At 39.1% G+C, this 59,560-nt stretch overlaps 7 protein-coding genes across 7 annotated transcripts in view; 2 read left to right on the top strand and 5 right to left on the bottom strand.

Moving 5' to 3' along the window:
• The window catches only part of LOC123747013 (uncharacterized), a gene marked incomplete at its 5' end in the record, with an annotated part of 198,643 nt that extends 173,069 nt beyond the window's left edge, over positions 1–25,574 (top strand). Inside the window, 2 exons of the mRNA XM_069322416.1 lie at positions 17,289–17,409; positions 22,390–25,574. Of these exons, the coding sequence (XP_069178517.1) occupies positions 17,289–17,409; positions 22,390–22,535 (267 nt within the window). The remainder of the gene's footprint in view (positions 1–17,288; positions 17,410–22,389) is intronic.
• Positions 25,575–30,472: 4,898 nt separating this feature from the next.
• Positions 30,473–33,885, bottom strand: LOC123764959 (DNA-directed RNA polymerase subunit beta''-like). The gene is made up of 5 exons (XM_069322415.1): positions 33,881–33,885; positions 33,095–33,662; positions 32,502–32,833; positions 31,937–32,282; positions 30,473–31,444 (listed from the first exon to the last, which is right to left on the bottom strand). Exons 1-5 carry the CDS (start codon positions 33,883–33,885, stop codon positions 30,473–30,475), a joined length of 2,223 nt encoding a protein of 740 aa, XP_069178516.1.
• A 40-nt stretch (positions 33,886–33,925) lies between these two features.
• On the top strand, positions 33,926–34,720 carry LOC123765713 (uncharacterized). Its single transcript, XM_069322407.1, has one exon. It carries the CDS (start codon positions 33,926–33,928, stop codon positions 34,718–34,720), a length of 795 nt encoding a protein of 264 aa, XP_069178508.1.
• Positions 34,721–35,218: 498 nt separating this feature from the next.
• LOC138363364 (DNA-directed RNA polymerase subunit beta-like) lies at positions 35,219–40,270 on the bottom strand. The gene is made up of 5 exons (XM_069322397.1): positions 38,737–40,270; positions 37,915–38,129; positions 36,924–37,723; positions 36,253–36,754; positions 35,219–36,061 (listed from the first exon to the last, which is right to left on the bottom strand). The coding sequence occupies exons 1-5, from the start codon at positions 40,268–40,270 to the stop codon at positions 35,219–35,221; spliced, it is 3,894 nt and encodes a 1,297-aa protein (XP_069178498.1).
• Positions 40,271–40,369: 99 nt separating this feature from the next.
• LOC138363357 (uncharacterized) lies at positions 40,370–42,381 on the bottom strand. The gene is made up of 4 exons (XM_069322388.1): positions 42,202–42,381; positions 41,589–42,118; positions 41,195–41,537; positions 40,370–40,951 (listed from the first exon to the last, which is right to left on the bottom strand). The coding sequence occupies exons 1-4, from the start codon at positions 42,379–42,381 to the stop codon at positions 40,370–40,372; spliced, it is 1,635 nt and encodes a 544-aa protein (XP_069178489.1).
• A 202-nt stretch (positions 42,382–42,583) lies between these two features.
• Positions 42,584–46,302, bottom strand: LOC138363349 (mucin-2-like; the record flags this gene model as incomplete). The annotated part of the gene is made up of 2 exons (XM_069322380.1): positions 42,584–43,192; positions 43,507–46,302. Coding segments are annotated over 2 exons (3,405 nt in total), but the record flags the coding sequence as incomplete, so codon positions are not given.
• On the bottom strand, positions 46,301–58,395 carry LOC138363342 (DNA-directed RNA polymerase subunit beta''-like). The gene is made up of 8 exons (XM_069322371.1): positions 58,357–58,395; positions 57,612–58,150; positions 57,062–57,203; positions 55,649–56,695; positions 48,358–48,436; positions 47,536–48,291; positions 47,248–47,363; positions 46,301–47,110 (listed from the first exon to the last, which is right to left on the bottom strand). Exons 1-8 carry the CDS (start codon positions 58,393–58,395, stop codon positions 46,301–46,303), a joined length of 3,528 nt encoding a protein of 1,175 aa, XP_069178472.1.
• Between the last annotated feature and the right edge of the window lie 1,165 nt (positions 58,396–59,560).

Here is a 59,560-nt window from a genome sequence, read left to right as displayed (position 1 = left end):
ACCAAACACACCATCACCACCTCCAAACACACCACCATCACCACCAAACACACCATCACCACCAAACACACCACCAAACACACCACCATCACCACCTCCAAACACACCACCATCACCACCTCCAAACATCTCTTGGTTTAGATGGGTATGAAACATCTAAATTTACATGAATAAATTATTTTATTGCATCCTGTTCAAACTATTTACAGAACGTTTTATACAACAGAAAGAAAAATTTGTCCCTTGGTAATCTGGCCTAACTAAAATTACGGTAAACAGTCCGTTCATTTTTCCTGATGTAGTCGAAGCTCCAAAGCAGTTTCTACAAATGTTATGGTAAATTACTGACTTCATTTTCTTTAAAATCTGTAAAGTCGTTCAGGCGTTAGAGTGGTAAGACACGTGAACTCAAACTAACAGACAATTGCAAAAAACATTCATCCGTGTTTTGCTCTTTTTATATAAAGAAAACAGGTTTACGATATCGTTAATTCTGTTTTAGTTTTTTTTTTTTTACAACTGTAAACAAATTTAAATTCAAATTTCGCCATAGATATGTAGCACAATACCAGTACTAATAACTTCATGAAGTAGGAAGATATAACGCTTCATTAAGGGATCATTTTCTAGGGTCTCACAGTGTACCGCACTTTACATCCTGCGTTGTTAAGAGCAGCTAATGAATTACGCCAAACATTGCTGACTAACTCACAGGTTCTCTCTCTTCACTCAGTGTTCAAGCAACAATTAGTGCTGAATCTTCAACTAACGTACTAAGCCTGTCACCTAATGTGGTAATGTGTGTGTGTGTGTGTAACTAAGTTAACACGTGATGCACTTGTTACAGTGTGTGATATTATTCACCATATTGTGTGGCTTTTAACAAGTGTGTGGCAGAAACTTCACTATAAATAAAGGTTTTCTAGACACCAGTAAATAACAGCGAGTTAATACTGGCGGTTCCCTCCCCGAAGGACTGCAAGGAGAGCATGAGGAAGAAACAGTACTACGCTGTCGACAACCAGCCCGTGTGCCCTGGCTGCATGGGTGTCTCTGACGATGATGAGGACGAAGACTAGGACCACATCCATTACCACTACTATTGCTTCCACCTCTACTGCTGACGAGGGGAGCGGCGGAGCTCTAAATCTTAGTGGCAGCCATTCCACAAATCTAAGAGACCAGAGAAGAAGACGTATGACATCTGAGCAGCTTAGATGGTCACCGACCATTAGAATGCAATGCGTCCGTAGATATATAAATTAAAGTATTTTCGTGTAAGAAAGAATAGGAAGTTATTGAACAAAGACACTTTTATTTTAAAAGCAATAATAAACGTACCAAACAAGGAAATATTCACTCAGTCAAGATGGATTCGTAGAAGCGGCTCCTTCAATTACAGTTTAAGACCAAGCAGTAACTTGGTACCAACTGTATGACTCCTAAGAATAACTTCTCAAGACTTTCAGCAGCAACTCTTCAAAACACGCACGGTACGCCTTCAAAACATGGTACGCCTTGGATACCATCTGTAGACAGTGGAGCACTATATATAAGAAAGCCGTTTCTCTCATTAATTTAAACGTTATTCATGCTCTGGTATATTATATTGAAGAAACACGTCAAAACATTAGCCTGTTTGTGTGTATCATTTTGGTCTGTGTTAACTGTATGCTCCAAGACCGCCTGTGTCTCCCTTGAGGCATCAACAGTGCCACCTGGGCGAAGCTACATCCCTCCTGCTGGGCAAGGCTACGTCCCTCCTGCTGGGCAAGGCTACATCCCTCCTGCTGGGCGAAGCTACGTCCTTCCTGCTGGGCAAGGCTACGTCCTTCCTGCTGGGCGAGGCTTCGTCCCTCCTGCTGGGCGAGGCTTCGTCCCTCCTGCTGGGCGAGGCTTCGTCCCTCCTGCTGGGCGAGGCTACGCCCCTTCGTCAGCAGCAGTGCCTTATGTACTCGGTTTCTCACCCTGTGCTTCTCCTTAATATTTACTATTATATACTGTTGTCTTAGCGATATATATATGTACCTATTGTATTTAAAATCTCAGACATTATTTTGTATTGTTGATGAAATAAAGAGTTTTAATATATGGAGCGTTTCTGGTCGTGGTCTACCGAAAAATAGGACGTGCTTAGTTGTGCAAGGAAATGGTCTCTAGTTATATATATATATATATAATCTTCCGGTGTTTCCGTGCCAGAGTAGTGAAAGGATGCAAGTTTGATACAAGTGTGTGGGTGTATGAAAGATTTGAGTGCATATGAAAGAGTGATGATGTGAGTGCGTGTGAAGGAGGTTGCTAAGGTTGTAGATTTATTCAGATTTAAAGATATTTAGGACTTGCTGTTGGATGCAAGAGAGAGGGTGGAGGAAGGCGCCGAAACAACCACGAAAGGCAACTACAATTATTACTTAATGTTGTTTGTCGCGATATTAGTGTTGTACTCTACGTCCGTTTAGTTACACACAAGAGAATGCTTCTTCAGAATGCTAGCGTGGCGCAGAGAATGAGAGTTGATATACCGAAAAAGTACGACTGCTTTAAGCTTTACTTCACAACTCTCTTCAGATCCAGCGATACTGACAAGATAATCCACAGTGGAAGATTGCGGGAATATTTATAACCTCTGAAAGTTATTTTGGTCTAATATCAGCAAATCACACCTGTTGAGGCTAATGTTTCGTTAACAACATTTTTATAATACATTAAGATTTAATGGATTTCCAAAAGATCTCGGTGCTTGAAGCTATTAGCAAGAAAGAAGAATATTTAGTAGTTATACCCGAGTTAAGGACAATATTAGGCGATAGGTCACGGCAGCATGAGTAATGAGTGCAAGGTTCTTCCTAGAGACATTGTCTCCAATCTTTCCTGAACATTTTAGACTGGATGTACACAGGCATACATGGAGTTTACCTGGCGAGGGTTCCGAGAGTTCTACTCTCCATGTCCGACCCCGGGGCCAGGCTTGACTTGTGATAATTTGGTCCAACAGGCTGTTACTTGGAGGCCTGTTGGACCAAGAGGCTGGGCCCGGAGGCCCACATATCCACTACAATCCGGTTGGTCCGGCACTTCTTGCTGAAACTTATCTAATTGCTTCTTGAAGTCCAACTGTCTTCTAGCAATATTTCTTATGCTTGCTGGGAGGGAAAAGCCGTGAACCTATGAAGTTCAGAGGTCCATGGACCCCTGATTGTGCCTATGGTACCTCTACGCCTCACTGGTTCTATTCTGCATTTCCTTCCGTATCTTTCGCTACAGTATGTTGTTGTTTCACGGTGCAAATTTGGAACCTGGACTTCCAGTATCTTCCATGTATATATTATTTGATACCTGTCTTGTCTTCCTGGTAATAAAGGAAGGAGTACTGATTGGACATATTTATTGATTTTGTACTAAACCCAAGACTTACTTGCAATATCCTCTGATAAAAAAAATCCTCTGATCATATTAAAATTAATGCCTCAAGGAGCAAATTTTTAGAATTCTGTGCACAAATATGTTTAGTATGTGAGTTAATGCAGAGTTGACTAGTGATGCGACATGCTGCCTTTGATGCTCTATTTTATCTCTGCAAATATATTTACATGATCAGAAGGAGACTTATATGTTGTTTTGGCATTTGTTTGATTATTTAATGAGGATGGGAACGTGCGCACCAAATTTGGAAGCGGGAAGGTATGTGCGTGGTAAGGCTGACTGGGGATACTAGCTTAATTTGGTCTCCGGCCTGCTCTAGCTGGGAGAGAAATGGCGGGAAAAAAGTGGTGTGCCTCTGAAAGTCACGCGCGCGTGGACACTGGGGGAAGTGTTTTCCCTGTGCAAGTTATGTGGGACTAGAAACCAGGTGGAAATTTATCTGTACTCGAATTCGGTTTCTAATGTGCCATCTTGTTAGAGTATTTGAATTGAAAGCTATGTTGTTTTCTTGCATGACATGTTGTATTATATAATGTTTAAATGCATTCTTCTTCCGTCTGCCGTTGACATTTAACCAAGAAACATATGTGGCTGACGGGGCTGTCAGCTGCCAAATTTACGATGATGTTGCAGCCGGATGGCAGCGCTATATACATAGTCTCAATTATTATTCTAGTCTGTTATGAGGAGGGGGGAGGGGGTAGACCTGGAGGCAGAGGTAGGTCACAAGACAGGTGGTGAGGGGAGGAGGGGGGGAAGGGTGGCAGGGCGGTCACCCTCCTCCCAGCTATAAATGTGCATCTAATCTCCCCCACCAGTTTTCTTGCGGCTGTGTGATGGTTGGAGGTCGGCCATGCTGAACTTTCCCTCGGCCGTCTCTACCTCACTTCCCAACCCCCCGGCTGGTGTGAGGTGTTCCGGCACCCTCCAAGAACTATCCCACGCACCTCCTCTGTCCTCCCGACCCTTAAGCGGAGTGCCCAAGTCGGTGCCATTTTTTCCCGAAAACCTGACGATCTGGGCATCAGTGAAGTTGAAAAATTATGAATAATTATCGTAATCATATTGTGATGGGGAAAAGAGGGAGGTTAGTGATTACTTGGCACTGAGCGTGAGGCGGAGTGCCAAGCCTTCCTGGGCAGCAGGTGGCGGCAGGAAAGTGCTATACCACTAGCCAGAAACTACTATACTCTGCCTTATATGACAGTCTTTCGTCCCAGGTTGGCGGACGGAGTGTCGGGGCGTCCACCATCACTGCTGGTTGCTGTGCGTGCAGGGGAAGGGTGCTGGAGGCTGGTGATGGGGGGGAGGTGCTGGAGGAGGGTGGTGATGGGGAGGGTGGTGATGGGGAAGGTGGTGATGTTGAGGGTGGTGATGTTGAGGGTGGTGATGGGGAAGGTGGTGATGGGGAAGGTGGTGATGGGGAGGGTGGTGATGGGGAAGGTGGTGATGGGGAGGGTGGTGATGGGGAAGGTGGTGATGGGTTAAGGAAGGCAGGAAACAGTCAAGAGAGAGCGCGAAGTCATTACGACTTTACAGCGCTTTGAAGGGATCAGAATAATGGTTTGGGATGGGACGGGGGGAAAGGAATGGTACTCAACCACTTGGACGGTCGGGGATGGAACGCCGTCGCTCTACCGTCCAGCTCAAGTGGTTGGGCGGAGGTGATGAGGAAGGTGGTGATGTTGAGGGAGGTGATAGGGAGGGTGGTGATGGGGTACCGGAGGCTGGGGAGGTGATGCGGAGAGATGCTAGAGGCCAGGGAGGTGATGGGAAATGAAGTAGGTTATTGTTATGGTTTTAGATTTAGTTACTCAGAACGAAATGTCCATGTATCACGGGCTATGGTGAGCCCGTAATTGAGTTCGGTTATTCGTGATAACCTTGTTACTATGATATTTGGGTCAAAGTATTAAATGGAGGTGGGGTTTCCTCCTTTTTCCCTGTTTCTTTTTCGCCTCTGTTTTAGTCTTGTTTTAGTAACATTATCTTAGTGGCGGATGTAGGTGCAGAATGTTCACTAGTAAGTCTCATTCCTCAACCGATGAAGTAGGTCATGTAGATCATACGCATACATCTAAGTGAGGTGAAACTCACCTCAATTAGAAACTTGCTATTCCTCAGTGATGAATTAATATATAGTCGTAATGGCTTAGTGCCTTCTCCTGATGATTGCCTTCAGTGTTGAATTGACTAGCATTAGTGCATACATATATGTCAATTAGCATTCACCAAACGTACACCATCTATACCTTTGATAGTTTGTTACAGCTGGTTAGGCCACCCCCCCCCCCCATTTTCTTCCGTCAGGATTTGGCAAGCACCAATGTGACCCAGGTGGAGTCGAATGGGTGGAGATGGAGATCGAATAGAAGGAAGTTTGGATCGAATAGGAGGAAGGGTTGTGTGTGTGTGTGGGGGGGGGGGGGGGGTTGAATTGGCAGCCACGAACAAAATAGCCCTACACAAACACATCTTTGACAAGTTTGAAGCTCCTGGCGAATACCACTCCGATGCGGCTGGTTGTTGTGAGACAATTCAAAAAGAAATAAATTTGTGAGGAGTGAGACTCCACTGTCAGAACCTGGAGGAGGGATGAACTAATAAATAATTGTTCTGACATCGTAACAGCGAGGTTGCTGGCACCGTTGAAGAGGGAAGAGACCTAACACACTGACTCGCTCAATTCTCTAACACTGGATGGATAGGTATATACAGTATGTATGTATGTATGTATGTATGTATGTATGTATGTATGTATGTATGTATATGTATGTATATGTATGTATATGTATGTATATATATATGTATGTATGTATGTATGTATATATATATATATATATATATATATATATATATATATATATATATATACATATATATATATATATATATATATATATATATATATATATATATATATATATATACATATATATATATATATATATATATATATATATATATATATATATATATATATATATATGTCGTACCTAGTAGCCAGAACTCACTTCTCAGCCTACTATGCAAGGCCCAATTTGCCTAATAAGCCAAGTTTTCATGAATTAATTGTTTTTCGTCTACCTAACCTACCTAACCTAACCTAACCTAACCTAACCTATAAAGATAGGTTAGGTTAGGTTAGGTAGGGTTGGTTAGGTTTGGTCATATATCAACGTTAATTTAAACTCCAATAAAAAAAAATTGACCTCATACATAATGAAATGGGTAGATTTATCATTTCATAAGAAAAAAATTAGAGAAAATATATTAATTCAGGAAAACTTGGCTTATTAGGCAAATCGGGCCTTGCATAGTAGGCTGAGAAGTGCATTCTGGCTACTAGGTACGACATATATATATATATATATATTATATTAACCAGATATATTATATATTAACCAGAAACAGGTATAGCTTAGCTTAGAATGGTCAAAGAGGATTAAGCGGTCAGAGAATAAGGATTAAAGATTAAAGAAAAGCCTCATGAACACGCAATATATGAATATAAAATTATAATGAGACATTGTAAGCCTCTCTAGAGTTTTTTCTTAAACTGTTGTGCAATATTATAACCTAAAAATGGATCAAGTTTGTACATTCCAAGACTAACATTAAGAAGATTTGGACACTGACTGATTAGAGCAGACTCAATTAAATTCCGTTCCACGAAATCCCCACAATTGGTAATGCTTTTTGCCCCATTCCAGTTAATATTGTGATCGCATAAACTCGTATGTAGATACAATGCATTTGACGTTCGGGCAGTTCTAATACTATAAGCATGTTGTGACAACCGCAATTGTAAGGACTTTCCTGTTTGTCCAAGGTACACAGAATCACAATCATTGCAGGGAATCGAATACACACAACCTGCTGTATCAGGGAAGCTCTGCAGCTCTCTTCCTCTTCTCTGCTCTGCTCCACTCAGAACATTAAGTTTCATTTCTGCTGAAAGGGTTATTCACCTGGAAATATTTATCTTACGTATTTAGTCCCTCACCAGGATGTAGGGTTATATTATATCAGTGTGCTTGCAACAAAACCTAAATATTTAAATATACTGCTTCAATAATGAACATGTCCTATGCTCCTGGGGCCCCTATGCTCGTGGGACCCCCTATGCTCGTGGGACCCCCTATGCTCGTGGGACCCCCTATGCTCGTGGGACCCCCTATGCTCGTGGGACCCCCTAATGCTCGTGAGACCCCCTATGCTCGTGGGACCCCCTATGCTTGTAGGACCCCCTATGCTCGTGGGACCCCCTATGCTCGTGGGACCCCCTATGCTCGTGGGACCCCCTATGCTCGTGGGACCCCCTAATGCTCGTGAGACCCCCTATGCTCGTGGGACCCCCTATGCTCGTGGGACCCCTATGATCGTGGGGCCCCTATGATCGTGGGGCCCTCGGGAAAGTTCCCATTGGGCCCATGTGGTAAAACGGCTCTGGGCAGAACTTAGAATAATTCAGAGAAAAACTAATAATAGGCATAATGTGGTAAACAATAATAAATGAAAAGTAAGTTAACATATGAGAGATGTTCAAGAAAAATAACAAATATACAATACAAAGGAGATATTTAGTGATGAAAGGACTATTAATGATATGGACTATTAATGTTCCTTGCCTACATAAACGATCTACCAGATTGAATGCTAAGATAATAGGGAAGATAAAAATATTAGATGATTGTCATACCCTTCAAGAAGACCTGGACAAAATAAGTATATGGAGCACCACTTGGCAAATGGAATTTAATGTAAATAAATGTCATGTTATGGAGTGTGGAATAGGAGAACATAGACCCCACACAACCAATAAATTATGTAAGAAATCTTTAAAGAATTCTGATAAAGAAAGAGATCTAGGGGTGATTCTAGATAAACTCACCTGAGGACCTCATTAAGAACATTGTGCGAGGAGCCTCTGCTACACTTTCTAATTTCAGAATCGCTTTTAAATAAATGTATGGAAAAATACTAAAGAAATTGTTCACGACTCTGTTAGACCAAAGCTGAAATATGCAGCAGTTGTATGGTGCCCATATCTTAAGAAACACATCAACAAACTGGAAAAGGTGCAAAGACATGCCACTAAGTGACTCCCAGAACTGAAGGGCAAGAGCTACGAGGAGAGGGTAGAGACATTAAATATGCCAAAATTAAAAGATAGAAGAAAAAGAGGTGATATGATCACTACGAACAAAATAGTAACAGGAATCGATAAAATTAATAGGGAAGAAATCCTGAGCCCTGGAACTTCAAGAACAAGAGGTCATAGATTTATGAAACAAAGCTGCCGGAGAAATATAAGAAAATTCACTTTTGTAAACAAAGTGGTAGACGGTTGGAACAAGTTAGGTGAGAAGGTGGTGAGGCCAAAACCGTCAGTAATTTCAAAGCGTCATACGACAAAGAGTGCTGGGAAGACGGGACACCACGAGTGTAGCTCTCATCCTGTAACTACAGTACACTTAGGTAATTTCATATACAATCTGTTATTAAAACAACAACATAAAGTTTTGAGATTATTAATAACAGCAAGGAAATATAAAGATGAATTTTGGAAAGCATCTAGAGCATAACAGAATAAATCAGTAAAAGTCAAAGGTTTAATAAGGCAAACAACCTAATAATAAACAAGAAGATAACATAATATATGATTTGAAAAACTTATTTAGCAAAAATAAATCCACTGATTAGATGGCAATGATGCAAGGCATACAGGTTTAATAAATAAAATTTGATATTTGTTACAAAATGTTAAGTACAATACAGTACATATTTTTTAGTCTTCATTTTAAACTGGTTGGGTGACATACAGTTTTTAATTACATTTGGGACTCGTGATGTACACACAAACATCACAAGAAACCAGTTGGCATGGCAGGATGTGCAAAAATACCCACATTGAAAAGCAGAGGTGTAATAGGTGCACTTAAAGGGCCCCCAGTATATCAACATCAGGGGGCCCAAGTCTTTTCAACACTCGACCGCTACACGTAAGGAGTATAAATGGTAGGCCTCTCATAGTGTTCAAGAGAGAACTTGACAAACACGTCCAAAGAATACCTGATCAATCAGGCTGTGATTCATACGTCAGGCTGCGAGTAGCCACATCCAACAGCCTGGTTGGCCAGATGTTAAACCAGGATGCCTGATCAGAGACCGGGCCACAGGGCTGTTGATCCCTGGAAGCTACACAAGATAGTCACAAGGCAGGTCAACCTATGGAGGTCTAGATCTATGGGGTACTCATTATTGTCAAGAGATGCATGTATTAGGTAAAGCAGCATTGCTGCTTTTACGAGGTCTGTAGCCATATTTGGCAAGAACTAAGTATATTGTTTTCAAATAGAAAGAGAATGGAAGGGAACTATCAGGGGAATGTGCCAGGCCATTATGACAATATAGCACTTGAAAGGTATCAGGATAAAGATTTGAGAGGGAATGGGGGGAAGGAATGGTGCCCAACCATTTGGACAATCAGGGCATGACACAAGAGCATAGCTCTACTTTCCAGCCCAAGTGGTTGGGCTTTTATATAGGAGGGAGTAGAGCTGTTTGTATATTAATTCTCAACAATTTTGAACAAGATGGGCAGGATTGATATAGGTCTAAAATTGTGGGATGACTTTAGCCATTTTAAGAATATCTGAGAAGGCTTGGAGCTCAAGTGATATATTGCAGAGCAGTGTTATGGCAACAAATAAAAACTTTGAAACCTTTTTGTAGATTATAGATGATATCTCAGAAGGAATATTGCATTTAGTTTTAAGCGAGAGGATTACAGTATCATTATTATCTGAATAATTAGTTGGGGAGAGGTACAATGAGCGGCCAGAGAGGTAGTTGTCTTTATTTGCTTGGGATGCTTGGCACCATTCATTTGCAAGTGAATGGTCAATGGATGATAATAAGCTATTGCATTTCGTATCCACATCAGCAGCTGGTAACATTCCACTATTTCCAGCAAGGATTTTTTTTATTGAGAAACTTGCTACAATGCTGTAGTACTTGTATTGAGCCTTTCCTTCACCTTCATTCAAGTACAGTATAAGTGTATTAAAACCAAATTTTCAGGTTGCAACCTACATCCTTCCTCAAGGTGCTATAAACAAGATTCTGGAAGAACAATGTTTTTCTATAAAAAAAATTCTGCAGAACATTGTTTACAGCATCTTGAGAAAGTATGTGGGTTGTATTTGAAAATTTGGTTTTAATACACTTTATTGTTTGTTTTATCAGAGTTCTTCATTGACCCTTATATCTGGGAAATAGTGTTCCATGTTTCCTTCATATTACCTTTAATTTTATTAAATAAAAATTCATATTTTTTTAATATTATTAACCTTAAAGAGCAGTCAGGAGAATTCTCTTAGAAAATTCTCTGGGAATGACCTTTAGGCTATATTTCTTCTCGGATTCTTGTTTTTTATTTATTTATTTATTTAAGTATCCCTTTAGTGAGCCATGAGTTCTTGATCCTTTTAATTGCGACTTGTTTAATAAGGAAAAGACAGCGAGTATTTTAGCTGTTTAAAGTTTTGTGAAGACATGTCTGCACACATAAATTGATGTTAGCCATATTACCGAGTTCAGTTTCCCAGTTGGTATTACCAGCAGAGGCAACAAAGTTACTTATGGAAGCTTCAATATTCAGACTAAAGCTCATTTTCTTTGTTTCAAAAGGAGGTTTGGTAATGGTGGCTAGAAGAAATGTTGAGCAGCTGTTAGTCTTGGTGCCCTTGCAAAAGTTGAGGCTAATGATTCTAAAGTATGTCAGGATGTTTTAGTTAAAAAAAAATTGTAACTTCTGCTTAAAAAAACAAACAAATTCAGTTACACTTTTAAACAGGATAGCAACCTGAATTACACCACCATTTCTACTGCCAAATGGTAAAGGAAAAATAAATTCAGCATTCTTGTTTGTCCTTCACAATCTCCAACCCTCAAACCAATAAAAAGTATATGGCATATGCCATGCATAACTACCCAAGTGTAGTTACAGGATGAGAGCTATGTTCTTGTGGTCTTGTCTGTCTTCCCTGTAATCTTTGTCATATGATACTATGAAACTGCCAATGGTTTTTGCATCCACCAGTCTTTCACATAAATTGTTCTGTCAAGAACTGTTGACAAAAGAGAACTTTTGTATGTTTTTTTCTGCACAAAGCCTTCGTATGTTTTTCAGCACAGAACCTGCTGTATTGTCTGTATATCGTATATGTGTATATTAATTCCCACCGATAAGATCATCTGTAGTACCTGGTGTATACTTAAACCTGCCAAGCAAAAAAGGGCTTTAACCACTGCACTATGCACATGTTTAATATGACAATTCCATGATGCGCATAACAAAATTCCCACCCCCCCCCTAACCCACCCCAATTTTTGTTCCTTGATATTATCCAAATTTCTTTCCTGATCATGAAAAATTACACACAAAATATATATAAAACATCCATTTAATTAGGCTGCAGTGCAGCAGAGAAGTTGCACCGGTATAAGGGAAGAGGGTATGTTGTTCCTGAAAATTGTATACATTAACACAAGGAGTGAGATAAAAGATACTGGAGTTAAGTGATGCAATACAACTGCAGATTCCAGACATTGTTGCACTCAAAGAGACAAAACTCATTCTATTTTAAAATGAGGTTGTATTCCCAAGGAGCTACTCAATTTGGAGATGGGATAGAAAAATTAGGAAAGGTGGAGGCATTGCTGTGCTGGTGAAAGAACACCTATAGGTAAATGTAATAATGATTGTCAATCCACGAGAAGTTGACATTATAACACCGGAGATTTGCAAGCAGGATGATGAACTGATAATCATAATGCATGCAGTCCATCATCATGCAACATATGAACAAAGGAGGAGCTGGACAATAAACTAGAGGGCCTCATAACAATCATGAGAGAGATATAGCAAGAACGGATAAAGATAGATCATGGCTGTTGGTAGGCAGCGACTTCAACTTGAAATCCATAGACTGAGAGGGCCTATGAAGCTAGAATGGAAGGACTTTTGGACTTCTAGATTCGTAAACCTTATCCTGGAGACATTAATATATCAACATGTTAAACATGCTTCGAGAATAAAGGAAGGGAATGTTCCTTCCATGCTGGATTTGATATTCACCAGGAAAGAGGAAGAGGTATTTGACATTCAGTACATTTCTCCCCTTGGTACTGAATTTTCTCTCCTGATTTCAGGAGACGACACTTTGGGGAACTTAACAAATTCTTTAAGGAATTTGATTGGAAAGACTTACTATTGGCCAAGGAAGTAAATGTTTTGTTAAATATATAATAAAGGCACAACAAAATTTATACCAAAAAAGTGATGCAGAACTAGGAATTAGGATTGGTTCAACATAAATTGCAGGAGGGCCAGAGACCAAAAGATATAAAAATGAAATTAATGTAGGAAGAGGCCAACCCCTCAAACATACCACCAATAAAAAGAAGCATGAAACAACTACATGGCAGTGAGGAGAATGGCAAAAAGAAATTTTGAGAAAGTGATAGCAGACAAATGTAAAACAGAACCAGGTCTATTCTATAAATTCATCAAAAGCAAATTGCAGGTAAAGGATAATAGTCAGAGGTTGAAAATACCAAAAATATTCATAGAAAATGAAAAGGAAATATGTGAGACATTAAATGTTTCAAAACGCACACATGTTCCAAAGTGTGTGTGTGCAAAATAAAATCTTCAGAGAACCAGACATAATAAGAACTCAAGGACCACATAATGCACATAAAGGTGTCTAGAGATGGAGTGGGAAAAAAAAGGCTCAAGGAGCTTAGTACAGTAAGAATAAAGCAGTTAACCCCCAATGAAGTTTTACCTTGGCTTTTGGTAGAATGAGCACCTGAGCTCAGCATTCCACTTCATTTAATTTTTCAGGTATCCCTGTGTACAGGAGTCCTAGCAGATATGTGGAAAAAGGCTAACATTTTTCCAATCTACAAAAGTGGCAGCAGGGAAAATCCCCTCAGTTATAGACCTTTGTCATTGACAAGTGTAACAGTCAAAATATTGGAAAAAATAATTAAAACTAAATGGGAAGAACATCTGGAGAAAAATTATATAATAACAGACAGTATGGTTTTCAATCTGGAAGATCTTGTGTAACGAATTTACTCAGTTTCTATGATAGAACCACAGATTTTACAGGAAAGAGATGGTTGGGTTGACTGCATCTATTTGGACTTAAATTAGGCTTTCAACAGAGTTCCACATAAGAGGTTGTTCTAGAAACTGGAACATACTGGAGGAGTGACAGGGAGGCTATTAATATGAATTAAAAACTTTCTAATTGACAGAAAAATGAGGGAAGTAATTAGAGGCAATGTTCCAAAGACAACGGGAGAAATGTCACAAGTGAAGTACTACAGGGTTCAGTTTTTACACCAGTAATGTTTGTCTATGTAAACAACCTACCAAAAGGAACAGAATTATATGAATATGATTGCAGATGATGCTAAGATACTAGGGAAGATAAGAAACTTAGATGACTGTCATGCCCCTCAAGAAGACCTGGACAAAAATAAGTGTATGGAGCACCACTTGGCAAAATGGAACTTTCACATTAGTGTGATTACTCTCTGTATAAATGCCATGTTAGGGAATGAATATAGAAGAAAATATTTCACACACAACCTACAAATTATGTAAAAAAAACGTTAAATAGTTCTGATAAAGAGATCCAGGGCTGGATTTAGACAGAAAACTATCACCTGAAGACCACGTAAAGAACATCATGTGAGGAGCCTATGCTACACTTTTCAATTTTAGATTAAATATATAGATGATGAAAGACTAAAGAAATTGTTCATAACCTTTGTGAGACCAAAGCTGGAATATGCAGCGGTTGTATGGTGCCCATATCTTAAGACGCACATCAGCAATCTGGGTAAGGTGCAAAGACATGCAACTAAATAAATAAATACCTAAAAATAAACCTAAATAAATAAATACCTAAAAATAAATCTAAATAAATACCTAAAAATAAACCTAAATAAATAAATGCCTAAATAAACATATATTTATATATTTATTTATTTAAATGGCTCCCGAAACTGAAGGACAAAAGGTACAAGAAGAGATTAGAGGCATTAAGTATGCCAAAACTTGAAGATAGAAGAAATAGGTGATTTCATCTCTACGTACAAAATAGTAACGGGAATCAACAAAATTGATAGGGAAGAATTCCTAAGACATGGTACAGTACTTCAAGAACAAGAGTGCATGTTTAAACTAACTAAACAAAACTGCTGGAGAAATATAAAAAAATTCACTTTCACAAACAGAGTGGTAGATGGTTGGAACAAGTTAGGTGAGAAGGTGGTGGAAGCCAAAACCATCTATACAGTACATAGTTTCAAAGCGCTATATGATAAAGAGTGCTGGGAAAATGGGACACCATGAGCGTAGCATTCATCTTGTAACTACACTTATTTATTTTTTTATATATACAAGAAGTACATTGGGTTTATGGGAGTACATAGCATAGATGTTTTTACATTCTTGCAAAGCCACTAACATGCATACAGTCCCAGGCAGAACTTAGGTTATTACCAGCAACATATTGATTTATTGCTTCTTCTCTTGAACATTTGTTATAGAATTGTCTCTGCGAATCCACATATCTTTTCGCACTCAATCACATAGTGACAGAGGGTGCGCAAATAATTTTAGAGTAATGATAATAATAATAATGTTTATTTAGGTAAAAGTACATACATTCAAAATGAGGTGCAAACAGAATGTTGGATTTCTAAATAGAGCTAGTACCTAAAGCCACTAATACACACAGCATTTTAGGCAAGGTGTGGGAAAAACACTTGGACTTTTGTTGATACAGTTTACATTTGGTCAGGTCTACATCAGCAGGCAATGAAAATTCTGAGAAATACTTATAGCTGAGTCTAAGCCAAGCAGTAGTAACATCTACCCACACATCTATGGATCATCCTATGAAATCAGCAGACCCCACCTAAGATAGAAAGCAAAAATCACTTTTTAAATTGGGTTCTTGTGTAAGGAAAAATAAAATTCACTTATGACAACACAGAAATTAACAAAATACTATGAATAAAGTACAACTCATTTTTAGTAATTCCCTAAACACACAGAAGATTGACAACTAATTTCAACTCGCATCTCAGATGTGACCCTAACCCCACTTGGCATTGAAGAAGCCATCAACAATATACCCATTCACTCAGTTGAAGGTGCCAATAAAATTCCATATTCATCAAGGATTGCAAGACACCAGCAGTACAGACCCTAAATATCCTACAGAGATATCCCAGTGCCTAGTGGGTGTCCAAATATCCCAGCGACATCCTTAACCCTTAGAGTGAAGCCGATGTCATATGCCATTTGTTTTATCACTTTTTCTGGGAGAAGCCCTTACTGCTTCCCGGAACTATCTAGGCTGATAGGGATAGTCCTAACGTTTGGCATCAGTCGATGTGGGCAGAATTCTAGGCCTACTGGGGACCATGGCCAGAACCTGGCCCCCTCAGAGAGGCACAAGGAGCAATGGCCTACAGAAATGCACATGTGATTTTGGAGCATTCTATATCTGCCATCGACTGGGACAGGCACCCAGAAAGGTAAGCGCCTCAAAACAAACCCCTATTCTGGTGAAACCAACGAAAATAACGAAACAAGTGGACAGAACTCCCCCAAGGGAAAATGAGCAAACAAGCAAGACATCACACGAGCCGTGCTGCATGTCTGTGCAGCTCCCCCCTTCCCGAGAGGAGGAAGGGGGAGGCCCAGACCCCCGCGCCAGCAATCCACACCTCAGTTCCACGGCTGATAGGATAAGGCTTGGTCGTTGTGGCTCCAGCTCCAGATTCTTTTTGTGCTGTGCCTAGGTTCAGTACTTCTCTTCAGTTGTGGTGACCCGTCTGCGTCTGTTAGATGTTCGGGTGTTGGCTGACCTCGACGACTGGCTGTCGACTGGGTCCGTCGTCGGACCCAGTCGGTCCGTGTGTCTGCTCGCCAGGGAGCAGGTCCTTAATCTAACAGATAATTTTAATTTTGGTAATTTCTAGCAAAATTGAAAAAATGTTTACAGGTACATTGTAAGAAAATTTGACAAAGATTAGTAGGTACATTAAAGTAAAATTTGAGAGTTATCAACAAGTGCATTGTAGCATAATTTGAGGATTATTTAAAGGTATAATGTAGTAAAAAAATGCATTCAATATGACAACCAAGATATAAGGTGATAGCAATGAATACAATGGTAAAGTTGTATGGCTACTAGCTCATCAAGATTGTAACTTGCTTAGCTAAATGAATTGTGGGGTTCAGTCCCTGAGCCCATTATGTGCCTCTGTAACCCTTTCCACTACCGCCCACAAGATGGGTATGGGGTGCATAATAAATGAACTAAACTAACTTAGGTACATATATTGGGGGATTGGGTAGCATTAGATACAGTGCGAAGTTTTAAAGCACTAGGTAGGAAACTTTGAAGATAAAATTAGGTATTTTTTGGTTTTATTTTTGAGAACAATTTTCAGGAACATGTTCCCACTCCCATGGTCTTTCATTCCTCCTCTAATAATTTAGCTAGTTTGCTTTTATTTACCATTTCACAGGCTTCCTGTTCTCCTCTCACCCTGTAGACAAAAAAGTAATTTCTTCATTCCAGGCTTCAAGGAAGCAACTAACATTATAATTGTTAATATTTAATGCAGATATTTCTTTTTGTATAAAGAGTGTTTGTTCTATAAACATGCTGTGTTTCAATATGATATTCAGAAAATGCCACTTTACTTTCACATTTTGCATGTCATGAGCCAAGCAGATTAATATCTTATTTTTGCAGGACTGCCGGCAACCATTCAACGGAGGGTCATTCTTCGACCACGAGGGTATGCCATACTGCGAGACCCACTACCATGCCAAGAGGGGATCCCTGTGTGCAGGCTGCAGCAAGCCTATTACTGGTGAGTAGCAACCACACCTTTATGCTTTGATGCGCACACACACACACACACACACACACACACACACACACACACACACACACACACACACACACACACACACACACACACACACACACACACACACACACGCGGGGGGCCTCGTAGCCTGGTGGATAGCGCGCAGGACTCGTAATTCTGTGGCGCGGGTTCGATTCCCGCACGAGGCAGAAACAAATGGGCAAAGTTTCTTTCACCCTAAGTGCCCCTGTTACCTAGCAGCAAATAGGTACCTGGGAGTTAGTCAGCTGTCACAGGCTGCTTCCTGGGGTGTGTGTGTGTGTGTGTGGTGTGGGAAAAAAAAAAAAAAAAAAAAAAAATAGTAGTTAGTAAACAGTTGATTGACAGTTGAGAGGCGGGCCGAAAGAGCAAAGCTCAACCCCCGCAAAAACACAACTAGTAAACACACACACACACACACACACACACACACACACACACACACACACACACACACACACACACACACACACACTCTCTCTCTCTCTCTCTCTCTCTCTCTCTTTTTTCTTTCAATAGAGGATCTCATTCATTCATCTTGCTCATTACTATTGTTTATTATAGAAAGTACTTCTAATATCAGGGGTTTAGCATGGCTTACAAACATTTAATTTGCTAACATTATACAGTGGAACCTTGGTTGATGAATTCCCCTCTTTACGAATTTTTCAGTTTACGAGCTCAAGTTCTTCGTAAAATTTGGCTCGGTATATGAACTTTGCCTCGCTTAGCGAGTTTGTTGATATACGTATAAGTCAACTGAGCACGTGGTTCCTTGTGGCACGGGCGAGGCACGCTTCAGTTTACCAGTGTCTCCCACCTAGTGACAATTGCGTTCATACTCTTTGTAAACAAGTTAATTGTGTTTGAGCTCTTTTCGTTTCTGAACATAAAAGTAATTATTATATATCACACCATGGGTCCCAAGAAAGTCAGTGGTAAAGTTCAACCTAAGACCTAAGAAAATAGTTGTGAGTAGAGGCAATAGAGGATGTCCCTTTCTTGTTAAGAAAATGTGTGAAGTATGGGAAGAACTGCAAAGTTTTGCTGAAAACACTAGCCCAGATAAAACTGTAGCAGGGCATTGCAATGACCTTTTTAATGACATGGTGATGTCTTACTATAGACAAGTATTAAAATGTAGGGAAAAACAAGTGTCTTTAGACAGATTCTTAATAAGACAAGCAAGCAGTGAGCCACAACCAGGTCCTAATGGTATACCTGCAAAGCGTATGCATACCACTGGGAAAGAGGTATAGGTAACCCCACCTCGATTTGTTCAGCCGAAAGGCATCGACCCCGATGGCCTCACAGTCGGGGAAGTGCGCCACATATACCAGAAGATGCCTCCACCATTTTATATATATATATATATATATATATATATATATATATATATATATAAATATATATATATATTCAGTTGCATATTGTCCTGGGGACCATTCAGGCTTGTTCGCAATATATATATATATATATATATATATATATATATATATATATATATATATATATATATATATATATATATATATATATATAATATATACAGTGGCACCTCGACATACGATTGCCCTTACTTACGATAATTTCGAGTTACGATATAAATTTCATCGAAAAATGTGACTCGACATCCGATGGTGTCGTCGACTTCCGATATTTGTTGGTACACGATCGGGTTGACCGAGCGCGTGGTTCCCGGTCACGCGGCCGACCTGCCTCAGTTTACTACAGCTGCCCACTTGGTGACGATCGCGTCTATAAGAAATTCCGCTTTTGTGGTGATTTTTTGCATTTTGAACATTAAAGTAATTATTATATATCATGCCATGAGTCCCAGGAAAGTCAGTGGTAAGGCTCAACATATGAGATCCCATGTAAGAATGACCATAGAGCAGAAACAAGAGATCATTCGTAAATATGAAGATGGTGTGCGGGTTGTTGAACTGGCTAGGCAGTACAGCAAATCTCAGTCAACGATATCCACCATACTGGCTAAGAAAAAGGACATTATGAGTGCTAAAGTAGCAAAAGGCGTATCAATAATCACGAAACATAGAACACAAACACTTGAGGATGTTGAACTGTTATTATTAATTTGGATACACAACAAGGAGTTAGCGGGTGATAGCGTTTCTTTTCATCATTTGTGAAAAGGCAAGAAAATTGCATGAAGACCTTTTAAAGAAAACCCCTGGAACGAGTGATGCAGAAGTGAAAGAGCTTAAGGTGAGCCGGGGATGGTTTGAGAAATTTAGAAAAAGAAGTGGAATTCATAGTGTTGTGAGGCATGGGGAGGCTACCAGCTCAGACAAACCAGCGGCTGACAGATTCATTGGCGAATTTTAAGATTTTGTGCAGAGGGAGGCATACCTACCACAACTTTAATTGTGACAAGACAGGGCTATTCTGGAAAAGATTGCCAAAAAAACATACATTACCAAGGAGGAGCAACGCAACTGGTATGTACACATTACCAAGGAGGAGCAACGCAACTGGTATGTACATACCAGTTGCGTTGCTCCTGGCAGTATGAGTTCGAGTCACTTCTGGGGTGTGAGTTTTCAGTTGCATATAGTCCTGGGGACCATTCAGGCTTGTTCGCATTTGTGTTCCTCACATGTGCCCCAAAGAATGAGGCGATTTGATAAAATACCATGCTCAAGATTACCAACCGAGTGCCGGCGGGGGGATGGAAATAGCCTCGGCTACCATCCTCTTTTGTCCGGTCATGTTGGTCGAGTGGTTAAGGGATCCTGTACGCCAGCAGAGTGCTCCTGGCAGTATGGGTTTGAGTCTGTTCTGGGGTGTGAGTTTTCAGATTATATATATATATATATATATATATATATATATATATATATATATATATATATATATATATATATATATATATATATATATATATATATATATTTTGGTAACACTCTTTCTTGTAAACATATATTGTTGAATATGACCGAAAAGGTAAGATTAATAATTCTAAGTTTCGTAATTCGTATTACATTTTCAAAGACGTAATTTACATGTAAATTAAGTCTTTGAAAATGTAATATGAATTACGAAACGCGTTCAGGCGTCAGACAATTAAAAAAATGAATTTTGGAGAATTGTTATTTTTATTACCACCGACAGTAAAGAAAAACATAAGAAATATTGAGAAAATTCGGGTTAGAATTATTAATCTTACCTTTTCGGTCATATTCAACATATATATATATATATGTCGTACCTAGTAGCCAGAACTCACTTCTCAGCCTACTATTCAAGGCCTGATTTGCCTAATAAGCCAAGTTTTCCTGAATTAATATATTTACTATAATTTTTTTCTTATGAAATGATAAAGCAACCCTTTTCTCTATGTATGAGGTCAATTTTTTTTTATTGGAGTTAAAATTATCGTAGATATATGACCGAACCTAACCAACCCTACCTAACCTAACCTAACCTATATTTATAGTTAAGGTTAGGTTAGGTAGCCAAAAAAAGCTAGGTTAGGTTAGGTTAGGTAGGTTAGGTAGACGAAAAAACATTAATTCATGAAAACTTGGCTATTAGGCAAATTGGGCCTTGAATAGTAGGCTGAGAAGTGCGTTCTGGCTATTAGGTACGACATATATATATATATATATATATATATATATATATATATATATATATATATATATATATATATATATATATATATATATGTCGTACCTAGTAGCCAGAACTCACTTTTTGGCCTACTATTCAAGGCCCGATTTGCCTAATAAGCCAAGTTTTCCTGAATTAATATATTTTTTCTAATTTTTTTCTTATGAAATGATAAAGCTACCCATTTCATTATGTATGAGGTCAATTTTTTTTTATTGGAGTTAAAATTAACGTAGATATATGACCGAACCTAACCAACCCTACCTAACCTAACCTAACCTATCTCTATAGGTTAGGTTTGGTTAGGTAGCCGAAAAAGTTAGGTTAGGTTAGGTTAGGTAGGTTAGGTAGTCGAAAAACAATTAATTCATGAAAACTTGGCTTATTAGGCAAATCGGGCCTTGCATAGTAGGCTGAGAAGTGCGTTCTGGCTACTAGGTACGACATATATATATATATATATATATATATATATATATATATATATATATATATATATATATATATATATATATATATATATATATATATATATATATACATACACACACATACACATACATACATACATACATACATACATACATACATACATACACACACACACACACACACACACACACACACACACACACACACACACACACACACACACACACATACATGCATACATACATATTCATACACACACACACACACACACACACACACACACACACACACACACACACACACACACATACATGCATACATACATATTCATACACATATTGTCACTCATTTTGAGCTTGTCAAAAATTGTAAGAGCCAGCTTCTCTTAGTATGCTAAAATGACAGCTAATAAGATTAAGTAGTACAATACAGTAATACTAACCTTTTGAGTGAGGTTTTGAACCACATTTCTGACAGACAACTGATACTGGAGTAATGGTTAAACCACATCAGTAATGTTGACTTAACATAGTTCATAACTCCATCATTATTTTTACTGCTGAGTTACAATTCAATTTATGTTTAATTTAAGAGTATTATCTTATTTCGCATTTTAAATTCTTGCCTTTAAATGCTGGTAATTTTTTTAAACAGTGTTTTAACACTTGCCATGTATGTAGCATAATCTGAATCAGTATTAACTTTGATGAATGATTTTATCGTTAATGTCAGTTTTTATTTTGTATATACAGTGCACAAATTTTGATTTCTAGTTTTGAATATATTTAATATGAAACTATTTAATTAATAGTTGGAGCTAGGGTCAGTTGCCACAAGTATGTATACGATGACATTATTTTCTAACTTTCACAGGTCGATGCATCACAGCCATGTTTCGGAAATACCACCCAGAACATTTTGTCTGTTCTTTCTGCTTGAAGCAACTGAACAAGGGTACCTTCAAGGAACAAAACGACAAACCGTACTGCCATGGATGCTTCGACAAGCTTTTTGGTTAAATGTGGAGTTGTTCTCTTCAAGATATTTTCATTATTGCCTTCTTTTGAATAGAAAGAACTTGAGGAATAGATTAAGTGTGTTTCAAGGTATAATGAGAAGACATTATCAGACTCAAATAGCAGAATTGTTGGACAGAATAAAAAGACGTACAAAGGGAAAACAAAGAAAATTGTATATATATTCTAAGAAAAGAAAACATATCTTTCCAAAAACTTTGATTATTCCTTTAATAATAGATAATAAAGGCAGTGAAGTAGGGGAAATATTTCATGGTATATTAGCAATAGAAAAAAGCAAGCAGTTTTATCCATCTTTCATGAACTTTGTATTGTATCCAGCATATAGACCATTCTTTGTAGGTATTCACTCATATATCATGGATAAATCTTATTTCTCATTTAAATATCAGAAGCTTATATCTTTTCAAGTGTTGTATATTGGTTTTGTATTTTCGTACCGTAATAAACCGAAAATGTGTTTTAGATCTTTGGTGTTAAGAGCTGGAAATGGTAAAATAATTACTTATTCTGCTGTGAAGAAATTGCTTGTTGTTAATGCTTATTCAAAGCATGCTCATTGTAATCTAATATGATGTCCATACTGTTTACATAGTTATAAAGTTTTGCACTTTATAAAACCATAATATAGTATATTCTTTAAAGTTTTTATGGTGAATCTTTTTTTTTAACATTTTTTGCTAATACTGTATTTTACAGTGATGGTCACTGAGAGATTATGTCTTTAATGTTTTGAAGGTGCCCCAATTTGTCTTTTTTTGTGCTTCATTTTATTAATGTTGTGGCTACTTGCAATACATGGCCCTATCTTCATCGGTTATCTCATGCTTAAAGCACATTATTAAGTGGGTTTTGAGTTGGTATTTTATGGTGCTCAGCTTCTTATACATACATTTTTACTGTATACAGTATATTATATATGCTATATATTATATATATGTTATATATTATACATATATAATATGTATATTATATTGGAGGATGTTGATCTGGAAAATTTCTTCAGAAGGAATTTACTCAGATGTAACATAGATGTAACACAATCAAAAGGTCAAAGGTTAGATATAACACAAACAAGGAGCAACGATTTTAAGGTCAACAAGCCTTAATGTAGGACAGAGAACAGAACATGCTTTTTCACCCATAGGCATGAAATTCCAAACCCATAGAACCACCTACCCGCCAAAGCCATAAATGCCAAAACTGTGTTAAGTTTTCAAATCTACCTGGGAAAAGATCATCATGGCAAATGGGGGGGGGGGAGGCCTTTTGACAAGTCACCGGCTTTCTGTCCTCCTCGAGGCCTCTAGGGTTAGTGGCACTCGGGTAAATCAAGTAAATATATAGCATATTATAATAATCTCTATAATCTGCATAAACTGCAAATCATTATGATTTTTGCAGTGCTTTAACTTACAAGCGTTAGATAATATAAAGAAATAAAATTCATGTTGTCAGTGTAATATAAAGGCCAAAAGAATTATATAATAATTGAGAGAATGTACAACATGGTAGAAACGCTTATTAATCATGTTAAAGTACAATAGAAAGTTCTCTATTAATACTCATTTATATGTATAGTTCATGAATGCATATTTATTTTGAGCTCCACAGTATTGTTTAATTTTGATTAAATAAAGGTTATTTTATTTTATGAGTAAATTATGCAATTTTTTTATGAATACTATTATTTTTAAATGCTCAAAATTTATCAGTGACCATTGTCAAGGTACCATGTACTGTATTTGTAAACCATTTAAATCCTGATGTAATAATCAATAGCAAGTTCAATCTTCAATTTTAGCTTGCCTGAGTTTCAGGTTTGGGCACAAATACAATCTTCAGCTGGCAACAGGTTAAAGAGAAGTACTGTAATTTTACTTCTTACATTCTGACCCTCAAATTCTTGGGTACCCCAGCCATGTGAAGATTAAATTAATGTTTCTTATTGCTGGATGTTGAGGAAGGCAAACATGTTGCGATTTGTTACAACAAACATCTGCATGCAGAGGACTGTGTTCGTTAGTGATTTTGATCATTGGTTGCAACCATCACTTGCTTTGTCAAGTTTTTGTAATATGTATCTAGCTGGGTTCTCTCTGTTTCTGATATTATAATAATTAGTTTTACTGTAGTTATGTACTGTATATTAATCCTTGTGATTTCTCTGATGGGTATATTATTTGCACATGTTCTTACGTGAAGTAAAATTTATTTATTTAAATGCATTAATGACTTTTGTTGGTCTTGAATTTTGGCCATCATGAGTTGCAAGTCAGTTTTATAACTGTATTTAGTTATTTAATTTTTTAGACTATTTGATTAGCTAGAATTTATCTGCCTAGTAACCTATCAGGTAACTTGATGCTCCTGATCAAATAAGAGCTGTTTAGCTTTCTTAATTATTTACACTGTTTTTGTCAGATCAGGATTTTGCTCGGATGGAGTCATATGTAGAATGTGAAACTAACCTAGTCTAATTTTACATATAATCTCCAAATTGTGAGATGGCACAAATTATACTAAATTAAAAAATTCAAAGACAGCTCTTGCTCCTCATGTGTACCCAATTTAAGTACTGTAATTTCATAGTCATCACTTCTTTGCTGACTTGTTTTTAATAAATGATTATTTTGTGCTTTAACATTTTTTGTTTATATGAATATTACAAAGGGTTGTTAAAGCTTCAACTTCATGATTGTAGCCTGCCAAAATGCCAGCTGTCTTAAATGTGTTTTCTGAAACATGTTTTGACATTTATACTGTGGATTTTAGTGAAAGGACAGTTGACAGATACAAGGCAGGCAGGGTGCTTACAGTGTGACACTGATAATGAAGTATCTCTTAATTGTAACCAGAATTAGGTTATGGGATGCAACTAGTGAAGACAATCATGATACATACATCTGGCTGTTTATTACATATACATATTAACTTCTCCAGGTGCATTATAATCTACAGCATCAGTCAGCATTGCTATGCCATGTTCACCTATACTAAGTAAATAAAGCAGGTTCTCCAGACCTTGTTTTATTGTTACCATTTTCATGTTTTTGTTACTTTTTACATATAATAATATTGCCAGTCCTCAGCTACTTATCCCTTCCACTGCGTGACATGGGTGGGATTGATGTCAGTATCTATGCTTAACCTGTGTGACATGAATGGGGAAGTTTTAAAGTACTGTACTGTATTAGATTTAAAAGCCTCTCGGGTAAACAGGGCCCACATCTGTTTCCTCAGCCTTACAGTAAACAGATGCCAGCTATGAAAAAATCATGGGCACCCGTCCCATGTGTGAGAACCTCAGTACTGAGAGGGTGACCATGAGCATCACATGCAGCAGCAGCTCACAGCACAGCCATCAGCATGTGCCCACACATCACCTGATAATGATAAGAACATAAGAACAAAGGCAACTGCAGAAGGCCTATTGGCCCATATGAGGCAGCTCCTATTTATAACCACAGAATCCCAGTCATATACATGTCCAAACCACGCTTGAAACAATCGAGGGACCCCACCTCCACCACGTTACGTGGCAATTGGTTCCACAAATCAACAACCCTGTTACTGAACCAGTATTTTCCCAAGTCTTTCCTAAATCTAGATTCAAGACAGCAATAGAATTAGGAGCAAGGGAGGAATCCCGATCATATGTGGCATTCTTCCAAGAAAGGGAGTGGGAAATAAATGGATGTCGAGGGCACTTGGTGTCAATTGCAGGCTGGAAAGATATTGCAAATCTAATGCAATATCGTTCATAGACAACTGGGAACACTTCTGTTGAAGAAATGAAATGTATGCTCGGGATGGGGTGCATCTATCGAGGGCTGGGGTTGTTGCTGTTGCGAACTCGTTGGAACCAGTGGTTAGAGGTGTTTGTTTGGGTTTAAACTGTTAGCAGATAGTGGTATGGGAATTGATTTGGAGGAAGGAGATAATAAAAGTATGTGTTTGGGGGAGAAAGGAATTGGCAAAATGATCAGGGAAATTGAAGGGCCTCAAAATAACAATTCACTTAGGGTATATTACACTAACAGTAGAAGTCTAAGAAATAAAATAAACGAATTAAATGCTCTTGTCTGCACAGAAAAAATAGATATTATCGCGCTTACCGAAACGTGGATGAATGTAGAAAATAGAGAACTATTAGCTGAATATCAAATAAATGGATTTAAACTATTTCACACAGATAGATATATTAGACGAGGAGGGGGAGTAGCCATATACGTTAGGGACAATTTGAAATGTAGTCTCAAAGAGGGAATCAAGTCTGAGCCACACACAGAAAATATTTGCATAGAATTAAACGAAAAAGCAAATAATATTATAATAGGAGTTATATATAGGCCACCAAATTTAGACAGAATGGAAGCAAAGCATCTATGGGATGAAATATCTAGAGCATCTAGATCTAACAGTATTTATGTTATAGGTGACTTTAATTTTAGTGGAATAAACTAATTGAACAAAACAGGGAATAATGAAGCAGAAGATTTTCTAGAATTAATTGACGATTGCTTTCTTATGCAACACATTAAGGAACCAACGCGGGAAAATAATATTTTAGATTTAGTGTTAACTAACAGGGAAACATAAATTAAGGACATCGAAATAGGGAATGAGCTAGGGAACAGTGATCATAAAGAAATCAGATTTAGCATAGAATGGAATAGATCTGTAGGAGAAAATTCTGTTAAGTACCTGATTTTGGAAAAGCAAATTTCAATAACCTAAGAAATTTATTGGGTCAAATAGATTGGAAAATCTTGGGTATGGGGTGTGGGCCAGTCTTAGAGCTAGATGTGAACCCAGCGATAGGTGACGTAAAAGGGGTTTTCGATGTGGACTCAAAATATAACCTATTTAAAAATATTCTAAGCGAAGCCCAGGAATGTAGTATACCATATAAATTGAATAGATCGAATACTAATGATCCAAAATGGATAACAAAGGATCTGAAGAACCTTATAGGTAAAAAGAGAGCATGGTATAAAAGGATTAAGAATGGGGAAGTCAGTTTAGAACAGGAATTTGTACAACTGGTTAGAAATACTAAAAAAAAGAGATAAGGAAAGCAAAAAGAAACTATGAAGTTCGCATAGCAGAGCAAGCCAAGACAAATCCTAAAGGGTTTTTCCAGTATGGTGGGTAGAGTATACTCTACCCACCATGAGAGTAAGGACAAGACAAGAACATATCGATGCCAACACAGAAGACAATGTCCAACATAACAGGCCAATTACACTGGATTAATCTTTGTGTTTAGATAGGAGATGCCTCGTATGGGCCAATAAGCCTTCTGCAGCCCCTATGTTTATCCCTTATGTATCCCCCCATGTTTTTCACCTTCATTGTATTATCACCTGACCTAATGCGGGTATAAAATCAACTAGTATTGTAAGATCTGTTCACTTGAGAATGAACCATGGAGGTTCGAAACGTCGTGCAAATTATACAAATAAGTGTAATACACTCTATAGTAAATCACTTCTTTTCTTCACCTTAAAAGTACGAAAATGAGTTTTGGAGAACTCCTATTCCAATTAAGCCCTGATGCTAAGAAAATAGTTAGAGGGATAGAAGCCCTAAACCAGAAAATAATAAATACAGAATATGCGGTCATATTCAATGAAACATATATATATATATATATATATATATATATATATATATATATATATATATATATATATATATATATATATATATATATATATATATATATATATATATATATATATATATATATATATATATGTATATATATATATATGTATATATATATATATATATATATTTATATATATATATATATATATATATATATATATATATATATATATATATATATATATATATATATATATATATATATATATATATATATATATGTCGTACCTAGTAGCCAGAACGCACTTCTCAGCCTACTATGCAAGGCCCGATTTGCCTAATAAGCCAAGTTTTCCCGAATTAATATATTTTCTTGAATTTTTTTCTTATGAAATGATAAAGCTACCCATTTCATTACGTATGAGGTCAATTTTTTTTTATTGGAGTTAAAATTATCGTAGATATATGACCGAACCTAACCAACCCTACCTAACCTAACCTAACCTATCTTTATAGGTTAGGTTAGGTTAGGTATCTGAAAAAGTTGGGTTAGGTTAGGTTAGGTAGGTTAGGTAGTCGAAAAGACATTAATTCGGGAAAACTTGGCTTATTAGGCAAATCGGGCCTTGCATAGTAGGCTGAGAAGTGCGTTCTGGCTACTAGGTACGACATATATATATATATATATATATATATATATATATATATATATATATATATATATATATATATATATATATATATATATATATATATATATATATGTCGTACCTAGTAGCCAGAACACACTTCTCAGCCTACTATGCAAGGCCCGATTTGCCTAATAAGCCAAGTTTTCATGAAATAATGTGTTTTCGACTACCTAACCTACCTAACCTAACCTAACTTTCTCAGCTACCTAACCTAACCTAACCTATAAAGATAGGTTAGGTTAGGTTAGGTAGGGTTAGTTAGGTTCGGTCATATATCTACATTAATTTTAACTCCAATAAAAAAAATTGACCTCATACATAATGAAATGGGTAGCTTTATCATTTCATAAGAAAAAAATTAGAGAAAATATATTATTTCATGAAAACTTGGCTTATTAGGCAAATCGGGCCTTGCAAGGTAGGCTGAGAAGTGCGTTCTGGCTACTAGGTACGACATATATATATATATATATATATATATATATATATATATATATATATATATATATATATATATATATATATATATATATTATATATATATATATATATATATATATATATATATATATATATATATATATATATATATATATATATATATATATATATATATATAGACCGAAAAAGTAAGATTAATAATTCTAACACGAATTTTCTCGATCTTTCTTATGTTTCTTTTCACTGTCGATGGTAATTGAAAAATCAATTCTCCAAAATTCATTTTTATTTGTAGTCTGACGCGACACTTGAACGCGTTTCGTAATAACTTATTACATTTTCAAAGACTTTAGTTTACACACACACAACTATAACCTGCAAACACTGAACAGAGTTCTACTATGTTATAATTCAAACGTCTTTTCATTTTATATACCTGCATTTGTCTGAGGTATATGCTACAACAGTTTTGGATGAGGTGAAAACAAACTTTCAACACAAGATATAACACGAAATATTGGGTAAATTTAAAGGGGAAGAATGGAAGTAAATGCAAAGGGCCTATTGGCCCATATTTCTTGATGCTTCTATATTGGTGCGGAGACTTGAAGTGGGTAGAATTTAGTTGTGCATTAATTGGCTGTTGATTGCTGGTGGTGACTTCTTAATGTGCAGTGCCTCACAGATATCAAGCCGCCTGCTATCGCTGTATCTATCGATGATTTTCGTGTTTTTTGTTAAGACTTCTCTGGTGATGGTCTGGTTGTGGGAAGAGATTATATGTTCCTTAATGGAGCCCTATTGCTTATGCAATGGAGCCCTGTTGCTTATGCATCGTTAATCGCCTGGAAGGAGATGTTGTTTTTTAAGCGTAACTGTAGCGTCTGTTTACCCAACAATAAAATAGGTTCCTGGTTGTTAAACGAATTGGCGGGTTGTATTACGGGGAACATACGATTAAGAACTTGCCTGAATCGCTATGCATGCTAGTGGCTGTTAAAGAATGTAAGAACTCTTGCATAAATAAATAAATAAATAAATAAATAAATAAATAAATAAATAAACAAAAGAAACATCACCACCACCATTATTTTGTTTATGTATTCGAACCATTCATCGTAAAAAAGGAGAATGCCTTTATACTTCATATCGAATAGCTGCGTGAAAAAGTCATATATTTACATTGTTGTGAAACTTGTTGATGTAGAAGATGTAGTTGTTGTTGTTGTTGATGTACTTGTAGTTGTTGTAGAAGTATTGGAGGTCGTAATCGTTGCAGTTGTAGTGGAGGTCGTAAGCAATGTAGTTGAAGTTGTAATCGAGGTTGTTGTGGATGTAGTGGAGGTCGTAGTTGTTGCAGATGTAGTGGAGGTCGTAGTTGTAGAAATAATGAATGTCGTAGTTGTTGCAGTTGTAGTGGAAGTCGTAGTTGTTGTAGATGTACTGGAGGTCGTTGTTGTTGAAATAGTTGAAGTTGTACTCGTAATTGTTGATGTAGTGGAGGTCGTAGATGTACTGGAGGTCGTAGTTGTTGCAGGTGAAGTGGAGGTCGTAGATGTGGTAGAAATAGTTGATGTTGTACTCGTAGTTGTTGAAGATGGAGTGGAAGTTGTAGTTGTTGTAAATGTAGTTGAGGTCGTGGTAGTTGTAGATGTAGATGAGGTCGTAGTGGTTGATGCAGTGGAAGTGGTCATTGTTGTAGATGTTGTTGAGGTCGTAGTTGTTGTTGATGTAGTGGAGGTCGTAGTAGTAGATGTAGTCGAGGTCGAGGTTGTTGATGTAGCGGAGGTAGTAGTTGTTGATGTAGTTGTTGTAGAAGTAGTCGAGATCGTAGTTGTTGAAGATGTAGTGAATGTCGTCGTTACTATAGATGTAGTGGAGCTCGTAGATGTGGTAGATGTAGTGGAGGTCGTAGTTCTGGAAGAAATAGTTGATGTTGTACTCGTAGTGGTTGAAGGTGGAGTGGAGGTTGTAGTTGTTGTAGATGTAGTGTAGGTCGCAGTAGTTGTAGATGCAGTTGAGGTCATAGTTGTTGTAGAAATAGTTGATGTTGTACTCGTAGTTGTTGTGGATGTAGTGGACGTCGTAGTTGTTGTAGATGGAGCGAAGGTCGTAGTTGTTGTAGAAATGGTTGAAGTTGAACTAGTAGTTGGTGTAGTGGAGGTGGTAGTTGTTGATGTAGATGAGGTCGTAATTGTTGTAAAAATAGTTGAAGTTGAACTAGTAGTTGTTGTAGTAGAGGTCGTAGTTGTTGATGTGGATGAGCTCGTAGTTGTTGTAGATGTAGGTGAGGTTGTAGTTGTCGATGAAGATGAGGTCGTAGTTGAGGATGTAGATGAGGTCGTAGTTGTTGTAGAAATAGTCGATGTTGTACTCGTAGTTGATGTGGATGTAGTGGAGGTCGTAGTTGTCGCAGATATAGTGGAAATCGTAGTTGTGTCAGATGTAGTGGAGGTCGTAGTTGTGGAAGATATTGTGGAGGTCGTAGTTGTTGTGGATGTAGTGGAGGTTGTACTTGTTGTAGATGTAGTGATAGTCGTAGTTGTTGTTGATGTAGTCGAAGTCGTAGTTGTGGCAGATGTAGTGGAGGTCGTTGTTGTTGAAATAGTTGATGTTGTACTCGTAATTGTTGACGTGGTGGAGGTCGTAGTTGTCGAAGATGTAGTGGAGGTCGTAGTTGTTGCAGGTGAAGTGGAGGTCGTAGTTGTGGTAGAAATAGTTGATGTTGTACTCGTAGTTGTTGAAGATGGAGTGGAAGTTGTTGTTGTTGTAAATGTAGTTGAAGTCGTAGCAGTTGTAGATGTAGATAAGGTCGTAGTGGTTATTGCAGTGGAGGTGGTCGTTGTTGTAGATGTTGTCGAGGTCGTAGTTATTGTAGATGTCGTCGAGGTCGTAGTTGGTGTAGATGCAGTCGAGGTCGTAATTGTTGTAGACGTAGTGGAGGTCGTCGTTGTTGTAGATGTAGTTGAGGTGGTAGTTGCTGGTGATGTAGTGGAGGTCTTAGTTGTAGATATAGTCGAGGTTGAGGTTGTTGATGTAGCGGAGGTAGTAGTTGTTGATGTAGTTGTAGTAGAAGTAGTCGAGATCCTAGTTGTTGAAGATGTAGTGAATGTCGTAGTTGCTATAGATGTAGTGGAGCTCGCTGATGTGGTAGATGTAGTGGAGGTCGTAGTTGTGGAAGAAAGAGTGGATGTTGTACTCGTAGTGGTTGAAGATGGAGTGGAGGTTGTAGTTGTTGTAGATGTAGTGTAGGTCGTAGTAATTGTAGATGCAGATGAAGTCGTAGTTGTTGAAGAAATAGTTGATGTTGTACTCGTAGTTGTTGTGGATGTAGTGGACGTCGTAGTTGTCGTAGATGGAGTGGAGGTCGTAGTTGTTGTAGAAATGGTTGAAGTTGAAGTAGTAGTTGGTGTAGTGGAGGTCGTAGTTGTTGATGTAGATGAGGTCGTAGTTGTTGTAGATGTAGATGCGGTCGTAGTTGTTGTAGATGTAGATGAGGTCGTAATTGTTGTAAAAATAGTTGATGTTGAACTAGTAGTTGTTGTAGTTGAGGTCGTAGTTGTTGATGTAGAGGTGGTCTTAATTGTTGTAGATGTAGATGAGATTGTAGTTGTCGATGTAGATGAGGTCGTAGTTGTAGATGTAGATGAGGTCGTAGTTGTTGTAGAAATAGTTGATGTTGTACTCGGAGTTGTTGTGGATGTAGTGGAGGTCGTAGTTGTTGCAGATGTAGTGAAAGTCGTAGTTGTTGTTGATGTAGTCGAGGTCGTAGTTGTGGCAGATGTAGTGGACGTCGTTGTTGTTGAAATAGTTGAAGTTGTACTCGTAATTGTTGATGTAGTGGAGGTCGTAGCTGTCGTAGATGTAGTGGAGATCGTAGTTGTTGCAGGTGAAGTGGAGGTCGTAGTTGTGGTAGAAATAGTTGATGTTGTACTCGTAGTTGTTGAAGATGGAGTGGAAGTTGTAGTTGTTGTAAATGTAGTTGAGGTCGTAGTAGTTGTAGATGTAGATGAGGTCGTAATGGTTGATGCAGTGGTGGTGGTCGTTGTTGTTGATGTTGTTGAGGTCGTAGTTGTTGTTGATGTAGTGGAGGTCGTAGTTATTGTAGATGTCGTCAAGGTCATAGTTGGTGCAGACGCAGTCGAGGTCGTAATTGTTGTAGACGTAGTGGAGGTCGTCGTTGTTGTAGATGTAGTTGAGGTGGTAGTCGTTGTTGATGTAGTGTAGGTAGTAGTTGTAGATGTAGTCGAGGTTGAGGGTGTTGATGAAGCGGAGGTAGTAGTTGTTGATGTAGTTGATGTAGTTGTTGTAGAAGTTGTCGAGACCGTATTTGTTGAAGATGTAGTGAATGTCGTAGTTGCTATAGATGTAGTGGAGCTTGTAGATGTGGTAGATGTAGTGGAGGTCATTGTTGTGGAAGAAATAGTTGATGTTGTACTCGTAGTGGTTGAAGATGGAGTGGAGGTTGTAGTTGTTGTAGATGTAGTGTGGGTCGTAGTAGTTGTAGATGCAGATAAGGTCGTAGTTGTTGAAGAAATAGTTGATGTTGTACTCGTAGTTGTTGTGGATGATGTGGACGTCATAGTTGTTGTAGATGGAGTGGAGGTCGTAGTTGTTATAGAAATGGTTGAAGTTGAACTAGTAGTTGGTGTAGTGGAGGTCGTAGTTGTTGATGTAGATGAGGTCGTAGTTGTTGTAGATGTAGATGAGGTCGTAGTTGTTGCAGATGTATATGAGGTCGTAATTGTTGTAAAAATAGTTGAAGTTGAACTAGTAGTTGTTGCAGTAGAGGTCGTAATTGTTGATGTAGATGAGGTCGTAGTTGTTGTAGATGTAGAAGAGGTTGCAGTTGTCGATGAAGATGAGGTCGTAGTTAAAGATGAGGTCGTAGTTGTTGTAGAAATAGTTGATGTTGTACTCGTAGTTGTTGTGGATGTAGTGGAGGTGGTAGTTGTTGCAGATGTAGGGGAAGTCGTAGTTGTGTCAGATGTAGTGGAGGTCGTAGTTGTGGAAGATATAGTGGAGGTCGTAGTTGTTGTGGATGTAGTGGAGGTTGTACTTGTTATAGATGTAGTGATAGTCGTAGTTGTTGTTGATGTAGTCGAGGTCGTAGTTGTTGTAGAAATGGTTGAAGTTGAACTAGTAGTTGGTGTAGTGGAGGTGGTAGTTGTTGATGTAGATGAGGTCGTAGTTGTTATAGATGTGGATGAGGTCGTAGTTGATGTAGATGTAGTGAAGGCCGTAGTAGTTGTTGTAGATGTAGTGAAAGCCGTAGTAGTTGTTGTAGAAATAGTTGAAGTTGAACTCGTCGTTGTTGTAGATGTAGTCGAGGTCGTAGTTGGTATAGATGTAGCCGAGGTCGTAGTTGTTGTTGTGGTTGATGTAGTGGAGGTTGTAGTTGTTGTAGATGTAGTGTAGGTTGTAGTAGTTGTAGATGCAAATGAGGTCGTAGTTGTTGTAGAAATAGTTGATGTTATACTCGTAGTTGTTGTGGATGTAGTTGACGTCGTAGTTATTGTAGATGGAGTGGAGGTCGTAGGTGTTGTAGAAATGGTTGAAGTCGAACTAGTAGTTGGTGTAGTGGAGGTGGTAGTTGTTGATGTAGATGAGGTCGTAGTTGTTGTAGATGTAGATGAGGTCGTAGTTGTTGTAGATGTAGATGAGGTCGTAATTGTTGGAAAAATAGTTGAAGTTGAACTAGTAGTTGGTGTAGTAGAGGTCGTAGTTGTTGCTGTAGATGAGGTCGTACTTGTTGTAGATGTAGATGAGGTTGTAGTTGTCGATGTAGATGAGGTCGTAGTTGTAGATGTAGATGAGGTCGTAGTTGTTGTAGAAATAGTTGATGTTGTACTCGAAGTTGTTGTGGATGTAGTGGAGGTCGTAGTTGTTGCAGATGTAGTGGAAGTCGTAGTTGTGTCAGATGTAGTGGAGGTCGTAGTTGTGGAAGATATAGTGGAGGTCGTAGTTCTTGTGGATATAGTGGAGGTTGTACTTGTTGTAGATGTAGTGAGAGTCGTAGTTGTTGTTGATGTAGTCGAGTTCGTAGTTATGGCTGATGTAGTGGAGGTCGGAGTTGTTGCAGATGTAGTGGAGGTCGTAGTTGTAGAAGTAGTGGAGATCGTAGTAGTTGTAGAAATAGTTGAAGTTGAACTCGTCGTTGTTGTAGATGTAGTCAAGGTCGTAGTAGTTGTTGATGTGGGGAAGGTCGTAGTTGTTGATGTAGTTGATGTCGAAGTTGTTGTAGATGTAGTGAAGAGCATAGTTGTTGTAGAAATAGTTGAAGTTGAACTCGTAGTTGTAGATGGAGTGAAGATCGTAGTTGTTGTAGTGGAGGTCGCAGTTGTTGACGTAGTTGATGTAGTTGTTGTAGATGTAGTGGTGGTCGTAGTTGTTGCTGATGTAGTGGAGGTCGTCGTTGTTGTAGATGTAGCTGAGGTCGTAGTTGTTGTTGATGTAGTGAAGGTCGTAGTTATTGTAGATGTAGTCGAGGTCGTAGTTGTTGCAGTTGTAGTGAATGTCGTAGTTGCTGTAGTTGTAGTCGGCATAGTTGTGGTAGATGTTGTGGAGGAAGTAGTTGTGGCAGAAATAGTTGATGTACTCGTAGTTGTTGGAGATGGAGTGGAGGTTGTAGTTGTTGCAGATGTAGTGGAGGTTGTAGTTGTTGCAGATGTAGTGTAGGTCGTAGTATTTGCAGATGTAGTGGAGGTCGTAGTTGTTGCAGATGTAGTAGGGGTTGTATTTGTTGTAGTATAAGTTGTACTCGTAGTTGTTGTGGATGAAGTGGAGGTCGTAGTTGTTGCAGATGTAGTGGAGGTCGTAGTTGTTGCAGATATAGTGGAGGTCGTTGTTGTTTCAGATGTAGTGGAGGTTGAAGTTGTAAATGTAGTGGATGTCGTAGTTGATGCAGATGTAGTGGGGGTCGTAGTTGTTGTAGATGTAGAGGAAGTCGCAGTTGTTGTAGATGTAGTGAAGGCCGTAGTAGTTCTTGTAGATGTAGTGAAGGCCGTAGTTGTTTTTGTGGAAACAGTTGAAGTTGAACTCGTCGTTGTTGTAGATGTAGTCGAGGTCGTAGATGGTATAGACGTAGCAGAGGTCGTAGTTGTTCTTGTTGATGTAGTGGAGGTTGTAGTTGTTATAGATGTAGTGTAGGTCGTAGTAGTTGTAGATGCAAATGAGGTCGTAGTTGTTGTAGAAATAGTTGATGTTATACTCGTAGTTGTTGTGGATGTAGTGGACGTCGTAGTTATTGTAGATGGAGTGGAGGTCGTAGGTGTTGTAGAAATGGTTGAAGTTGAACTAGTAGTTGGTGTAGTGGAGGTGGTAGTTGTTGATGTAGATGAGGTCGTAGTTGTTGTAGATGTAGATGAGGTCGTAATTGTTTTAAAAATATTTGAAGTTGAACTAGTAGTTGTTGTAGTAGAGGTCGTAGTTGTTAATGTAGATGAGGTCGTACTTGTTGTAGAAATAGTTGATGTTGTACTCGAAGTTGTTGTGGATGTAGTGGAGGTCGTAGTTGTTGCAGATGTAGTGGAAGCCGTAGTTGTGTCAGATGTAGTGGAGGTCGTAGTTGTGGAAGATATAGTGGAGGTCGTAGTTGTTGTGGATATAGTAGAGGTTGTACTTGTTGTAGATGTAGTGATAGTCGTAGTTGTTGTTGATGTAGTCGAGTTCGTAGTTATGGCAGATGTAGTGGAGGAAGGAGTTGTTGCAGATGTAGTGGAAGTCGTAGTTGTAGAAGTAGTGGAGATTGTAGTAGTTGTAGAAATACTTGAAGTTGAACTCGTCGTTGCTGTAGATGTAGTCAAGGTCGTAGTTGTTGTAGGTGTGGTGAAGGTCGTAGGTGTTGATGTAGTTGATGTCGAAGTTGTTGTAGATGTAGTGGGGGTCGTAGTTGTTGCAGATGTAGTGGAGAGCGTAGTTGTTGTAGAAATAGTTGAAGTTGAACTCGTAGTTGAAGATGGAGTGAAGATCGTAGTTGTTGTAGTGGAGGTCGCAGTTGTTGACGTAGTTGATATAGTTGTTGTAGATGTAGTGGTGGTCGTAGTTGTTGCTGATGTAGTGGAGGTCGTCGTTTTTGTAGATGTAGCTGAGGTCGTAGTTGTTGTTAATGTAGTGAAGGTCGTAGTTGTTGTAGATGTTGTCGAGGTCGTAGTTGTTGAAGTTGTAGTGAACGTCGTAGTTGCTGTAGTTGTAGTCGTCATAGTTGTGGTAGATGTAGTGGAAGTAGTACTTGTGGCAGAAATAGTTGATGTTGTACTCGTAGTTGTTGGAGATGGAGTGGATGTTGTTGTTGTTGTTACAGATGTAATGGAGGTCGTAGTTGTTGCAGATGTAATGTAGGTCGTAGTAGTTGCAGATGTAGTGGAGGTCGTAGTTGTTGCAGATGTAGTAGGGGTTGTAGTTGTTGTAGTTGAAGTTGTACTCGTAGTTGTTGTGGATGTAATGGAGGTCGTAGTTGTTGCAGATGTAGTGGATGTCGTAGTTGTTGCAGATGTAGTGGAGGTCGTTGTTGTTTCAGATGTAGTGGAGGTTGAAGTTGTAAATGTAGTGGATGTCGTAGTTGATGCAGATGTAGTGGGGGTCGTAGTTGTTGTAGATGTAGAGGAAGTCGCAGTTGTAGATGTAGTGAAGGCCGTAGTATTTCTTGTAGATGTAGTGAAGGCTGTCTTAGTTGTTGTAGAAATAGTTGAAGTTGAACTCGTCGTTGTTGTAGATGTAGTCGAGGTCGTAGTTGGTATAGATGTAGCCGAGGTCGTAGTTGTTGTTGTTGATGTAGTGGAGGTTGTAGTTGTTGTAGATGTAGTGTAGGTCGTAGTAGTTGTAGATGCTAATGAGGTCGTAGTTGTTGTAGAAATAGTTGATGTACTCGTAGTTGTTGTGGATGTAGTGGACGTCGTAGTTGTTGTAGATGGAGTGGAGGTCGTAGTTGTTTTCGAAATGGTTGAAGTTGAACTAGTAGTTGGTGTAGTGGAGGTGGTAGTTGATGATGTAGATGAGGTCGTAGTTGTTGTAGATGCAGATGAAGTCGTAGTTGTTGTAGATGTAGATGAGGTCGTAATTGTTGTAAAAATAGTTGAAGTTGAACTAGTAGTTGTTGTAGTAGAGGTCGTAGTTGTTGATGTAGATGAGGTCGTAGTTGTTGTAGATGTAGATGAGGTTGTAGTTGTCGTTGTAGATGAGGTCGTAGTTGTATATGCAGATGAGGTCGTAGTTGTTGTGGATGTAGTGGAGGTCGTAGTTGTTGCAGATATAGTGGAAGTCGTAGTTGTGTCAGATGTAGTGGAGGTCGTAGTTGTGGAAGATATAGTGGAGGTCGTAGTTGTTGTGGATATAGTGGAGGTTGTAATTGTTGTAGATGTAGTGATAGTCGTAGTTGTTGTTGATGTAGTAGAGGTCATAGTTATGGCAGATGTAGTGAAGGTCGGAGTTGTTGCAGATGTAGTGGAGGTCGTAGTTGTTGTAGATGTAATGGAGAGCGTAGATGATGTAGAAATAGTTGAAGTTGAACTCGTCGTTGTTGTAGATGTAGTCAAGGTCGTAGTTGTTGTTGATGTGGTGAAGGTCGTAGTTGTTGATGTAGTTGATGTCGAAGTTGTTGTAGATGTAGTGGGAGTCGTAGTTGTTGTAGATGTAATGGAGAGCGTAGTTGTTGTAGAAATAGTTGAAGTTGAACTCGTAGTTGTAGATGGAGTAAAGATCGTAGTTGTTGTAGAGGAGGTCGTAGTTGTTGACGTAGTTGATGTAGTTGTTGTAGATGTAGTGGTGGTCGTAGTTGTTGCTGCTGTAGTGGAGGTCGTCGATGTTGTAGATGTAGCTGAGGTCGTAGTTGTTGTTGATGTAGTGAAGGTCGTAGTTGTTGTATATGTAGTGGAGAGCGTAGTTGTTGTAGAAATAGTTGAAGTTGAACTCGTAGTTGTAGATGGAGTGAAGATCGTAGTTGTTGTAATGGAGGTCGTAGTTGTTGACGTAGTTGTTGTAGATGTAGTGATGGTTGTAGTTGTTGCTGATGTAGTGGAGGTCGTCGTTGTTGTAGATGTAGCTGAGGTCGTAGTTGTTGAAGTATTGAAGGTCGTAGTTGTTGTAGATGTAGTCGAGGTCGTAGTTGTTGAAGATGCAGTGAGTGTCGTAGTTGCTGTAGTTGTAGTCGTCATAGTTGTGGTAGATGTAGTGGAAGTAGTAGTTGTGGCAGAAATAGTTGATGTTGTACTCGTAGTTGTTGAAGATGGAGTGGAGGTTGTAGTTTTTGCAGATGTAGTGGAGGTCGTAGTTGTTGCAGATGTAGTGGAGGTCGTAGTTATTGCACATGTAGAGCAGGTCGTAGTTGATGCAGATGTAGTGGAGGTAGTAGTTGTTGTAGAAATAGTTGAAGTTGAACTCGTCGTTGTTGTAGATGTAGTCGAGGTCGTAGTTGGTATAGATGTAGACGAGGTCGTAGTTGTTGTTGTTGATGTAGTTGAGGTCGTTGTTGTTGCAGATGTAGCTGAGGTCGTAAATGTTGTTGATATAGTGGAGGTCGTTATTGTTGTAGATGTAGTCGAAGTCGTAGTTGTTGCAAATGAAGTGGAGATCGTAGTTGATGCAGATGAAGTGGAGGTCGTAGTTGTTACAGATGTTGTGGAGGTCATAGTTGTTGAGGATGTAGTGGAAGTCGTAGTTGTTGTAGTAGTTGAAGTTGTACTCCCTCTTGTTGATGTCGTCGAGGTCGTAGTTGTTGTTGATGTAGTGGAGGTCGTCGTTGTTGTAGATGTAGCTGAGGTTGTAGTAGCTGTAGATGTAGTGGAGGTAGTAGTTGTCGTAGAAATAATTGATGTTGTACTCGTAGTTGTTGAAGATGGAGTGGAGGTTGTAGTTGTTGCAGATGTAGGAGAGATTGTAGTTGTTGCACATGTAGAGCACCTCGTAGTTGTTGCAGATGTAGTGGAGGTCGTAGTTGTTGCAGATGTAGTGGAGGTCGTAGTTATTGCACATGTAGAGCAGGTCGTAGTTGATGCAGATGTAGTGGAGGTAGTAGTTGTTGTAGTAGTGGAGGTCGTACTTCTTTCAGATGTAGTGGAGGTCGTACTTGTTTCAGATGTAGTGGAGGTCGTAGTTACGGTAGAAGTAGTTGATGTTGTACTCGTAGTTGTTGAAGATGGAGTGGAGGTTGTAGTTATTGCAGATGTAGTAGAGGTTGTAGTTGTTGCACATGTAGAGCAGGTCGTAGTTGTTGCAGATGTAGTGAAGGCCGTAGTAGTTGTTGTAGAAATACTTGAAGTTGAACTCATCGTTGTTGTAGTTGTAGTCGAGGTCGTAGTTGTTGTTGTTGTTGATATAGTGGAGGTCGTCGTTGTTATAGATGTAGCTGAGGTCGTAGTTTTTGTTGATGTAGTAGAGGTCGTAGTTGTTGTAGATGTGGTGGAGGTCGTAGTTGTTAAAGATGTAGTGAATGTCGTAGTTGCTGTAGTTGTAGTGGTCATAGTTGTGGTAGATGTAGTGGAGGTAGTAGTTGTGGTAGAAATTGTTGATGTTGTACTCGTAGTTGTTGAAGATGGAGTGGGGGTTGTAGTTTTTGGCGATGTAGTAGAGGTCGTAGTTGTTGCAGATGTAGTGGAGGTCGTAGTTGTTAAAGATGTAGTGGAGGTCGTAGTTGTTGTAGTAGTTGAAGTTGTACTCGTAATTGTTGATGTAGTGGGGGTCGTAGTTGTTTCAGATGTAGTGGAGGTTGTAGTTGTAGATGTAGTGGAGGTTGTAGTTGTAGATGTAGTGGAAGTCGTAGTTTTTGCAGATGTAGTGAAGGCCGTAGTAGTTGTTGTTGATGTAGTGAATGCCGTAGTAGTTGTTTTATAAATAGTTGAAATTGAACTCGTCGTTGTTGTAGATGTAGTCGAGGTCGTAGTTGGTATAGATGTAGACGAGGTCGTTGTTGTTGTTGTTGATGTAGTGGAGGTCGTCGTTGTTGTAGATGTAGCTGAGGTCATAATTGTTGTTGATATAGTGGAGGTCGTAGTTGTTGTAGATGTAGTCGAGGTCGTAGTTGTTGCAAATGTAGTGGAGATCGTAGTTGATGCAGATGAAGTGGAGGTCATAGTTGCTGCAGATGTAGAGGAGGTCATAGTTGTTGAAGATGTAGTGGAAGTCGTAGTTGTTGTAGTAATTGAAGTTGTACTCTTTATTGTTGATGTAGTCGAGGTCGTAGTTGTTGTTGTTGATGTAGTGGAGGTCGTCGTTGTTGTAGATGTAGCTGAGGTTGTAGTAGCTGTAGATGTAGTGAAGGTAGTAGTTGTCGTAGAAATAATTGATGTTTTACTCGTAGTTGTTGAAGATGGAGTGGATGTTGTAGTTGTTGCAGATGTAGTAGAGGTTGTAGTTGTTGCACATGTAGAGCACCTCGTAGTTGTTGCAGATGTAGTGGAAGTCGTAGTTGTTGCACATGTAGAGCAGGTTGTAGGTGTTGCAGATGTAGTGGAGGTAGTAGTTGTTGTAGTAGTGGATGTCGTACTTGTTGCAGATGTCGTGGAGGTTGTAGTTACGGTAGAAGTAGTTGATGTTGTACTCGTAGTTGTTGTAGATATAGTGGAGGTCGTCGATGTTGCAGATGTTGTGGAGGTCGAAGTTTTTGTAGATGTAGTGGAGGTCGTAGTTGTTGTAGATGGAGTGGAGGTTGTAGTTGATGCAGGTGAAGTTGAGGTCGTAGTTGTTGTAGATGTAGTGGAGATCGTAGTTGAGGTAGTTATAGTAGATGTCGTGGTTGTGGTAGATGTAGTGAAGGTCGTAGTTGTGGTAGATGTAGATGAGGTTGTAGTTGTCGATGTAGATGAGGTCGTAGTTGTTGTAGATCTAGATGAGGTCTTAGTTGTTGTAGAAATAGTTGATGTTGTACTCGTAGTTGTTGTGGATGTAGTGGAGGTCGTAGTTGTTGCAGATGTCGTGGAAGTCATAGTTGTGTCAGATGTAGTGGACGTCGTAGTTGTGGCAGATATAGTGGAGGTCGTAGTTGTTGTGGATGTAGTGGAGGTTGTACTTATTGTAGATTTAGTGATAGTCGTAGTTGTTGTTGATGTAGTCGAGGTCGTAGTTGTGGCAGATGTAGTGGAGGTCATTGTTGTTGAAATAGTTGAAATTGTACTCGTAATTGTTGATGTAGTGGAGGGCGTAGTTGTCGTATATGTAGTGGAGGTCGTCGTTGTTGCAGGTAAAGTGGAGGTCGTAGTTGTGGTAGAAATAGTTGATGTTGAACTCGTAGTTGTTGAAGATGGAGTGGAAGTTGTTGTTGTTGTAAATGTAGTTGAGGTTGTAGTAGTTTTAGATGTAGATAAGGTCGTAGTGGTTGATGCAGTGGAGGTGGTCGTTGTTGAAGATGCAGTCGAGGTTGTAATTGTTGTAGACGTAGTGGAGGTCGTTGTTGTTATAGATGAAGTTGAGGTGGTAGTTGCTGTTGATGTAGTGGAGGTCGTAAATGTAGATGTAGTCGAGGTCGAGGTTGTTGATGTAGCGGAGGTAGTAGTTGTTGATGTAGTTGATGTAGTTGTTGTAGAAGTAGTCGAGATCGTAGTTGTTGTAGAAGTAGTCGAGATCGTAGTTGTTGAAGATGTGTTGATTGCCGTAGTTGCTATAGATGTAGTGGCGCTCGTAGAAGTGGTAGATGTAGTGGAGCTCGTAGATGTGGTAGATGTAGTGGAGGTCGTAGTTGTGGAAAAAATAGTTGATGTTGTACTCGTAGTGGTTGAAGATGGAGTAGAGGTTGTAGTTGTTGTAAATGTAGTGTAGGTCGTAGTAGTTGTAGATGCAGATGAGGTCGTAGTTGTAGAAATAGTTGATGTTGTACTTGTAGTTGTTGTGGATGTAGTGGACGTGGTAGTTGTTGTAGATGGAGTGGAGGTCGTAGTTGTTGTAGAAATGGTTGGAGTTGAACTAGTAGTTGGTGTAGTGGAGGTCGTAGTTGTTGATGTAGATGAGGATGTTGTTGTTGTAGATGTAGATGAGGTTGTAGTTGTTGTAGATGTAGATGAGGTCGTAATTGTTGTAAAAATAGTTGAAGTTGAACTAGTAATTGTTGTAGTAGAGGGCGTAGTTGTTGACGTAGATGAGGTCGTAGTTGTTGTAGATGTAGATGAGGTCGTAGTTGTCGATGTAGATGAGGTCGTTGTTGTAGATGTAGATGAGGTCGTAGTTGTTGTAGAAATAGTTGATGTTGTACTCGTAGTTGTTGTGGATGTAGTGGAGGCCGAGGTTGTTTCAGATGTAGTAGAAGTCGTAGTTGTGTCATATGTAGTGGAGATCGTAGTTGTGGAAGATATAGTCGAGGTCGTAGTTATTGTAGATGTAGTGGAGGTCGTACTTGTTGTAGATGTAATGAAAGTCGTAGTTGTTGTTGATGTAGTCGAGGTCGTAATTGTGGCAGATATAGTGGAGGTCGGAGTTTTGGAAGATATAGTCGAGCTCGTAGTTGTTGTAGATGTAGTGGACGTAGTACTTGTTGTAGATGTACTGAAAGTCGTAGTTGTTGTTGATGTAGTCGAGGTCGTAGTTGTGGCAGATGTAGTGGAGGTCGGAGTTGTTGCAGATGTAGTGGAGGTCGTAGTTGTAGAAGTAGTGGAGGTCGTAATTGTAGAAGTAGTGGAGGTCGTAGTAGTTGTAGAAATAGTTGAAGTTGAACTCGTCGTTGTTGTAGATGTAGTCAAGGTCGTAGTTGCTGTTGATGTGGTGAAGGTCGTTGGTGTTGATGTAGTTGATGTCGAAGTTGTTGTAGATGTAGTCGAGGTCGTAGTTGTTGAAGATGTAGTGAATGTCGTAGAAACTGTAGCTGTAGTGATCATAGTTGTGGTAGATGTAGTGGAGATTGTAGTTGTTGCAGATGTAGTAGGGGTTGTAGTTGAAGTTGTACTCGTAGTTGTTGTGGATGTAGTGGAGGTCGTAGTTGTTGCAGATGTAGTGGAGGTCGTAGTTGTTGCAGATGTAATGGAAGTCGTAGTTGTTGTAGTAGTTGAAGTTGTACTCTTTATTGTTGATGTAGTCGAGGTCGTAGTTGTTGTTGTTGATGTAGTGGAGGTCGTCGTTGTTGTAGATGTAGCTGAGGTTGTAGTAGCTGTAGATGTAGTGGAGGTAGTATTTATCGTAGAAATAATTGATGTTGTACTCGTAGTTGTTGAAGATGGAGTGGAGGTTGTAGTTGTTGCAGATATAGTAGATGTTGCAGTTGTTGCACATGTAGAGCACCTCGTAGTTGTTGCAGATGTAGTGGAGGTCGTAGTTGTTGCACATGTAGAGCAGGTCGTAGTTGTTGATTTAGTGGAGGTGGTCGTTGTTGTAGATGTTGTTGAGGTCGTAGTTGTTGTTGATGTAGTGGAGGTCGTAATTATTGTAGACGTAGTCGAGGTCGTAGTTGGTGTAAATGCAGTCGAGGTCATAATTGTTGTAGACGTAGTGGAGGTCATCGTTGTTGTAGATGTAGTTGAGGTGGTAGTTGTTGTTGATGTAGTGGAGGTCGTAGTTGTAGATGTAGTCACGGTCGAGGTTGTTGATGTAGCAGAGGTAGTATTTTTTTTAGTTGATGTAGTTGTTGTAGTTAATGTAGTTGATGTAGAAAGAGTCGAGATCGTAGTTGTTGAAGATGTAGTGAATGTCGTGGTTGCTGTAGATGTAGTGGAGCTCGTCGATGGGGTAGATGTAGTCGAGGTCGTAGTTGTGGAAGAAATAGTTGATGTTGTACTCGTAGTGGTTGAAGATGGAGTGGAGCTTGTAGTTGTTGTAGATGTAGTGTAGGTCGTAGTAGTTGTAGATGCAGATGAGGTCGTAGTTGTTGTTGAAATAGTTGATGCTGTACTCGTAGTTGTTGTGGATGTATTGGATGTCATAGTTGTTGTAGATGGAGAGGTGTTCGTAGTTGTTGTAGAAATAGTTGAAGTTGAACTAGTAGTTGGTGTAGTGGAGGTCGTAGTTGTTGATGTAGATGAAGTCGTAGTTGTTGTAGATGTAGATGAGGTCGTAGTTATTGTAGATGTAGATGAGGTCGTAGTTGTTGTAGAAATAGTTGAAGTTAAACTAGTAGTTGTTGTAGTGGAGGTCGTAGTTGTTGATGTAGATGAGGTCGAAGTTGTAGATGTAGATGAAGTGGTAGTTGTTGTAGAAATAGTTGATGTAGTACTAGAAGTTGTTATGGATGTAGTGGAGGTCGTGGTTGTTGCAGATTTAGTGGAAGTCGTAGTTGTGTCAGATGTAGTGGAGGTCGTAGGTGTTGAAGATATAGTGGAGGTCGTAGTTGTTGTTGATATAGTGGAGGTCGGAGTTGTTGCAGATGTAGTGGAGGTCGTGGTTGTAGAAGTAGTGGATGTCGTAGTTGTTGCAGCTGTAGTGGAAGTTGTAATTGTTGTAGCTGTGCTGGAGGTCGTTTTTGTTGTAGTAGTTGAGGTTATACTTGTAACTGTTGTTGTAGTGGATGTCGTAGTTGTCGTAGATGTAGGGGAGGTCGTAGTTGTTGCAGGCGAAGTGGAGGTCGTAGTTGTGGTAGAAATAGTTGATGTTGTACTCGTAGTTGTTGAAAATTGAGTGGAGGTTGTAGTTGTTGTAAATGTAGTTGAGGTCGTAGTAGTTGTAGATGTAGATGAGGTCGTAGTTGTTGATGCAGTGGAGGTGTTCGTTGATGTAGATGTTGTTGAGGTCGTAGTTGTTGTTGATGTAGTGGAGGTCGTAATTATTGTAGATGTAGTCGAGGTCTTAGTTGGTGTAGATGCAGTCGAGGTCGTAATTGTTGTAGACGTAGTGGAGGTCATCGTTGTTGTAGATGTAGTTGAGGTGGTAGTTGTTGTAGATGTAGTGTAGGTCGTAGTAGTTGTAGATGCAGATGAGGTTGTAATTGTGGTTGAAATAGTTGATGTTGTACTCGTAGTTGTTGTGGATGTAGTGGATGTCGTAGTTGTTGTAGATGGAGTGGAGGTCGTAGTTGTTGTAGAAATTGTTGAAGTTGAACTAGTAGTTGGTGTAGTGGAGGTCGTAGTTGTTGATGTAGATGAGGTCGAAGTTTCAGATGTAGATGAGGTGGTAGTTGTTGTAGAAATAGTTGATGTTGTACTCGAAGTTGTTGTGGATGTAGTGGAGGTCGTGGTCGTTGCAGATGTAGTGGAAGTCGTAGTTGTTGCAGATGTAGTGGAGGCCGTAATTGTAGATGTAGTTGAGGTCGTAGTAGTTATAGAAATAGTTGAAGTTGAACTCGTTGTTGTTGTAGATGTAGTCGAGGTCGTAGTTGTTGTAGATGTAGTAGAGGTCATAGTTGATGTTGTAGTTGATGTCGTAGTTGTTGTAGATGTAGTGGAGGTCGTAGTTGTTGTATATGTAGTCAAGTTCGTAGTTGTTGTTGATGTAGTGGAGGTCGTAGTTGTTGATGTCGTAGTTGTTGTAGATGCAATGGAGGTCGTAGTTGTTGTAGATGCAGTGGAGGTCGTAGTTGTTGTAGATATAGTGGATATCGTAGTTGTTGTAAATATAGTTGAAGCTGAACTCGTAGTTGTAGATGGAGTGAAGGTCGTAGTTGTTGTAGTGGAGGTCGTTGTTGTTGACGTAACTGATGTAGTTGTTGTAGATATAGTGGAGGTCGTAGTTGTTGTGGATGTAGAAGAGGTCGTAGTTGTTGTAGATGTAGTGGAGATAGTAGCTGTTGTAAATATTGTGGAGGTTGTAGTTGGTATAGAAGTAGTGGGTGTCGTAGTTGTTGTAGGTGAAGTGGAGGTCGTAGTTGTTGTAGAAGTAGTTGAAGTTGAACTCGCAGTTATAGATGGAGTGAAGGTCGTAGTTGTTGTAGTGGAGGTCGAAGTTGTTGTAGTAGTTGAGGTTGTACTCGTAATTGTTGATGCAGTGGAGGTCGTAGTTGTTGATGTAGTGGAGGTCGTAGTTGTTTCAGATGTAGTGGAGATTGTAGTTGTAGATGTATTGGAGGTTGTAGTTGTAGATGTAGTTGAAGTTGTAGTTGTTACAGATGTAGTGAAGGCCGTAGTAGTTGTTGTAGATGTAGTGAAGGCCGTAGTAGTTGTTGTTGATGTAGCGAAGGCCGTAGTAGTTGTTGTAGAAATAGTTGAAGTTGAACTTGTCGCTGTTGTAGATGTAGTCGAGATCGTAGTTGGTATAGATGTAGTCGAGGACGTAGTTGTTGTTGTTGATGTAGTGGAGGTTGTCGTTGTTGTAGATGTAGCTGAGGTCGTAATTGTTGTTGATTTAGTGGAGGTCGTAATTGTTGTAGATGTAGTCGAGGTCGTAGTTGTTGCAAATGTAGTGGAGATCGTAGTTGATGCAAATGAAGTGGAGGTCGAAGTTGTTGCAGATGTAGTGGAGGTCATAGTTGTTAAAGATGTAATGGAAGTCGTAGTTGTTGTAGTAGTTGAAGTTGTACACTTTATTGTTGATGTAGTCGAGGTCGTAGTTGTTGTTGTTGATGTAGTCGAGGTCGTCGTTGTTGTAGATGTAGCTGAGGTTGTAGTAGCTGTAGATATAGTGGAGGTAGTAGTTATCGTAGAAATAATTGATGTTGTACTCGTAGTTGTTGAAGAAGGAGTGGAGGTTGTAGTTGTTGCATATATAGTAGATGTTGCAGTTGTTGCACACGTAGAGCACCTCGTAGTTGTTGCGGATGTAGTGGAGGTCGTAGTTGTTGCACATGTAGAGCAGGTCGTAGTTGTTGCAGATGTAGTGGAGGTAGTAGTTGTTGTAGTAGTGGATGTCGTACTTGTTGCAGATGTATTGGAGGTCGTAGTTATGGTAGAAGTAGTTGATGTTGTACTCGTAGTTGTTGTAGATATAGTGGAGGTCGTCGATGTTGTTGATTTTGTGGAGGTCGAAGTTGTGGTAGAAATAGTGGAGGTCGTAGTTGTTGTGGATGGAGTGGAGGTTGTAGTTGATGCAGGTGAAGTGGAGGTCGTAGTTGTTGTAGATGTAGTGGAGGTTGTAGTCGAGGTAGTTGTAGTGGATGTAGTGGTTGTGGTAGATGTAGCTAAGGTCGTAGTTGTGGTAGATGTAGTGGAGGTCTTAGTTGTTTCAGATGTAGTGGAGGTCGTAGTTGGTGTAGATGTAGTGGAGGTCGTAGTTGTTGCAGATGTGGTGGAAGTCGTAGTTGTTGTAAATGTAGTGGAGAATGTAGTTGTTGTCGAAGTCGTTGGTGTTGTTGAAACCCTGAAGGTAAAACAGTTATGAAAAAATTAACATTACTTTAAAATGTAAATAATATATTGTAAGTAATTACTATTAAATCATTGGATTATTGATATATCATTCACTATTGAAAATATGAATCTTAATTTAAGGATTTTTTTTTTTGAGTATGTGCAACACTTCGTCTAAATCTGTTTGGTAAGTATCTTCAGCGAATTATTTTTTCAAAAGTTTCAACATTTTAAGATAAAAGTAAAAAGTAAAATATAGAGATACAAACTAAAGCAGAAGCAGAATATTTAAGAAAACTGCTAATATATGTAACTTGAATCACGATGAAAGAAAGGAGGTATCTGAGGAACCCGTGTCTATTGTCCATATATAACAGTGAACTAACATTCAGTGCCTTGAAGCATTAAATACTGGTTTTTATATACTTAGGTTCGAAAAGATCTTTTCTTCCAGGACAAAAGAATTAAGGACAAAATATTAGAATATAGAAGCAATTGACATGTGAGATAAGAATGTTCTTCTGAAACATAAAAGGGAAGAATGAATTCATAAATGGAACTGTACATAGCATAAGGAAATTTGTTCTTCAAGCTATGAAGGAATCTGAATTATAAACAAATCCACAAGGGCCGTGACGAGGATTCGAACCTACGTCTGAGATGATCCCAGACGCTGCCTTAATCGACTGAGCTACGATATGGTCAAAAGAGTTGAAACCGAAGTTCTACTGCACTTACTGGAGCCTCTAGTGTCTCCGAGACACAAACCAGGGTTTTACACAACTTCTCCATGGTTTGTGGGGGTTTTTGTCTCAGAGAGACTGCAGGATCCAGTAATAGTAGTAGAACTTCGGTGTGAACTCTTTTGACCATGTCGTAGCTCAGTCGATTAAGGCAGCGTATGGGATCATCTCGGACGTAGGTTCGAATCCTCGTCACGGCCCTTGTGGATTTGCTTATTGATGCATCACGTCTATGTGATTTCTGTGTGTAATCTGAAATTATGTATATTCTTTCCTAACAAATGAACAAAACTCCTACATAAGTCACTTCAGAATGAAGATGATCATAAATGGTCAGATAATTACTCGATAGGGAGAGACTGAGGATTCAAATAAAAGTAGGGGGGATACTTCCGTATTACGAATAAAAAGGCAATGGAAAGTGTTCAGAATTTAACCAGAGAAGCTTTTGGTTAGGTGTTGTGCTTAAACCCTATCAACTTCCAGGGAGTAATTAATACCGCCGTAATTATACAGCTTACTGAAAATCCAAAAGAAAACTTTTATTGTGTTGTTGTTGTACTTGTTGTATGTGTATGAATGTATTTATATTTGTGAATTCACCTAGTTGTGCTTGTTGAAATTGAGCTCTGCCCTTTCGGCCCACCTCTGAACTGTCAATCAATCAACTGTTACTAAATACTAACTAATTCCTCCCCCTCCCCCACACACACACCCAGGAAGCAGCTCCGTAACAGCTGCCTAACTCCCATGTTCCTATTTGCTGCTAGGTAACAGGAGCACTAGGGTTAAAGAATCTCTGACCATTTGTCTCTGCCTAGTCCAGGAATCGAACCAGGGTCCCAGGATTTCGAGTCCCGCGCGCTGTCCACACAGCTACCAGAACCCTCAGATGTATGCATGCATGTATGTACGTTTCTGTATGTGTATGTAGACATGTCGCCGTAGTGAAGTGGTAAGACACTCGCCTGGCGTTTCGCTAGCCCTTGGTCCTGGGTTCGTATCCTTGCCGGGGACGATTTACTGGGCGCCAATCCTTAACTGTGGCGTCGTTTAGCCAAGAATAAAATGGGTTCTTGGTTGTTAAACGACTTGGCGGGTTGTATTACGAGGAACATACGATTAAGAACTTGTCTGAATCGCTATGCATGCTAGTGGCTGTTAACGAATGTAAGAACTCTTGCATAAATAAATAAATAATTAAATGCATGCCATTTGTTAACTACTCTGATAATGAAACCAACCGTTATTTCTGAGTTTCCTTGCATGTTCCATTGATCGCGTTCCACTTAGGCTAAATATTATGTCTTTGCCTTCTGTGAATTGTACCGCGGATTTTATAGGTGAAGATCATATCTCCTGAAACTCTTCTGTCTTCCTGGGACGTGAGGTTTAATTCCTGTAGCTTTTTCTCGTATCTCACAGTTCTTAGCTCTGGAACTATTCTAGTGGCATAACTCTGAATGTGTTCTAACTTTGTCTAGTGTTCAGCAAGCTCTAGGCTGAAGCTGTATACTCTGGGCTGACAAATGTAGATCTGACAAGGTTGGGCTGACCAATGTAGGCCTGACAAGGTTCTGAATAGTTCCATTGACAAGTTTCTTTTGCTGGCTAACCTAGCGTAGGTCTCTCATGAAATCCTTTTGATGTGATCTTCTGGGGACAGTTTCGGTGTGATATTCCACAGATTTTTCTCTGTACCAGAATATTGAAGGATTTCGCCTCACATATTGTACCTTGTCTTATGTCTAGTCCTCCCTTCACCTTTTTCCATTACTTTACACTTACTTGATTTAAACTCTAGTAGACATTTACTAGGCCATTCTTCTCATTTTGTCAGGTGGTCTTATAATCTCTGTCTTCCTCTTTCTTTATCATTTTATTAATTAGCTTTTGCAAGGATATTCCTCTTCAGCAAATATTTCGAGTGTATACTATCTATAAAATCGTTTATATATAATAAAAATAGCATGGGTCGGGGTACAGAATCCTGTGGGACCCTGATAGTGACATCTCGCCATTCTGAGGTTTCTCCCTCTCACAGTAACTCACTGTTTACTGTTTCTTAGATACGCCCTTATCCACTGGAGCACCTTACCTATTATTCCTACCTGTTTCTACAACTTTTGTTCCAGACTCTTGTGGTATACTGTGTTAAAGTGTTTCTGAGTGCCCGTGTGTGTGTGTGTGTGTGTGTTTTGGGATTTCAGCTGTTGAGCAATAGCTCTTTCGGTGCGCCTCCCAACTGTTAATCAATCAACTTTTTTCTCACACACACCCACTCCCAGGAAGCATCCCCTAGCAGCTGTCTATTCACTGCTAGAAGAACAGGGGGCAATAGGTTGAATAAAACTCTGCCCATTTGTTTCCGCCATAGCCAGGGATCGATCCCTGTTCTACATGCCTACGAATCCCGGGCGCTGTCTATATATATAGATATATCTATCTATATATATAGATATATCTATATATATAGATGATGTCAAGGTCAATGACATCATCAAGAGAAGCCTCGTCTCAGCTCAGTGCCCAGTGGAGAGAGAACCTCGTATCCTAGGGGGTCCAAAACCTGGATTTCCCCGCACTTCGCCCTGATGGCATCACCATATACTCCTGGATGGAGGGTAGACAGTTGGTGTTGGACTACACATGTGTATCCACGATGGCTGACACCTATGTACACCTCGGAGCTAATCAAGCAGGTGGAGCGGCCAACAATAGCAAAATAGCAAAATCAACCAAATACAGGTGATTGGAAGGTCGATACACCTTTGTTCCCATAGCGTCTGAGACGCATGGCCCCTGGGGCAAGAGTGCCTTGGGATTTCTCAAGGAATTGGGCTCGAAGCTCATTGACGTCAACACAGACACGAGAGCTGCCAATTTTTTGTTTCAGCGCCTCAGTGTGGCAATCCAGAGGGAAAACGCCTGCTGCATTCTCGGTTCCTGTCCGGAAGCGAAGGAGCATCAAGATATCCATAACCTTTAAGCACTCTTTGTATCAACCAATGTATATCTTGTAACCTTTAAATATATAATAAAGCAAAAAAAATAAAAAGGAAGGGGGTGGTAGGAGAAAAGCACACAGAAACAGTATTGGAGGGGGACCTAAACATTCCCTCTAATGCGTTATGTGTGGTTTCCTCCGAGGCTAAGGATCCCCTTCTTCCAGCCAGAGGTGGTACTCCCTTCATATATATATAAATATATACATATATATATATGTCATATATATGCCCTTCATATATATATATATATACATATATATATATATCGAACCCATACTCCCAGGAGTATAGCCTCGGCTATCACCTCATTATGTCCGGTCGTGATGGTCAAGTGGATTAAGGCGTCTTGTACATACCAGTTGCGTTTGCTCCTGGGAGTATGGGTTCGAGTCACTTCTGGGGTGTGAGTTTTCAGTTGCATATTGTCCTGGGGACCATTCAGGCTTGTTCGCATTTGTGTTCCTCACGTGTGCCCCAGAGAATGAGGTGATTTGGTAAAAGCTATGCCCAAGACTACTATCCGAGTGCCGGCGGTGGGGTGGTTCAAATAGCCTCGGCTATCACCTCATTATGTCCGGTCGTGATGGTCAAGTGGATTAAGGCGTCTTGTACATACCAGTTGCGTTTGCTCCTGGGAGTATGGGTTCGAGTCACTTCTGGGGTGTGAGTTTTCAGTTGCATATTGTCCTGGGGACCATTCAGGCTTGTTCGCATTTGTGTTCCTCACGTGTGCCCCAAAGAATGAGGTGATTTGGTAAAATGATATGCCTAAGACTACTATCCGAGTGCCGGCGGTGGGGTGGTTCAAATAGCCTCGGCTATCACCTCATTATGTCCGGTCGTGATGGTCAAGTGGATTAAGGCGTCTTGTACATACCAGTTGCGTTTGCTCCTGGGAGTATGGGTTCGAGTCACTTCTGGGGTGTGAGTTTTCAGTTGCATATTGTCCTGGGGACCATTCAGGCTTGTTCGCATTTGTGTTCCTCACGTGTGCCCCAAAGAATGAGGTGATTTGGTAAAATGCTATGCCCAAGACTACTATCCGAGTGCCGGCGGTGGGGTGGTTCAAATAGCCTCGGCTATCACCTCATTATGTCCGGTCGTGATGGTCAAGTGGATTAAGGCGTCTTGTACATACCAGTTGCGTTTGCTCCTGGGAGTATGGGTTCGAGTCACTTCTGGGGTGTTAGTTTTCAGTTATATATATATATATATATATATATATATATATATATATATATATATATATATATATATATATATATATATTTTTTTTTTTTTTTTTTTTTTTTTTTTTTTTTTTTTTTTTTTTTTTTTTTTTTTTTTTTTTTTTTTTTTTTTTTTTTTTTTTTTTTTTTTTTTTTTCATCAAGTCCCTGTTAATATGGGAGAACACTGTGTCTATGCTTAAGGCACAACTCTCCTAAACACGAGAGTGAAGTATACAACTTTAGAACACTTTCCCACCAGGAGACTCGAACCCTAGCCAGCACAGAAGCCTTCCAGCAACTGGCATAACAGGTACGCCTTAACCCACTCCACCACCTTAGGAGAGTTGTGCCTTAAGCATAGACACAGTGTTCTCCCATATTAACAGGGACTTGATGAAAAAACGTAAAAATGACCCCTCCCTTGCTCTAGTGCTCGGGTCTGAGCAGGTGGTGGAGTGGGTTAAGGCGTATATATATATAAATATATATATATATATATATATATATATATATATATATATATATATATATATATAAATATATATATATATATATATATATATATATATATATATATATATATATATATATATATATATATATATATATATATACATATATAATATAGAATATGTGTGTTTTTTCATTGTCATGAGTTTATTTATTAGGTTAACTTTCCCTTTGTGTACAACAAGAATCGGAGTACACATTTCGGTGTATTTGTTGTCTACGATATTAGTCTAGTATTACCGAAAAGCACTACTCCTGAATGAATATGACCAAATAATATAATTAATATAGGATTAAATGAGAAATGTAAATATATGGTCTCCAACTATTTCTTTTTGTCATCTAGTGTCAGTAACGATGATGCTACATATTCTATAAAACGGCAAAACTAATTTATTTACATTTTCCATAAATTATAAATGATATTAGCTGTCAATAAGCCAACTATTTTTTATTTTTATGCATTTATAGCAAAACCTAATTCGTATTGTTTGTAATAGGAATAAATGTCAAGAGAGTTCAGTCGCAGATTAAGATAATGAGCCGTTATACAGTATTTCATATTCGTAACAGAGTAATAGTTAAGAATTGGGGGCTGTGGACTTAACAAAACAAATAGCCGAGTGATTTGTAAGTAATATAGTTGCAAGTTAAGAAACAACTTGAAGATCTCGAAGACAAAAACAACAGGACTGACAATATTTTAACAATGATAATTTGGGGAACCGAAAAGACAGGCAGGAATGCCAAAGAGTTTAAACTGCGTAAGCGAATACCTGTCTAGAAGTATATATTCACAGAATTGAGAATATTCACAGGAGAGCATTGGGAATTGGGTTAGTATAAGGATCAGATTTGAAATCTATTTTATTCTCAATGTACGTGAATGACTTCAAAGATCATGAGAAATCTTGCAAGTTAAGGATATATACTTATATGAATCTAATAAAACTGATGCAAAGTACAAAAGTTATCGAATTTCTTCGGATGACAAAGAGACAGCTGAGATCGTGCAAGATGAAGTAATGGTTTACGTCAGATAACACATGTTAGGTGATAAAAGGAGTCACAAAGCAGAAGGACATCTGTCATGTGTGCAACGCTAGCGAATATGTGAGTAGTATTGAAGAAACAAGAAAAATAAGCTCACAGAACTTTATAACCAATGTAATAGAGACCCTTTTTTTGGAATAAGTATTCCTGGTTGAAGACCCAATTTCATGAAATACGTATGTGAAAGTAAATTAAAACTGATTACCTAGAGGCGTTTGCTAAGATTTGCCCTGGATACTTGAGGTACATACAAACGAATGAATCGAGGTCTATAAAATTTATTTAAGCCAGAACAAGTGTGCTGCTAGGTGCGTCAGTCAGTAGTATGCATAGGTGCAGTGGTGCTCAGGAACGTAAAAAATAATTATATATATATATATATATATTATATATATATATATATATATATATATATATATATATATATATATATATATATATATATATATATATATATATATATATATATATATATATATATATATATATATATATATATATATATATATATATATATATATAATTTGCACACACACACACACAAATTAATTGTATATTCTAAAATCAACTGAGGTTATATTCATCAACAGAAACATCACCACCACCATCATATTGTTAATCTATTCGAACCATTCATCGTACAAAAGGAGAATGCCTTTATACTTCATATCGAATAGCTGCGTGAGTCATGTATTTACATTGTTATGGAACTTGTTGATGTAGAAGATGTAGTTGTTGTTGATGTGCTTGTAGTTGTTGAAGTAGTGGAGGTCGTAGTCGTTGCAAATGTAGTGGAGGTCGTAGTTGTTGCAGATGTAGTGGAGGTCGTAGTTGTAGAAGTAGTGGATGTCGTAGTTGTTGCAGTTGTAGAGGAAGTTGTAGTTGTTGTAGCTGTACCGGAGGTCGTTGTTTTTGTAATAGTTGAAGTTGTACTCGTAATTGTTGATATAGTGGATGTCATAGTTGTCGTAGATGTAGTGGAAGTCGTAGTTGTTGCAGGCGAAGTGGAGGTCGAAGTTGTGGTAGAAATAGTTGATGTTGTACTCGTAGTTGGTAAAGATGGAGTAGAGGTTGTAGTTGTTGTAAATGTAGTTGAGGTCGTAGTAGTTGTAGATGTAGATGAGGTCGTAGTTGTTGATGCAGTGGAGGTGGTCGTTGTTGTAGATGTTGTTGAGGTCGTAGTTGTTGTTGATGTGGTAGAGGTCGTAGTTATTGAAGATGTAGTTGAGGTCGTAGTTGGTGTAGATGCAGTCGAGGTCGTAATTGTTGTAGACGTAGTGGAGGTCATCGTTATTGCAGATGTAGTTGAGGTGGTAGTTGTTGTTGATGTAGTGGAGGTCGTAGTTGTAGATGTAGTCGAGGTCGAGGTTGTTGATGTAGCAGAGGTAGTAGTTGTTGTAGTTGATGTAGTTGTTGTAGAAAGAGTCGAGATCGTAGTTGTTGAAGATGTAGTGAATGTCGTAGTTGCTGTAGATGTAGTGGAGCTCGTCGATGGGGTAGATGTAGTCGAGGTCGTAGTTGTGGAAGAAGTAATTGATGTTGTACTCGTAGTGGTTGAAGATGGAGTGGAGGTTGTAGTTGCTGTAGATGTAGTGTAGGTCGTAGTAGTTGTAGATGCAGATGAGGTCGTAGCTGTTGTTGAAATAGTTGATGCTGTACTCGTAGTTGTTGTGGATGTAGTGGATGTCGTAGTTGTTGTAGATGGAGTGGAGGTCGTAGTTGTTGTAGAAATAGTTGAAGTTGAACTAGTAGTTGGTGTAGTGGAGGTCGTAGTTGCTGATGTAGATGAAGTCGTAGTTGTTGTAGATGTAGATGAGGTCGTAGTTGTTGTAGATGTAGATGAGGTCGTAGTTGTTGTAGAAATAGTTGAAGTTGAACTAGTAGTTGTTGTAGTGGAGGTCGTAATTGTTGATGTAGATGAGGTCGAAGTTGTAGATGTAGATGAGGTGGTAGTTGTTGTAGAAATAGTTGATGTTGTACGCGAAGTTGTTGTGGATGTAGTGGAGGTCGTGGTTGTTGCAGATGTAGTGGAAGTCGTAGTTGTGTCAGATGTAGTGGAGGTCATAATTGTAGATGTTGTCGAGGTCGTAGTTGTTGCACATGTAGCGCACCTCGTAGTTGCTGCAGATGTAGAGGAGGTCGTAGTTGTAGAAGTAGTGGATGTCGTAGTTGTTGCAGTTGTAGTGGAAGTTGTAGTTGTTGTAGCTGTGCTGGAGGTCGTTGTTGTTGTAGTAGTTGAGGTTATACTCGTAACTGTTGATATAGTGGATGTCGTAGTTGTCGTAGAAATAGTTGATGTTGTACTCGTAGTGGTTGAAGATGGAGTGGAGGTTGTAGTTGTTGTAGATGTAGTGAAGGTCGTAGTAGTTGTAGATGCAGATGAGGTCGTAGTTGTTGTTGAAATAGTTGATATTGTACTCGTAGTTGTTGTGGATGTCGTGGATGTCGTAGTTGTTGTAGATGGAATGGAGGTCGTAGTGTTTGTAGAAATAGTTGAAGTTGAACTAGTAGTTGGTGTAGTGGAGGTCGTAGTTGTTGATGTAGATGAGGTCGTAGTTGTTGATGTAGATGAGGTCGTAGTTGTTGTAGATGTAGATGAGGTCGTAGATGTTGTAGATGTAGAATAGGTCGTAGTTGTTGTAGAAATAGTTGAAGTTGAACTAGTAGTTGCTGTAGTGGAGGTCGTAGTTGTTGATGTAGATGAGGTCGAAGTTGTAGATGTAGATGAGGTGGTAGTTGTTGTAGATATAGTTGATGTTGTACTCAAAGTTGTTGTGGATGTAGTGGAGCTCGTGGTTGTTGCAGATGTAGTGGAAGTCGTAGTTGTTGTAGTAGTTGAGGTTATACTCGTAACTGTTGATGTAGTGGATGTCGTAGTTGTCGTAGATGTAGTGGATGTCGTAGTTGTTGCAGGCGAAGTGGAGGTCGTAGTTGTTGATGTAGATGAGGTCGAAGTTGTAGATGTAGATGAGGTGGTAGTTGTTGTAGATATAGTTGATGTTGTACTCGAAGTTGTTGTGGATGTAGTGGAGCTCGTGGTTGTTGCAGATGTAGTGGAGGTCGTTGTTGTTGTAGTAGTTGAGGTTATACTCGTAACTGTTGATGTAGTGGATGTCGTAGTTGTCGTAGATGTAGTGGAGGTCGTAGTTGTTGCAGGCGAAGTGGAGGTCGTAGTTGTGGTAGAAATAGTTGATGTTGTACTCGTAGTTGTTGAAGATTGAGTGGAGGTTGTAGTTGTTGTAAATGTAGTTGAAGTCGTAGTAGTTGTAGATGTAGATGAGGTCGTAGTTGTTGATGCAGTGGAGGTGGTCGTTGTTGTAGATGTTGTTGAGGTCGTAGTTGTTGTTGATGTAGTGGAGGTCGTAATTATTGTAGATGTAGTCGAGGTCGTAGTTGGTGTAGATGCAGTCGAGGTCGTAATTGTTGTAGACGTAGTGGAGGTCATCGTTGTTGTAGATGTAGTTGAGGTGGTAGTTGTTGTTGATGTAGTCGAGGTCGTAGTTGTAGATGTAGTCGCGGTCGAGGTTGTTGATGAAGCAGAGGTAGTAGTTGTTTTAGTTGATGTAGTTGTTGTAGTTAATGTAGTTGTTGTAGAAAGAGTCGAGATCGTAGTTGTTGAAGATGTAGTGAATGTCGTAGTTGCTGTAGATGTAGTGGAGCTCATAGATAGGGTAGATGTAGTGGACGTCGTAGTTGTGGAAGAAATAGTTGATGTTGTACTCGTAGTGGTTGAAGATGGAGTGGAGGTTGTAGTTGTTGTAGATGTAGTGTAGGTCGTAGTAGTTGTAGATGCAGATGAGGTCGTAGTTGTTGTTGAAATAGTTGATGTTGTACTCGTAGTTGTTGTGGATGTAGTGGATGTCGTAGTTGTTGTAGATGGAGTGGAGGTCGTAGTTGTTGTAGAAATAGTTGAAGTTGAACTAGTAGTTGTTGTGGATGTAGTGGAGGTCGTGGTTGTTGCAGATGTAGTGGAAGTCGTAGTTGTTGCAGATGTAGTGGAGGTCGTAATTGTAGAAGTAGTGGAGGTCGTAGTAGTTATAGAAATATTTGAAGTTGAACTCGTCGTTGTTGTAGATGTAGTCGAGGTCGTAGTTGTTGTAGATGTAGTAGAGTTCATAGTTGATGTTGTAGTTGATGTGGTAGTTGTTGTAGATGTAGTGGAGGTCGTAGTTGTTGTTGATGTAGTGGAAGTCGTAGTTGTTGTAGATTCAGTGGAGGTCGTAGTTGTTGTAGATATAGTGGACATCGTAGTTGTTGTAAATATAGTGGAGATTGTAGTTGTTGTAGAAGTAGTGGAGGTCGTACTTGTTGTAGATGAAGTTGAGGTCGTAGTTGTTGTAGAAATAGTTGAATTTGAACTCGTAGTTGTAGATGGAGTGATGGTCGTAGTTGTTGTAGAGGAGGTCGTAGTTGTTGACGTAACTGATGTAGTTGTTGTAGATGTAGTGGAGGTCGTAGTTGTTGTGGATGTAGAAGAGGTCGTAGTTGTTGTAGATGTAGTGGAGATAGTAGTTGTTGTAAATATTGTGGAGGTTGTAGTTGGTATAGAAGTAGTGGGGGTCGTAGTTGTTGTAGGTGAAATGGAGGTCGTAGTTTTTGTAGAAGTTGAA

This window comes from Procambarus clarkii, chromosome 1, assembly GCF_040958095.1.
Source record: "Procambarus clarkii isolate CNS0578487 chromosome 1, FALCON_Pclarkii_2.0, whole genome shotgun sequence".
Classification (NCBI taxonomy): Eukaryota; Metazoa; Arthropoda; class Malacostraca; order Decapoda; family Cambaridae; genus Procambarus; species Procambarus clarkii.
Note: the sequence above shows the minus strand (reverse complement) of the source record. Positions and strands in the feature narration are given on the sequence as shown.

What these genes read in the sequence shown, in the direction of transcription:
- LOC123764959 (XM_069322415.1), bottom strand. An exon ending in TCCATCTTCAACCACTACGA is followed by an intron (nt 32,283 to 32,501) that starts GTACAACATCCA and finishes CTACATCACCAG; the next exon opens with CAACTACCACCTCAACTACA. An exon ending in ACAACTACGACCTCCACCAC is followed by an intron (nt 31,445 to 31,936) that starts GTCAACAATTAC and finishes ACCAACTACTAG; the next exon opens with TTCAACTTCAACCATTTCTA.
- LOC123765713 (XM_069322407.1), top strand. Translation starts at nt 33,926, where the DNA reads ATGGTTGAAGTTGAACTAGTAGTTGGTGTAGTGGAGGTCGTAGTTGTT.
- LOC138363364 (XM_069322397.1), bottom strand. Translation starts at nt 40,270, where the DNA reads ATGTGCAATAACTACGACCTCCACTACATCTGCAACAACTACGACCTC. An exon ending in CTACGACCTCCACTACATCT is followed by an intron (nt 38,130 to 38,736) that starts GCAACAACTCCG and finishes CGACCTCATTAG; the next exon opens with CATCTACAACTACTACGACC. An exon ending in TCACTACATCTACAACAACT is followed by an intron (nt 36,062 to 36,252) that starts GCGACTTCCTCT and finishes AACAACTACGAG; the next exon opens with TACAACTTATACTACAACAA.
- LOC138363357 (XM_069322388.1), bottom strand. Translation starts at nt 42,381, where the DNA reads ATGACCTCCACTACATCTGCCACAACTACGACCTCGACTACATCAACA. An exon ending in TCCATCTTCAACAACTACGA is followed by an intron (nt 41,538 to 41,588) that starts GTAAAACATCAA and finishes CTACATCTACAG; the next exon opens with CTACTACAACCTCAGCTACA. An exon ending in ACAACAACAACAACGACCTC is followed by an intron (nt 40,952 to 41,194) that starts GTCTACATCTAT and finishes AACAATTACGAG; the next exon opens with TACAACTTCAACTACTACAA.
- LOC138363342 (XM_069322371.1), bottom strand. Translation starts at nt 58,395, where the DNA reads ATGACCTCCACTACGTCTACAACAATTACGACCTCGACT. An exon ending in ACATCTGCAGCAACTACGAG is followed by an intron (nt 56,696 to 57,061) that starts GTGCGCTACATG and finishes ACCAACTACTAG; the next exon opens with TTCAACTTCAACTATTTCTA. An exon ending in CTACGGCCTTCACTACATCT is followed by an intron (nt 47,111 to 47,247) that starts GTAACAACTACA and finishes AACAATTACGAG; the next exon opens with TACAACCTCAACTACTACAA.